The sequence below is a fragment of the Wolffia australiana genome, chromosome 19, assembly GCF_029677425.1.
Source record: "Wolffia australiana isolate 7733 chromosome 19, ASM2967742v1".
NCBI lineage: Eukaryota > Viridiplantae > Streptophyta > Magnoliopsida > Alismatales > Araceae > Wolffia > Wolffia australiana.
The window spans coordinates 8,654,175-8,725,557 of record NC_135853.1 but is presented as its reverse complement, the minus strand read 5'-3'; the positions used below and the strand labels follow the sequence as shown (position 1 = coordinate 8,725,557).

General features: G+C 41.1%; 3 protein-coding genes and 1 pseudogene across 8 annotated transcripts; 1 reads left to right on the top strand and 3 right to left on the bottom strand.

The window, feature by feature from the left end:
- Positions 1–22,392: 22,392 nt before the first annotated feature.
- On the bottom strand, positions 22,393–33,947 carry LOC144715584 (uncharacterized). Of its 3 annotated transcripts, XM_078590525.1 has the most exons (14): positions 33,581–33,944; positions 32,501–32,831; positions 31,243–31,813; positions 30,515–30,555; positions 29,323–29,391; positions 26,969–27,069; positions 26,345–26,423; positions 26,121–26,219; positions 25,959–26,027; positions 25,318–25,367; positions 25,149–25,230; positions 24,969–25,063; positions 22,854–23,011; positions 22,393–22,768 (listed from the first exon to the last, which is right to left on the bottom strand). In XM_078590525.1, the coding sequence occupies exons 1-13, from the start codon at positions 33,835–33,837 to the stop codon at positions 22,882–22,884; spliced, it is 1,974 nt and encodes a 657-aa protein (XP_078446651.1). In that variant the 5' UTR covers positions 33,838–33,944; the 3' UTR covers positions 22,393–22,768; positions 22,854–22,881. The 3 variants fall into 3 exon arrangements, 1 of the variants encoding a protein (XP_078446651.1); XR_013584660.1 differs by lacking the exons at positions 22,393–22,768; positions 22,854–23,011 and having other exon boundaries at positions 25,004–25,063; positions 25,901–26,027; positions 33,581–33,947; XR_013584661.1 differs by lacking the exons at positions 22,393–22,768; positions 22,854–23,011 and having other exon boundaries at positions 25,004–25,063; positions 25,904–26,027; positions 33,581–33,947.
- Positions 33,948–38,335: 4,388 nt separating this feature from the next.
- LOC144715614 (phytochrome B-like) lies at positions 38,336–51,738 on the bottom strand. Of its 4 annotated transcripts, XM_078590559.1 has the most exons (7): positions 51,535–51,736; positions 49,526–51,417; positions 47,840–49,208; positions 46,730–47,540; positions 39,721–40,014; positions 38,663–39,092; positions 38,336–38,581 (listed from the first exon to the last, which is right to left on the bottom strand). In XM_078590559.1, exons 2-6 carry the CDS (start codon positions 50,147–50,149, stop codon positions 38,813–38,815), a joined length of 3,378 nt encoding a protein of 1,125 aa, XP_078446685.1. In that variant the 5' UTR covers positions 50,150–51,417; positions 51,535–51,736; the 3' UTR covers positions 38,336–38,581; positions 38,663–38,812. The 4 variants fall into 4 exon arrangements, with proteins under 4 accessions (XP_078446685.1, XP_078446686.1, XP_078446687.1 ...); XM_078590560.1 differs by having other exon boundaries at positions 38,654–39,092; positions 49,526–51,736; XM_078590561.1 differs by having other exon boundaries at positions 38,697–39,092; positions 49,526–51,736.
- Positions 51,739–57,443: 5,705 nt separating this feature from the next.
- On the top strand, positions 57,444–63,852 carry CYP98A3 (cytochrome P450, family 98, subfamily A, polypeptide 3). The gene is made up of 3 exons (XM_078590849.1): positions 57,444–58,597; positions 61,363–61,748; positions 63,019–63,852. The coding sequence occupies exons 1-3, from the start codon at positions 58,114–58,116 to the stop codon at positions 63,667–63,669; spliced, it is 1,521 nt and encodes a 506-aa protein (XP_078446975.1). The 5' UTR covers positions 57,444–58,113; the 3' UTR covers positions 63,670–63,852.
- LOC144715845 (uncharacterized) lies at positions 59,582–60,081 on the bottom strand (annotated as a pseudogene).
- Positions 63,853–71,383: the final 7,531 nt, after the last annotated feature.

Genomic DNA, 71,383 nt, shown 5'->3' with positions numbered 1-71,383 from the left:
AGGGATATAGATAGAGATCGAGATTAAGATATAGGAGATATAGAAACAAAGATAGCGACAATGATAGGGATAGTGATACACATAAAAATCGAGATAGCGATAGAGATAGAGAAAGAGATAAAGATAAAGATAGAGATAGAGCTAGAGATAGAGATAGAGATAGAGATAGAGTTAGAGATAGAGATAGAGATATGAATAGAAATAAAGATAAAGATAGAGATAGAGACAGAGATAAGGATAATGATAGAGATATATATAGAGATACAGATAGATATAGAGATAGAGATAGAGATAATTATAGAGATAGAGATAAAGATGGAGATAGACATAGAGATAGAGAAAGAGATAAAAATAGAGATAGAGATAGAGATAGAGATAGACATAGAGATAGAGAAAGAGATTGAGATAGAGATAGGGATAGAGATAGAGATAGAGATAGAGATAGAAATAAAGATAGAGATAGAGATAGAGATATAAATAGACATAGAGATAAAGTTAGAGATAGAGATAGAAATAGAGATCGAGACAAAGATAGAGATAGAGATAAAGATAGACATAGAGATAGAGATACAGATAGAGATAGAGATACAGATAGAGATAGAGATAGAGATGGAGAGAGAGAGAGATCAAGATAGAGATAGAGATAGAAATAAAGATAGAGATAGAGATGGAGATAGAGCTAAGGATAGCGATAAAGGTAGAGGTAGAGATAGATATAGGGATAGAGATAGAGATAAAGATACAGATACAGATAAACCTAGCTATAGAGGTAGAGATGGAGATAGGGATAGAGATAGAGATAGAGAGAGAGATAGAGATAGAGATAGAGATAGAAATAAAGATAGAGATAGAGATGGAGATAGAGCTAAGGATAGCGATAAAGGTAGAGGTAGTGATAGATATAGGGATAGAGATAGAGATAAAGATACAGATACAGATAAACCTAGATATAGAGGTAGAGATGGAGGTAGGGATAGAGATAGAGATAGAGATAGAGATAGAGAGAGAGAGATCGAGACAGAGATAGAGATAGAAATAGAGATAGAGATAGAGATGGAGATAGAGCTAAGGATAGCGATAAAAGTAGAGGTAGAGATAGATATAGAGATAGAGAGAAAGATATAGATACAGATAAACCTAGATATAGAGGTAGACATGAAGATAGAGATACAGATAAAGATAAAAAGGCGATAAACATAGTGATAGAGATGGAGATAGAACTAGACATACAGACAAAGATAGAGATAGAGATACAGATAGAGATAGAGATAGAGATATAGATAGAGATAGAGATAGAGATAGAGATAGAGATAGAGATAGAGAGAGAGACCGAGATAGAGATAGAGATAGAAATAAAGATAGAGATAGAGATGGAGATAGAGCTAAGGATAGCGATAAAGGTAGAGGTAGCGATTGATATAGGGATAGAGATAGAGATAAAGATACAGATACAGATAAACCTAGATATAGTGGTAGAGATGGAGATAGGGATAGAGATAAAGATAAAAATAGAGATGGAGATAGAGATAGACATAGAGATAGAGATTAAGATAGAGATAGAGATAGAGAGAGAAATAGAGATAGAGATAGAGATAGAGATAGAGATAGAGATGGAGATAGAGATAGAGATAGAGATAGAGATTGATAAGCCAAAAATAGGGGTGAAAATTATGGATTTTTAGCCCTTGTCGTTGTGAATTCTAGCTTATGCAATAAAATTTATAAAACTCTACTTAACATGTATAGTGATAAGTGTGAGTGTCGTCCAAGGGAAGCAAGTAGGAAGTTCAATGTGATTATCTTTTTGGTGTTTTAATCCTAATTAGAGTGAATTTGATCTTCAATGAGGATCAAGTCACCCTAATGAGATGAGAATTGAGAAAGGGGGGTAGAAGAGGTGAGAAGAATGGAAGAAATGTGGGCTCTAGATTGAATTAATTGATTGAATTGGATGGATCAAAGAATTCAATTAGAGAGGTTGGTAGGAATTTTTAATTTGGGTTTGTTGATTTTTGCAAGTTGATAATTCAGAACTAAAATGGGGTAATTGAGTATCCTAAGAATTAAAACTAAATTTTTTAGAGTTTTCTTTTGGAATGCAATTGAATGCCCAGGTGAATTCCTCAATTTCTCCTCTCAATCCTAATCAGGGCTTGTACATGCCGCTCAAGCAAAGCGATTTAGAAGTTCAGATCAGAATAGAGATGAAGAAACAAACAACATAACCTATTGCATTCAAAATGCATAAAAGTTTAAATACAATGAAAGGAAAAAGTACCAAAACTGTTGATCCAGGCTGGGGCTCCTCTCTGTCTTACAGCTGTGATAGAGAACCATCAAGAATGAGCTCCCCCTCTCGAAATCTAACTTTTATACTTAGGTTATATGGTAAAAATCACCATTTTACCCCTGTTTAGTACTTAATATTTATCTATCAATGTAGGCTGGATCTGAATGATCCAACCATATAGATAGAAAGAGGGGATCAAGACGAACAAATCCATAAAACAATCATCTCAATCGGACTTCAGGATCAAAAGTTATTAATAAAACAATTTTAAACCAATTTAATCCATTGGATTTAAAATTGATTTATTTATTAGTTTTGTTTTTAAACACGCAATGACGTGTCGCTCTCTCATTGGCTGGCGCATTTTGAATCCTCCTTTTTGCAGAAAAGTCCTTAAAAAGCCTGGAATTGCTTTTGGATGCCGCCCAAAAGTAATTGCGTAAATGCCCCTAGCGCACTCTCTCTCCTCCGATTTCTCCTAAAAACATTAAAAATATATATTATAAATTGCAATAAAACCCTGTAAATTTTTAAATTGGATCTTTACGCCTGTAGTGGCGACCGAGAGCTGTTTTCAGGGTCTATTTGCAATGAAAGTTCGCAAAAAGGCCCTTGAAAGTTCGAAAATAATACACATACTTTTTTTCTATTATAAATATACTTTTTTTCCTTCAAATAAATACATTTCCTCTTCAAATAAATCTCAGAAAAATCCTAAATATTCGTAAAAAATTCTAGAAAATTCTAGAAAATTCACTGATTCATTTCCATGCTGATAAATGTCGAAATAAAATATTAAATATGCCATTTTCATTCAAGAATAATTATTTCGAGCTTCAATAAATCCTTAAAAATTCATATAATTAACAGAAAATTATGAAAAATCAGAGATTACTTGAAAACAATATCTTCATGTAAATATATGATAACAGCCCAATTTTAAGCTCTTTAAATGCATAAAATCATGCTAAAATCATGAAATAAAGACAGAAATTAGGGTGTTATCAGAGATAGAGATAGAGATAGAGATAGAAATAGAGAGAGATAGAGATAGAGATAGAGATAGAGATAGAGATAGCGATAGAGATACAGATACAGATAGAGATAGAGATAGAAAGAGAGATAGAGACAAAGATAGAGATAGAGATAGAGATACAGATAGAGATAGATAAATAGATGGAGATAAAGATAGAGATAAAGATAAAGATAGAGATTAAGATAGACATTGAGATAGAAATAGAGATAGAGATAGAGATAGAGATAGAGATACAGATAGAGATAGAGATGTAGATAGAGATAGAGATAGAGATAGATATAGAGATAGCGATAGAGATAGAGATAATGATAGATATTGAGATAGAGAGAGATTTAGAGACAGAGATAGAGATAGAGATAGGGATAGAGATAGAGATGGAGATAGAGATAGAGACACCGATCGAGATAGAGGTAGAGATTGATCTAGGAGATCTAATGAAAGGGAGACGTAGGGGGTCGATAGGATGACAACGGATGTGGGGTGCTGGAGGGGTTTGAATGGAGAGGATAAAACAGACCACGAAAATTCACACGGACAAATTTGGAGTTTAAAATGGATGAAGTACTGGTGGTGCATCTCCGATCCTCGTTGGGGATGGAAGTACTGTCTTCAGCCATCGCGACGATGTCGAAGCACCAAAATCAATACCCAAATTCACGACACGATAGAAACACTCGAAGAGAATTTTAGGAAAATCCAAATAAAAAAACATTTGACGGCAGTGGAGACTTCTCGAGGAATAGTGGAAGGAGAACACTTCTACGTGAAAGAGTTCAGGCGTACCTCGGCACTGTAGTGCGTGAAGAGGATGCGGGAAACTTGAATCATGACGAGGCTGGGAGAATCTGGGCGTTGAGAGGCCCATTGGTTTGAACGTTCCGGGCATTGAACGGCCTTGATAGTGAGTGAGATGGATGAGTATAGACACAGCGAGGCAGGGCAGGAGGCCTGACCGGGAAGCTTAGCGGTCTTAGGGCGACCCTTGGCGAGCAGGCAGGGGTGGCCCTTAAGCGGCCTGGGCAGGAGGCCTGGGGATGGCCTAGGGCAGCCTTGGCAACCTTGGTTGGGGAGGCTTGGGTGGCCGTTGGGCGGCCCAAAGTGGGCAGCCTGAGGGCGGCCTTGGGCGGCTCTAGTAGGGGCTACCTGGGCAGCCCTTTGGCGGCCTTGGGCAGTCTTGGAAGGCGCTGCCTGGGCGGCTCTTGGGCGGCCCTGGGCGGAGAGCCTGGGCGACCTGGGGACGGCCTTGGGCGGCCCTTGATGGGGCAGCCCTGCGTGGGCGGCCTGGGGCGGCCCTTGATGGGGTGGCCTTGCACGTCCTTGGTGGCCCACGGTGGGCGGCCTGGGCATACTTGGTGGCCCAAGGTGGGCGGCCTGAACGGCGACCAAGGACTGCCAAGAGCGAGGGACAAGAAGGGGAGAGAAAGAGAGAGAAGAGGGAAGCAAAGGAAGGGAAGGAATGGAGAGGAGGAGAAGGACGGTGACCGACGACGCGAGGTGGTGGCAGCGGCGGCAGCGGAGGCGGCAGAGGTATGGTTGAGGAAGGGATAGGGAGGCTTAGGCAGTCCTCCAAGAAGAGTTAAACAAAAACTCGATTCTTGACTTATGACTGCCAAACTGTTTCTTGAAACAATGGCGTATACATATAGGCCTTGGAGGAAAGAGAAAATACAACTTAAAGATGAGAAATTAAAGACGCAAGACGTGCTTCACGTCACACCAAGGGGCAGTTGTTGATCTGCCGTTGGCGACGTGTCATAATGTGCAAAGGAGCGTGCGTGCACGGAGACGTGCGTAGCCAGACGCTTGAGGCGTGTCCGTGGTGGAGGTGTTGACTTCGATTGATGGCGGCGGCGAGTCCGGTGCCGATGCACTGGCGTCCACGCCACCAGAGATAGACATAGATAAAGAGGTACAGATAAAAATACACATAAAGATAGAGATAAAGAGAGATACATATAGAAATAGAGATAGGGATAGAGATACAGATAGAAGATAGAGATAGAGATAGAGATAGAGATAGAGATAGAGATAGAGATAGAGATAGAGATAGAGATAGAGATAGAGATAGATATAGATATAGAGATAGAGATAGAGATAGAGATAGAGATAGAGAGAGATAGAGAGAGATAGCGATAGAGATACAGATAGAGATATAGATAGAGATAGAGATAGACATAAAGATACAAATACAGATAGAGATAGCAAAAAAGATAGATACAGAGATAGAGATAGAGATAGAGATAGAGATAGAGATAGAGATAGAGATACATACAAACACAGAGATAGAGATAGAGATACATACAAACACAGAGATAGAGATAGAGATGGAGATAGGGATAGAGATAGCGATAGAGATAGAGATAGAGATAAAGATATAAACAAGCATAGAGATAGAGACAGAGAGGCAAATAGAGATAGGGATATAGATAGAGATAGAGATAGAGACAAAGAGGCACATAGAGATAGAGATATAGATAGCAATAAAGATAGAGATATGCATGGAGATAGAGATAGAAATAAAGATATAGATGGCGATATAGAAAAAGATACAGATAGAGATAGAGATAGAGATAATGATTAAAACAAGGATAGATATAGAGAGATCAAGGCACATAGAAATACAGATATAGAAAGAGATGGAGATAGAGATATACGTAGAGATAGAGATAGAGATAGAGATCGAGACAGAGATAGAGATAGAGATAGAGATAGAGATGGAGATATAGATAAAGTTAGAGATAAAGATAGCGATAGAGATTGAGATAGAGATGGAGATAGAGATAAAGATAGAGATAGAGAAGGAAAAAGAGATAGCGATAGAGATGGAGATAGAGAGAGAGATAGAGATAGAGATAGCGATAGGGATAGAGTAAGAGTAAGAGAAATAGATAGAGATAGAGGTAGACATCGAGATTGAGATAGAGAGAAAGATAGAGATAGAGATAGAGTAAGAGAAAGCGAAAGCGACAGAGATAGCGATAGAAAAAGAGAAACAGAAAGAGATAGAGACAAATATAGAGATAGAGATAAAGATAGAAACAGAGAGAGAGATAATGTTAGAGATAGAGATACAGATAAAAATAGGGATATAGATCGAGATGAAGATAGAGATAGAGATAGAGATAGACATAAAGAGATAGATAGACATAGAGATAGAGCTAGAGATAGAGGTAGCAATAGAGATAGAGATAGAAATAAAGATAAAGAGAGATAGAAATTAAGATAGAGATAAAGATAGAGATAGAGAAAGAGAGATGGAGATAGGGATAAAGATTGAGAGAGAGACAGAAATAGAAATAGAGAGGGAAAGAGAGATAGCGATAGAGATAGAGATAGAGATGAAGATATAGATAGAGATAAATATAGTGATAGAGATAGAGATAGAGACAGAGCTAGGAAGAGAAATAGGGATAGAGACAGAGCTAGGAAGAGAAATAGAGATAGACATAGATATAGAGATAAAAATAAAGAGAGAGAGATTGAAATAGAGATAGAGGTAGAACTAAGGATAGAGATTGAGATAAAGATAGAGATAAGGATCGCAAAAAAGATAAAGATAGAGATAGATATAGAGATAGAGATAGAGATAGAGATAGAGATAAAGCTAGATATAGAGGTAGAGATGGAGATAGAGATAGAGATATAGATAGAGATACAGATAAACATAGAGATAGAGATGGAGATAGACATAGAGATACAGATAGAGATAGAGATAGAAATACATATAGATATAGAGATACAGATAGAGATACTGATAGAAATAGAGATAGAGAAAGGGATGGAGATTAAGATAGAGATAGAGATAAAGATAGCGATAGAGATAGTGATAGAGAACAAGATAGAGAGAGAGATAGAGATAGAGATAGCGACAGAGATAGAGATAGAGATCGCGATGGAGAAAGGGACAAGATAGAGATAATAAAAGAGCAAGAGATAGAGATTGAGAGGGACCTCGAAATAGAGATAGAAACAGAGATAGAGATAGAAATAGAGATAGAGATAGATACAGATATTGAGTTAGAGATAGCGATAGAGATAGAGACAAAAATGGAGATAGAGATAGAGAGAGATAGAGATTGAGCTAGAGCTAGAGATAGAGATAGGGATAGAGATAGGGATAGATATAGAGATAGAGATAGAGATAGTGATAGAGATAGCGATAGAGATAGAGATAGAGATAGAGAGAGAGAGATATAGAGATACAAACAGAGATAGAGATAGAGATAGAGATATAGATAGATATAGAAATAAAGATAAGATAGAGATAGAGATACAGATACACATCAAGATAGAGATAGGGATAGAAATACAGATAGAGATAGAGATAGAGATAGAGTTAAAGACAAAGATAGAGATAGAGATGTACATAAAGATAGAGATAGAGATGCAGATAGAGATAGAGATAGAGATATAGATAGAGATACGGAAAGAGATCGAAATAGAGATAGAAATAGAAATAGACATAGAGATAGAGCTAAGGATAGAGGTAAACATAAGGATAGAGAAAGAGATATCGATAGAGATAGTGATAAAGATAGAGATAGAAATAGAGAATGAGATAGAGCATGAGAAAGAGTTAGAGCCAGATATAGAGATAGCGATAGAGATCGATATGGAGATAGAGACAAATATGAGAATAATGATAGAGAGAGAGAGATAGAGATTGAGATGGAGATTGAATTACAGAAAGAGAGATAGAGATAGAGATAGGGATAGAGATATAGATAAAGATACAGATAGAGAAAAAGATTGAGATAGAGATAGAGATAGAGATAGAGATAAAGAGAGAGATAGAGATAGAGATAGAGATGGAAATAGAGACAGAGATAGAGATAACCATAGAGTGAGATAGAGATTGCGATGGAGATAGAGATAGAGATAGAGATAGAGATAGAGATAGAGATAGAGATAGAGATAGAGATAGAGATAGAGATAGAGATAGAGATAGAGATAGTGATGGAGATAGAGATAGAGATATAGAAAAAGGAAGAGATAGAGATTGAGATATAGATAAAGATTGAGATAGAGAAAGCGAAAGAGATAGAGATAAAGTAAAAGATGAAGATACAGATAGAGATAGAAATAGAGATAGAAATAGAGATAGAGATAAAGATAGAGATAAAGATACAGATAGAGATAAAGATAAAGATAGAGATAGAGATAGAGATAAAGATAGATAGAGAGTTAGAGATTGAGATAGAGTTATATATATACATAGAGATAGATACAGTGATAGAAGTAGAGATAGAGATAGAGATCAAGATAGAGATAAAGCTAAAGGTAAAGATAGAAATAAAGATAGAAATAAAGATAGAGATAGAGAAGGAGATAGGGATAGATATAGAGATAGAGATACAGATACAGATACAGGTACAGATAAAGACAGATAGAGAGATAGAGATAGAGATAGAGATACAGATACAGATAAAGACAGATAGAGAGATAGAGATAAAGATAGAGATAGAGATAGAGATAGAGATAAAGGTAGTGATAAAAAAAGAGATAGAGATAGACATTGAGATAGAAATAGAGATGGAGATAGTGGAAGATATAGAGATAAAACAAGACATAGAGACAGAGATAAGAATAGAGGTAGAGATAGGGGTGGATGTAGAGATAGAGACTGAGATAGAGATAGAGATAGAAATAGACATAGAGATAGAGATAGAGAGAGAGATCGAGATAGAGATAGAGATAGGGGTGGATTTAGAGATAGAGATTGAGATAGAGATAGAGATAGAGATAGAGATAAAGAGAGAGATAGAGATAGAGATAGAGATATGCATAGAGATAGAGATAAAGATAGATATAGAGATGTAGACAGAGATAGAGGTAGAGATAGATAGATATAGAGAGAGATAGAGAAAGAGATAGAGATAGAGATAGAGATAGCGATAGACGTAGAGATAGAGAACGAGAAAGAGATAGAGATAGAGATAGAGATAGAGATAGAGATAGAGATAGAGATAGTGATAGCGTTAGGTATAGAGACAGAGATAAAGACAGAGATCTAGATAAAGATAGAGATTAAAATAGAGAAAAAGATAGAGATAAAGATAGAAATAGAGATAGAGATAGAGATAGAGATAGAGATAAAGATAGAGATAGTGATAGAGATAGAGATAAAGATAGAGATAGTGATAGGGATAGAGATAGAGATAAGGATAGAGATAGAGATAGAGATAAGGATAGAGATAGAGATAGAGATAGAGATAAAGATAGACATAGAGATACAGATAAAGAGAGAGATAGTGATAGAGATAGAGATAGAGATATAGACAGAGATAGAGATAGAGATAGACATAAAGATAGAGATAGAGATAGAGACAGAGATAGAAACAGAGATAGAGATACAGATAGAGATAGAGATAGAGATAGAGATGGAAATAGAGATAGACACACAGGTAGAGAAAGAGATAGAGATAGAGATAGAGAAAGAGATAGAGATAGTGTTAGCGATAGACATATAGATAGGGATAGATAGAAAAATTGGGGTAGAGATAGAGGTAGCGATAGAGTTAAACTTAAAGACAGAGATAGATATAGACATAGAGACAGAGATAGAGATAAATATAGAGATGGAGATAGAGATAGCGATAGAGATAGAGATAAAAAAGAACAAAAATAGAAATAGAGACAGAGATAGAGACAGAGCTGCACCGAGATTGAGATATAAATATAGATAGAGATAGAGATATAGATAGAGATAGAGATAGAAATATATGTAGAGATAGAGATAGAGATAGAAATAGAGATAGAAATTTAGATAGAGATAGATATAGAGATAAAAGTGGAGATACAGATTGAGATAGAGATAGAGATCGAGATAGAGATAGAGATAGAGATAGAGATAGAGATAGAGATAGAGATAGAGATAAAAATAGAGATACAGATTAAAATAGAGATAGAGATTGAGATAGGTAAAGAAATAGAGATAGAAAAAGAGATAGAGATAAAAAAGAGGTAGAGATAGAGATAGACACGGCAGTAGAGATAGTGATAGAGATAGAGACAGATCTAAAGATAGTGATAGAAATAGAGATCGAGATAGAATTAGAGATAGAGATAGAGAAAGTGACGGAGATAGACATAGAGATCATGATAGAGATAGAGATAGAGATAGACAGGGAGGTATCGATAGAGATAGAGATGGAGATAGACATGGAGGTATCGATAGAGATAGAGATAGAGATATAGATCAAGATAAAGATAGAGATAGAGATAGAGATAGAGATAGAGATAGAGATAGAGATAGAGATAGAGATAGCGATAGAGATAGAGATTGAGATAGAGATAGAGATAGAGATAGAGATAGATTTAAAGATAAATATAGATATAGAGATAGAGATTGAGATTGAGATAGAGATAGAGATAGAGATAGTGATAGAGATAGGAGACAGCGTGCGAGAAGGAACGCGAAGGAAAGAGCGAGCGAGCGAGGGGGAGAGTGAGGGCGAGCGAGCGAGGGGGAGAGAGAGAGCGAGCGAGCGAGGGGAGAGAGAGAGAGAGAGAGAGAGAGAGAGCGAGCGAGCGAGGCGGAGAGAGAGAGAGAGCGAGCGAGCGAGGCGGAGAGAGAGAGGGGGAGGGAGGGAGGGGGAGAGAGAGAGAGAGCGAGCGAGCGAGGGGGAGAGAGAGAGAGAGAGAGAGCGAGCGAGGGGGAGAGAGAGAGAGAGCGAGCGATCGAGGCGGAGAGAGAGAGAGAGGGAGGGTGCGAGAGAGGGGGCGAGAGAGAGAGCGCGAGAGAGAGGGGGAGAGAGAGAGAGAGCGAGCGAGCGAGGGGGAGAGAGAGAGAGAGCGAGCGAGCGAGGGGGAGAGAGAGAGAGAGCGAACGAGCGAGGGGGACAGAGAGAGAGAGAGAGAGAGAGAGGGAGAGGGGGAGAGAGAGAGAGAGAGGGAGAGAGGGCGGGGGGGAGAGAGAGAGAGAGCGAGCAAGCGAGGGGGAGAGAGAGAGCTAGAGAGAGAGAGAGAGAATGAGAGAACGAGCTAGCGAGCGAGAGAGAGAGAGAGAGAAAGAGAGCCAGACAGAAAGAGAGAGAGAGAGAGAGAGAGGGAGAGGCAGAGCGGGAAAGAAAGAAAGGGCCAAAGAGAAACAAGGCGCCGAAGGGAGAGAAAGACCGCGCGAAAGAGAGAGGGAGAATGGAGTGACACAGAGAGAGAGAGCGAGGGAGCCATAGTAGCAGTTGGAAAGTAAAGAAGGAGAGACAATGAAACAGAGCGAATGAATTGACTGAGAAAGCGAGATAAAGTGAGAGATGGATATATAGAGAGAGAGAGAGCAGACAGAGAGCGGGAGAGAGCTCGACAGGGAGAGGGGGAGAGTTAGAGAGAGAGAGAGAGAGAGAGAGAGCCGGACACAGAGAGAGAGAGACCAACATAGAGAGAGAGAGAGAGAGAGCACGACACAGAGAAAAAGAGAGAGCCCGACAGAGAGAGAAGAGAAGAGAGAGACATACAGCAGGAAAGAGAAGGAGAGGGACGAAGAAAAAGATAAGCGAGACCGACGGAGGAGAGGGAGCGAGAGATAGAGTGACGGCGAAAGAGATCAGCGAGGGCGAGGAAGGAGAGAGAGCGAGAGATAGAGTGACGGCGAAAGAGATCAGCGAGGGCGAGGAAGGAGAGAGAGAGAGCGAGAGATAGAGTGACGGCGAAAGAGATCAGCGAGGGCGAGGAAGGAGAGAGAGCGAGAGATAGAGTGACGGCGAAAGAGATCAGCGAGGGCGAGGAAGGAGATAGAGCGAGAGATAGAGTGACGGCGAAAGAGATCAGCGAGGGCGAGGAAGGAGATAGAGCGAGAGATAGAGTGACGGCGAAAGAGATCAGCGAGGGCGAGGAAGGAGAGAGAGCGAGAGATAGAGTGACGGCGAAAGAGATCAGCGAGGGCGAGGAAGGAGATAGAGCGAGAGATAGAGTGACGGCGAAAGAGATCAGCGAGGGCGAGGAAGGAGAGCGAGAGAGAGCGAGAGAGAGACAGAGAAAGAGCGAGAGAGAGCGAGAGAGAGAGACAGAGAGAAAGAGCGAGAGAGAGCGAGAGAGAGCGAGAGAGAGAGACAGAGAGAAAGAGGGAGAGAGAGCGAGCGAGAGAGAGAGAGAGAAAGCGCGAGAGAGAGAGAGAGAGAGAGAGAGAGAGAGAAAGAGAGAAAGAGAGAAAGAGAGAAAGAGAGAGAGAGAGAAAGAGAGAAAAGAGAGAGAGACAGAGAGAGAGAGAGGAACCAGTAGAAAGATGGCGGAACGAAAGACAAACACACCAGGAGAAAGAGAGAGCGTAAAAAGGATAGAGAGAGAGAGAGATGCGAAAGCGAATAATGGAAGAGGGAAGAGAAAGCGGGAGAAGGATCCATAGAGACCGGAACAAATGTGACAGAGAAAAGGAGAAAGAGAGAGATAGAGAGAAAGAGGGCGAGAGCAAGAGATGGAGAGTGGGCGATAGAAAGAAACATGGAGAGAGGGGGAGAGAGAAAGAGGGAGGGAGAGCGAGAGAAAGGTAGAGAAAGGAGAAGGGTAATACATGCAGGGAGAGAGATAGAATCAAAGAGAGGGAGAGAAGGGAAGAGAGAAAGAGGGAATGATAGAGAGACAGAAACGGGGATAATCAGATAGGAGAGAAGGAAATTGGAGGGACAGAGTATCGGGCAGAAGCAAGTTCCAAGGAATTTGATAGACACGTGCAATAATTCTACATGATAACCGTTTTCTTGAATCCCCATGGAGATTCAGAACGGACGACTTGGCAAGAAGAGAAGCCTGTGTTCCTTGGCAGCCCCTGACTCATAATCCTTAGTCAGACTCTGTGGTATCTTCTTCTGGTAGTCCCTTGGCTCGTATTATTGCACAACCTTGTTTCAATTTTCTTGACCAAACTGGGCGAAGGTAGATAAAGGGGCTCATAAATGAAAATTTCTAAGGATATAAAACCGAGAGTTTAATGTTCGGGTTGTGGGAGCCGGGTTGCTCAGCCGACGGAGGCTTTGAGGACACTGCGAGAACGAGATAAGAGAGAGAGATATGATGATTCATTTTATCCCAAAGTTTTCCCCAGATATTTTGTGGCCGATGAATACGTCACACTGAGAAGCATCTTGACGACTGCAAACAGCACATCGGCGGTGCACAGCATGATCGAAGAGATGATGGCGGCGTCTAGGCGGAGTAACCTTCTCTTTCCTTTCTTTCTCTTTCCCCTCTTCCCCTCTTTTTCTCTTCCTCGTCCTCCCTCTTCTCTCTTTTTTTATTCTTCTTGTCAAACCAGAAACTAAACAACAAACGCTTCAACGATAGTATGGTCTTAGTCGACTAGGGCTCCATCGTGCACCTTATATAGGGGCGCCAATGGCCCTTACTAAGGGCAGGGGAGCCCTTAGTAAGGGGAACTAGTGCCCTTACTAGGGGGGGGATTCTTATACATAGAACCCCCTTTATACAAAATTAAATTATGTTTTTGGACACGCATTCAACGACACAAGCACGACACACAAAAACACGATGGACACATGACGGACACAAAACAACACGACGAACACAGATGCGACGAACACGAACACATGAACATGATAAAACACTGAACATAAGAAGCATGTGCCAATGAAAATTAAAATGGTCGGATATACGGACATGCTTTACCAATGTAGTGAGGAAGAGGGTACTCCATTGAGTTGGTGGAAGGAGGTCGGCACACGATACTTTCTACATTTGTCCAAAATTGCTCTCTAGTTTCTTATTGTTAGCCTGACAAATGCACTAGTGGAACGACTTTTCTCTGTCAACCGAGGTATCATCACATATCGAATATCACGCCTAGATGCGGATGCCACTGAGACAATGATGATGTTACGAGCATGGTTCCATCATCTGGGCCAATACACAGACTCCTATGATGACTACGACGATGATGACAGTTCATGTGTCGGTAAGTTATGTCTGTCACTTTCATACTTTTGCGTAATTATGCTTCCTACTTATAGTTTTGTCCATTCTATCTAACAGAGTAATGAAGCGAAGACGTGAATAACGTCTTGGGCTCTACAAACCTAGACATGAATGAAGAAATCAAAACGATCCTCAGCGGAAGACATAAGATAAATCGTACGACATCGATAGAACCATGAAATGAAGCACCTTTGCACTGATCGCATCCGTGATTTCTTGGATCCGGGAGCAAGACGAGTGGAGCTGCTCAAGTGGGCAGCCTCTAGATGTATCCGCGTGGTCCTCGGCACATCAAATCTCCTACTTCTCGTTGATGAACCTTGTTCAACCTCCGTCATTGTCGTTACGTCATCTCGATCACATCGGGAGTGGAGAGGAGTCATGGGAAAAAGGGAGAACAAGGGTACAGCCCCTGAATAATTCTAACCTGGGTGAATTTTTTTTAGGACCTTGCCCTATTTATATTAAGTGGGTAATTTTTATAAAAACCTCCAAAACTTAAGTATATCTTCCAACATCCAAAAGACCGTTTGCGTGTGATCCTTGATGGATATTACGCGGCCGTCAAGCCAATCACACCACCATATTTATATAAGTTCATTGAATTACTATTCTTTAAACATGTTTTCTAAATATTCTTATTCAATCGATAGTCTAGATGAAAAACGAATTATCTGAGATAGAATAGCACTACCTGATCCTACTTATACGATAAGTATAGCTGATCATGTGGTTATTTGTGTTGAGACACTAAGGATAGATAGTGGGTGCTCTTTGAAGAAAGATTTCACTGAATTGTTCCATACAAATCCCTGAATGGTATTCTACCTAAACGTCAACCAGGTTGATTCAAGTCACGGATGTATAAGTGATCCACTAACCTGAGACACCAACGACATCTCGTGAGTGGACGACTACATTTTGACTATGACTTACGAGCCTCTAATCATGGGACTTGAATAAGTTATAGATCAGATGTAGTAAGAAGCTTACAAAGATGATTTAGTAGTCAACATGGGATCATCCGCCCTTGATATAAGAGATTGACTCAAGGAAGACGACGTAGAAAAATCCATGGCCAGGGTAGTGAGGATATTAGAGATTGTGTTTTTCAATGATCCCCGTTATGCATTTGTACTAATCGTAAGACAGATTAGGGTTGGAGGATAAACCATACCCTAAGTCGTTCGGGAGTCTCACGCGGATGATGGATTATACATATACGGTAAAGGTTCCATGAGAGAGTTCTAAACTACTCGGTATCTTTTAGAGCACGAGGTGTAGCTTTGTACCCCACGGTTTGGAAAGTTAACCTATAGATTGGGATAAATCGATCCTTATTTAATTAATCTATATATTGATATAGTTAATTAATAAGGTTGGTCAATAAATGTTATTGGGACACTAAAGTTATTAACTAGAATGATATATGCGCCTAGGGGGTCACACGTACAAAGGCATTGGTTGATATATTTTACTTCGTAGGGTTTTTGAGAAAACCCTTAAGTGAAACATAAAGAGTTAAAAGGAGTCTCATTTTAAGCACCCATGCTAGCCTAATTTGAGAACCCCTCCCTTTCTCAACTCCCGTCTCCACTCATCCAAGGAAGAATGTCTTGGCAGTGAGGAGATATTCTAGATTTTCAAAACGAGTTGAAGAAGAAGGCGTGGAGATCCAAGCACTTAGTGATCGTATGTATACTTCTTGAGGTCAGACGCGTAAACGGCTTCATAATGATCTCAAAGCAGAAATGTTTTGGGTGGAATGAGTTCCCCAAAAGGTACATTCAATATTTTTTTAAAAGATCAATATGAATTGATCAACATGCTTCTGCATCCATGGAAACGTGTTTTCCATGGTCGAACCAAGGCACCAAACCCAACAACCCTCTAGGCCCATGTATCAGTCTAGTTAACGACTCCAATGGCACAATAACTTTTATTCGTCTTCCAACTTAATTAACTATATCATCATATAGATTAATTAACGTCGAATCAATTTAACCCAAACAATAGGTTGAGTCTCTTACAAGTGGAGTGCCAAGCTACACCTCGTGCTCTAGAAGATAGAAATGAGTGTGTATCAACTCCCTCATGGAACCTGTTCACCATCAGTTACCGTGTACGTATAATCCCTCATCCACTTGATGCTCCTTGGATAACTTAGGGTATGGTCAACTTTCAAACCCTAATCGGTCATCTGAGTCAGTACTAATGCCATTCAAAAATCATCGGATAATTCTTCTCCGATATTTCACTACCTTGGTCAAGGACTTCATTGCATCATCTTCCGTGAGCTGTCACCTCTTATACTGAGGGTGGACGATCCCATCTTGACCCCTCAATCATCTTCGTGAACTTCTTGATGCAACCACACTAAGACTATTTAGAATCCTATGATTAGGGACCCGTAGCTCATAGTCAAAGTACAACTTTCCGTCCACAAGACATCTTTGGTGTCTGAGGTCTAAGGACCACTTACACAACCGTGACGTGAAGCAACCTGACTAAGATTTTAGTATAATTCCATTCAGGGATTCGTATAGATCAATTCAGTGAACTCTTTCTAATAAAAAGCACCCAATATATATCCTTAGTGTCTCCACAGTAATGGCTATGGGAACGGCAATACTCATCATATGAGTGAGGCTAGATAGTGCTATTCTATCCGGATACTTCGATGCCCTCCTCGCGAATAGTAATATTCAGGACACATGCTTAAAGACTAGTGATCGCCGTATTACGATCTCATTATAATTCACTAAGTCTGATCATGTATTCATGAACTTCATTATAAGCATCACACATGCACTATAATGAATATGTTCTACTAATGAACATGGAACGAGATGCGGAATGTGCAATTGACTTGCCGGCCACATATATTTCCATCATAACGTACGTAACACACAACCTCAGACGCATCACAGGCAATGTCAAGTTGTTCTTCATACTACTGGTACCATCTTCACAACAAGAAACTATAATTTATCGTGCTTTCTTCTTCTTGATGAATTTTTGTTTCTGTCTTATCATGTATCTCAGAGGATTTCCCTCTTCTCTCACTCTCTCTATATTCATCCAATCATCTATCACTCTATTATCTTGTCAGTCTCCGATGATGGAAAATTCTGAAGTTAAATTAGGCAGAACATTTGTGATACTACAAGTGCTTGAACTTATGTTTAAATAATGATGTCAAATTACCTTGATCATCTGGTTGTTACAAACACATAAGTTGTTCTTTCAATCATTTTTACCCCATCCACGTTTATGTGTAGATTCCTTCCACTGAATAATTAACAATTTCATCAGAAAAAAGTACGTTTCCAAACTCCATTCATTTTGTGTTTTAAAATAGGGTTGAAAAACATTATGTAGATATAAGTAGCGTAGTTATAAATATGAATTTATTATAACTCGTTGTAGTTATATATAATATAACTATAACTGACCGACTTCACTTCTTCAAGTAAGAAAATGTTTTTTTTTTACTGCAGCTCTATCTAATTCTAACTGACCCTAAATAATTAAAAATCCTTAAGGCTAATTAGGAACCAAAAAATTTATAATTTGGAGTATTGCCCACTTTTTTATTTCCAACTTCAATAGTTCTTTCAAGACGAAAGTTTCAGTTCTGGCTTTGCCTACACTAAAAAGTGGAAAGTGTTTTTATAGTAAAAGAATATTTTATAGACTATATATTCAGTCATATATATTTTATTTTGAGGTGATGTTTAATCAAGTGACTGGAAAAAGTCAAAATGTCTATATCATTTTTCCTCATTCTGATACAATCATACTATCTTTCAATAGTTTAGTCGACAATAAGTAATTCATATACAATAATTAAATTGTAGCGGGTATAATTTACCGGTAAAAGTGTGATTCATCCTATCAACAACTTAAATAGTTAAAGGATATTTTATATAATATTCCAATAGGAACTTTATTTCTTAAAATAGGTTAATCCCTTCTCTCTTAATCATATATTTGAGAATAAATATAAATTATGCTGATTTGTATCCAAATCGTCAGTCTTTATAAAAAATTTGGAATTTTTGAATTTTCTGTTAATTTATGAAATTTATGGAATTCATTTAATCTTAGAATAACTAAATTTAAATGGAAATGGCAGGTTTAAAAACAAATTTAATAATAGTTAATGTTTGGATGAATTATTGAATTTTTTAGATTATTTGGAATTTTATAGAATTTTTTGGAGATTTATTCTAGGAAGAACCCTGCATTTTTAAACATAAAAGGATAAATTATAAGAAAATAGGAGTTTAAAGTAATTTTGAAAGTAGGAGGGACTCTTTTAAAAATTTTGGTTGCAAATATGGCTTTAAAACAGCTCTCGGTCGTGTGTTGCAGGCACAAATATCCAATAAAAAATAATTCCAAGGTCGGATTGAATTAATATGGATTTTTATATGTTTTTAAAGGGAAATATGGAGGAGAGAAAAACCAGAGGCATGCGCATTAAATCAGGGACTTTGACGCAAAATGCCAAGAAATTGATAAACGATGCCACGTGACAAGATCTCGACCCTCGGAAGGGAATCCGATGGGTTAAATCGTCCTTCCTTACCGTCCATCATCCAAGGCCTCAGGACAGGACGGTTTTTTTCATCCAAGGACAAGAAAACATCCTTTTTTTTGTCCCAGGATGCAAAACGCTCCTGTTTTTTTGTCCCAGGATGAATTTTCATCCTGTTTTTCGTCCGACCTAACGGACGGGACAATGTTTTATCCTAGGGTGAAAAAACCATCCTGGCTCCATCCCTGAACTTTAACTATGCCCACTACTAGTATCACGTGCACCCAAGGCAACCCCTGCAGAAACCCCCCAGCACTAGCATTGGGGCCAGCGTCCTGGACAGAAACCTGTAGTGCTGGGAGTGCACCTTCCACACTGCTGCTACAAGTGCTAAGGGCAGGCAGTGGTATCACAAAGAGAGCACCAAATATTGTACCAAGTTGGTGTCAATGTGGTACTTGCCGAGTGATCGGATTGTCTGATTTTGAGCTGATTAACCAACGTCCAAATTGGTATATCGACATGGACCACCAACTTCAGGCTTGGTCAAACCCATTCATTAACTCTCAAACGGCTATATCCAGAAATTTTTAAATCAATTAATGAATTTTATCCATGGCTTGACTCTTAAAAGTGTATATAGATGGGTAATGGGAAGAGACATCTCTACATTGGATACTAGTTTCTTACTATTGAAGTTAAATTTTTTCCTTGTCTTTGGATCTTCAATCATTAGTTCCCTGCATTTAAAGCTCTTAATAATACCAAATGATATGTCCCATATCAACATTAGTTTTCCATGAAATAACTTAATTTAGAACTGTAAAGTCAATTTTTTGATTCTCAGGTAACTTTCGTTTCCATAATTTTTTAATGCTTACATGCACTAGGAGAAATCAATTATTACACAAAAATGTAAAAGATACATTCAAATTGTTAAATATCTTTATATTCAATTTTTTGTAATTATGCGCAACTATTTTATGCTTTCCAAAAGAAAAAACCACATGACGACATTCCAAAGGTGTTTTATACACCAGAAAAATTTCATTCAACCTCTAGACCAATCTTTACTCTATTCATTTTTTGTAATGTTCTTTAATCTTGCTTTTGCATATTTTAAATTGCCATCAGCCTGAAACCATAAAGTATGGTAATTCTTCAGTGATTTGAATTGGTGATATGTGAAGTGTGATGCTCCATGACCAATAATTGCTCTAAGCTATTCAAATGTGTAAGATATGGATTGCCCTATTATCTTGATCATGACATTATCAGCATTGATTCTAGTGGTTATGGCCTAAAAGCATCTATTCTGGTGACAGAAAAAAATTATTCATAGTTTTCTGATTATGAAATGTGGCAATGTAATTTATTCCCCATACATGGAATTAATTGGCACGTTTTCTTTCTTGCAGAACTTTGTGTCAGCTTTAATAAAATTCATTGAAATCAGCCAAAATCCACATTGTAACATTTTTCAGGGATTCCATAAGACTATTGAACACCTCATCAATAAGTATGTAGGAATATTTTTTTATTCATATGTAAATGATCTCCTTAATTTTTAATACACCATAAGTGTAACAGTCAAGGACGCCCTTGAAACAATAAGATTAATACTTTAAAATTCCTTTATCTCATTGAAATGCCACTCTTAGATTGTACTGTATGTATCATTATATTAAAATATCTGAGCATAGCACTGTAGTTTCTTGAGTTAAACGTAGTAAATAATATTATCATTAAGCGTGAAAACATCTTATACATTTAATATGAATAACTTTTGTCCTTGGAATGTCAAATCCTTGGAATGATAATATCTGGGTTGTCAGCCTATAATTAGCATATTTATTTATAATAAAAAATTAAAATATGAATGATAAAAAGGTAACCACATTACCGAAAATGATAATTTTTTACAACAAAAATACTATAGATAATAATTCATGTTTGGTTTCAGAGTAGTTCATCTTTACATCAGGCAAGGTCTTACTGGAATAATAGATATTCACTAGCTTCTCAGTGACTTTTGTCCCACTACACAATTTAATACGTCACACATCAGTTATAAGTACAATCGCTGTTCAGAGTATTTAAAGTACAATATTTTATAAGTTCAAGTATAATAATAATGAAAGCCTACTTTAGCGCATCATCTATAATAAAATCATCTTTAAAAATCATATAGGTCAAGGTTTTATATCCCTTAGCAAAATATTTAACGAATCTCCTACAGAAGCCTGTGCGACCTACAACAATGATAATTCTCTACTTTCACTCTATTATCCTACATTCTACCATATGGTTGGCTAATGGTCTGTTGAACAGAGTATTTAATATAAATTGACATAACAAAATGAGATGGAACAGCTATCTCGAATCCTTCCTCAAATGAGATGCAAGTAAATCTCTCAATGGCCTCTGCACTCATAACAGGATCTGATTCTAGTTTGTGGGCTCCTTTGTATGTCCAAGCTTTCCAGGACTATAATTTTCTTAATCTATTAAATGGAATGGATCTTGTGAACTGAATAATAAGAAACACTAAGATCAAAGTACAATTAGAGTAACTTGGCTCTTTTCAAGAGCTCCACAGAAAGGCTAGAAAGAACTCAAAAACTTTTTAGGAAAATGAGTGTAGATAAATGATCAAGAACCCGGGTCAAGCGTCTTTCTCTGGCCTCAAAATTGAAATGGGCTGATGCAGGTTAGTTCACACTCATAATCTATCAAATGGATTCAATCAGAATAAAACAGTTCAATCAAAAGATGCCGCATAAAAGTTTCATGTCAAGTCTATCTGCTTCCACTATTGTCAAAACCTTGTATTTTGCCAAAATAGTTTCAAATTTTATAGTAAAAATGCTAATTGAATGGATCAACCTCTAGAGACTTAGGCTATGTGAAATTTTATTATTAACTTACCTATGAGGCTGGACTTAGTGCAATCAGAACCTAGATGAACTGGCTCATGAGTCTAGATTAACTTTGAATGTTAAGACTACGGATGGAAGATTTTTAATGTTGCGATTTTTTAGATGGAATCGAGTTTCTAAAGCATTATTATGAACATGAAATAAATATATAGAGATCAAGAAAATTAATCTTTAACTGCTTAAAAAAAAAACTCATGAAAAATCAATCTCTTTGTATTTCATTCAGCATGGGACCTAAAAATCTTGGAACATCAGCCATATGCAGTGAGTCCATTTCATTCTAATAAAAAATCAATCTCACATGTGTAAAACGATGCAAATAAGATCAATACCAAAATCCTCTTAGCACATAAGCTTACAGATATTATATCTTAAAACATGCAACATGCAAATTACAAATATTATATCTTAATAATACCAGTGACCATAATTCAAATTATTCACTGTGTCTCCATCAGAAAGTGTTCATAATTTTTTTAAAACATTCATAGTAACACTCTTCAAGGTGCATCCTCATTTATAATAAACCAAAAGAACCCCCTCCCCATATCATTTCTAATATCTAAGAACACAGACTAATTCAAACTCTAATAGACAAGAAACTAAGCCTGCTTGCACAATTTTAGATTTACAATGGACAAAAAATAAGCGACACAACGAAGAATAAAGCCCTGAGAAATGCATTCTTTCTCACAATCCTCCACATTTACATTTTCTCTCCATCTTGCACCATCAATATCAAATTCTGAAGACACGCCCTTGCATGGATGCAGAGGGCAAGTAATGGCCAAAAAACTAAGGGAAAATCTGCCCTCAGCCTACTCTAAAGCATCACCAGGTTTTCCTTTTAATACTATTCATGTGGGTGTACAAAGGATCATCGTCGGCCGGTCGGAATATTTCACTACTGATGAAAATCAAAAGTTCTTACCTCTCCTGGGCACAAATGATTTGACCCGAAGAAGGAAACTTAATACTGGGCCGATTCGGGTAGACCAGGGTAGGGCTTCCTCTCAAGTGGATGAATGGGCTGGACACTGATGTTCATGGTTAAGTCAAATTGCAGGAAAAATCATGAAAAATCATGAAACTAGGTGTTTTTCTTCAAGGAGAAGAGATTACCGGAAATGGAAAGTTTAGGTTTTTTTTTTCAGTCTGACGGGGGCTTCCGTCGACCTCCGAGGGAAGAGCGCTGCATCTGGGACAATAGAGAATAGTGTCTATGCAGATCCTTGAGCCTGTCGATTAGCTCCTGGAAAGTTGGGCGGAGACCGGGCTCGCTGTTTTGAAATAATCAATGGTAAGACGATCATTTTTGTAATTGATTAAGGGAGAGAGGTTCGATTAATGAAGCATTTAGTCAAATCAAATGGTTGACTCTTTATAAGAAAAGTTCTGATTTCGGTTTCTGGATTATCAAGAAAAGGGTCTACAAATGGGTGAAGTGATTAAAACATGTGCCGAATTAGTTGTTACGAGGGGCCTCTATTTAGTTGTCGATGAAATCAAGGAAATTGGAGTCGCTTCGGATAGGCATAAAAAACTTCAAATTGTCGAAAATAACAGAGAAATAAGCATATAAGAGATTAGGCTTGAGGGAATAGGAGACTGGATAACTACTTTTGGATAAATTTTCCATTAAAACATTGGATGGAATCAGGTCGGTGATCAGATAAAACAGAAAGATAAAGGATTAATGCTAAGAGAAATAACTGATGGAGAAGGATCACTAATCCAGGTTGTAACTATGAGATAAACGATTGAGTTAGACTCTCTGAATTGATAACTTATTTAGTCAAAGGAAATGGGAGATTGTTTTCAAAAACCCTGTGTCTGTGGAATACGGATGATTTGGATTTCTATTTCTGGAAGTCAAAAAAGAATGAGACGCCTGAAACTAGGTTTAGAACCAATTGTAACTACATGATTGACTGGAAACTTAGGATCATTTGAATGGATGAAAAAAGGGTTCACTGTTTGTATGAGGAAAACCGAAGGCGCGACTTTAGGAGCGGACTGAAGAAGCGACGGAGCAGAAGGGGCAAAGCAAGTAGTCACAGAGTGTGAGAATGAGTGGGGCGAGTTTGCTCACAGCGGAGAGAGTGTCCCTACCACAAGTATATCCCTTCGTCCTTGATCCGCTGACGTGATCGGGCACGGATCGGGTAGCGGGGATTGAGGTGGGTGGAAGAATGGAATCATCATCCCAGTTGGATATTCAAAGGAGAAGAATCTACCACAGGTGTGGAGTATCTTGTCTGTGGTGTGATTGAGAATGGGTGTTGGTTAAAAACGTGAATATGGTTTTATGTTTGTAGGACCCGAGGAACTCAGAGAAATCAAGGGAGGATAACATTACCGAAAAAAGGGGGAAAAGGAGGAATGGGAGTCCCGACATGAATGGGAGCGAGAATGGATAAAAGGTTCGTGGGATTGAGGGTTGGGAGCTTTCTTAACTTTAACAACCAAATGTTATCTGCATAACTATTTCTATATGATCAGGAAAAGAAGGTAAAAAAATGGATTGAATAAGAATCAGTTGTGACTAAATAAACAGGCTAAAAAAATCACTACAATGCAGTCTACGAGCATTAAATAAATGATTGGGAGACGTTTTTAGCAGATGATGCATTTAATCAAACAGAGTTGGTGACATGGAAAAAATTTAGATTGCTGTTTCTGGATGGTTTAGAAAAAATGTTCGAAAATGGATGAAATGAGTGAAAAAAATCAATGGACAAGTTAGTTGTAGACAGGGATTTTAAACCAGGTACCAATGAAATCACAGGAAGTTTTTTTTGAAGAATAAAATCAAGGAAAGTTGGTTTTCTTCTGATAGAAATAATTAAATGAGTGCCATAACGAACATGGAAACAAGTTATTAAAGACTAGACTAAAGGTAACAAGGGGCAGTAGAAGAATGCCATCATGAAAGTGGTAGCCGCAAACAGAATTTGGATAATATTTCCAGGAAATTTGGAGGTAGCGTATCTGATAAAACGGCACTTCTCACTTTAAAAGATAATATGAAAATATTGGTGAAGATGAACACATAGCCATTCGGTAACAGGCGCTATAAACCATGGTTTCAAAACAGCCATTCGCAGAAGCAAAGGGAAAAATTGTCAAAAGAATTATGTGAGTCTTAGAAAAATAAGAAATTTAAAGCAGTATGTACAGGCAATGACAAATGAGGTAAGTCGATTAACTCAAAGGAGGCGAGGAGAAGGTTTTGACCTGTGCCAGCAGTTACTGATGATTGACGCCCATTGGGGATCAAGATCTTCAGGGAGCTCCAGCCGTTGGTCCATGAATCCGACAGCCCCAATTACCTTTGTTCAAACGTTTAAAGCACAATCAAGCTCAATTACCTTTGTTCAATTTTGTTAACACATTTAAAATAGAGAAAAAAATCACCTGCATCGAATTGAGATTATCCCAAGGAATCTTTTCTGTGACCAGCTCCCATAACACTACACCATAACTGTACACATCGGACCTTCCATTTTTGCACACCAAAACAGATTAGGGTTCAGATTCTATAAAAAACCTGAGAGACAAAGGGAGAGTATGACTCTAAACTTACTTCTCATCGGCACTCTCATTGCGAAGAACTTCTGGGGCCATCCACTGGGGCTGCATTATCACAAAACAGAAGAAAATGATCAGGAAAACAGCAACCACATAGTGTTTTCCGTCACCAATGATAATGAAGATGATGAATTGTTATTGTTTCTGTCATTTCTCTGTGCCAGGATGACAGAGACTCATAACGATAGGTAGAAGGCTGAAGATAACGGTGTCATCACATCTCACGAGTCTCCTCCTTTAGCCTTTCTTAGATGACAAGAAACAATGATGAAACCTTCATTGGCATCATCATCTGTCCGCTGCCAGGATGATGCTGACAGAAACTAAAGTTTCGTATTCACTAAAACTGCGGAAGACGACAATGATGGGATTTCACCATTGTCTGGAAACATTATTATCCAGAGAAACATGTGATCTCCAGGGAATTCTGTTATTTTTCAAGCTAGGGGTATATTCGTCTTTCTCACAAATGTTTTCCCCTTTATATGGTAGTTCCCCTTGAAGTTGAAGTCCCGTAAAATTTAATGGGAGGGCTACAACAATTTAAAGGGAAATATTTGAGGAAAATGACGAATTACCACCAGCGAGTAAAATAACAGAGATGTCCCTGATTGTGGTGAGTCCAAAGGCATCTACCGTTCCCTTTCCGGCGTTTGTAGTTGAACTCGTCTCCCGCTTGAGACGGGAGAGCCCAAAGTCTCCAACCTGCATTAAAGATAAACATTCTATGATTTGCATGCATATTTCAATATTTGCTGGGCAGATTTTTGGGAGTGTAATGAACTTTGATCGAGTTACCTTGACTGTCCAATTCTTGTCCACCAAAAGATTCGACGACTTCAAATCACGGTGGCAAACTGGGGGGTTACAGTGGTGGAGATAATTCACTCCTCTTGCCTGGGATGCATGAAGTAAAATTAGCATAATATTTTATGCATTTTAATTCTTAATATGGCAAAGAAATATTGTACATATAATTTTTTCGATTTTCTTAGCACAGGACTTATATCAAGTCAACCCACAATATCTAGCGCCATGTTGACACGCCGCCGCCAATCAAGCTTGGTTGATGTCCTCTGGAGAAGTAGAAATAGACTTCCACTGCACAGGAGAAACAAAATACAAGAGTGAGAAGAAAATGAGCTCGGGATTTTTCTCGTCATACAAGGGATAATCTAAAACTTTTTTATAAATAATTTAATAAAGAGAATTATAAATATTAATTAGTCATTAAATGAATCATCATTAAAGAAAGCAAAATCGAATAAAACTCAAACTTAGTTATATAGAAAAGAACAAGCATAACTGAATACTCAAATACACAGCTTGTCAAAACACTTGATTTGGGCGAGCCTAAAAATATTCAGAAGATAAATGAGATACATATAAAATACACATTTACATAAGAAAATTTGGCAGAGCAACGGCCGAGAAGTGGTATTAGACTCAGTAAAAAACTCGTCAGCCCAATGTAAATTTATCAAAATAATATCCCCAGAAATCAAGAGGAAAAACAAAATTAGGATATATTCGAGGACAAGCATCGTACAGCTATATTCTGAGTGAATTAAGAGACACATCGGAGTAAAATATTCAGGAATAAATTAACGTAAGAGAGAATTTATAAGAGTTGAAATGGAGCAAACCGAGGTAAAAACTCTGTAACAATGCAGAGGCGTTGAGGAGAGGTGACTGAACCCATGAAAAGAAGTATGTTTGGGTGCCTCAGCCTCTTCATGAGCGATACCTAGCGCATGGAATAAAGCAAACGTTGCAACTCGTCATAAACACTTTTGCCTTCTGAAAACAAGTCGAGACATCTGAAAAGTAAGGATTGCTTGCTAGCAAAGGTGGCAAAGTGTAAAGACAACACCGCACACCATATTACCAGCATGCAAAAATTCAACTTCAGTTTTAATGAAAAAGGTAATTTCAAACTTTAAATTTAACTACTTTTGTGCAAATAAAAGAGGGATATCCAGCAGGGAAGATCACTCGAGATCAGTGATAAACCCAAAGATAGTAATATATGTGTGTGTGTGTGTGAATGTGTGAGAAAAACATGCGATACATGACTGGACCTCTTCCCACTATTCATTCCCTGCAAAATTAATATGAAATAAAACTCTCCTTGTCCTGCAGGGCATGGTCTGTGGACACAGGCCTACCCTTAAATGCAACCTGATTGAGGTGCAGCCATATCACCCATAATACCATAGGGAGCCTTCCCCACTCCATATGCCCCTTGCATGCACTTCCCTGGATAGTGATAGGTTTCCTGGGCCACGTCGAGGGCATTCTCATCATGTTTCATTTTTATGTTCCTTTAAATAGCACAGGCCTCCTTCTGGGGAGGGCAGACTTGGAGTTTGGTTCTTAAGTGATCTTTGGTGTTCCCCCTTACCTCTCGTCTCCTCTATCTCCTCTCTCCGTCTCTCTCCACGATCCCCGTCCTTGCGATCGTCTCTGCCTCACCGCGTCTTCAGGCAGCTCATCCCCAGCCGATACCTACCTCTTCTGCTTGGCCTCCTCTCGTACCCCTTCCCGTTTCATCTCTCCACCACAGGAATATCTACCTTGTCTTGTCCTCCACTCCCTTCCGATACGAGCCTAGATCGAGGGTCATACCAGATAGAGCCTCAGTGGGCCTCATTGGAAGCCACATCCACTCTGGTGGGCTTTTGTGTATCCCATATCAACCATGCATACCTTGTCAGAAAGTAGACTCCCCTCTGACTGAAACTGCCCAACACTCCCAATTCAGTTATGTATCATGACAATCTTTCAAGACCTTACAGACCCCATAATCATGCGCACCCACTTTGTCAACAATGTCATATTCATGGCTTGCAGATGTAGCACCCCCAGCTACCCTCAACCATCTAGTATGTAAATCTCCTTCCAGGGGACCAACATCACCCCCATGCTGTTCCCCAGCCCAGAACAATTACAAAAGAATTGCCTTTTTTGAGGTTTCTAGGTGCTTTCCAATTCTAATAGGTAAAATATCAGAACCGCAGATATCACCAACCGCAGCAATACCAGACGCCCCATCCAACCTCCTCTCCGCCTCTTGATCATAACTTTAAAAGATAAATAATTTAATTCAGATCAACTTTAACCAGGCAATAGGGAAGGAATTGACAAAAGATGACTTTCAAGAGAAGTTGCCCAGCTTAGATAGGGCTCTTTCTGAATGCTTATGCCAACACACTCATCAGAGAATGAGCCAAAGTGTACATCGGAAAACATTATAAGTAGAGATAAAGATTTATGAAGAATTAAAAATAAAATGCTGATTCAAATATGATAAAATAAACTGTAGAACAATGGTGTCTATAAGCTTTAATTAACTTGGCATAAGAAATAATCATTAGTCATAAATAAAGACCTAAGAAAACATCATCGCATAGATGTTAACAGATTAGTCGCCTCACACGATATTGATAATCAAGTCTCCATAATGAAGAATGCGCTCTCAACAAATCACATATAAGATACAGATAAAAAGCTTAGTGACAAAAAATAAATAACTAGAATCCTAAATTTGATAAATAACAGTCGCTACTGAAAACCTCATTTTCTAAATCAAACTATGAAAAACCGTAGCCAAATAATTTTATCAAAAAAATTTTATTACATTTTTCTACAATTAGCTTTCTTCAAAAAGCTACGTAACAAATATAGAACCACTAAACACCGAGGAAAATTAGTGATACAGCGCTTTTCTTAGAAATCAGGAGATAGGCTTCACGGTATATCTTTCCATGAATTAATATGAGATTCAAATAAAATATACAGAGGAGAATTGTTCAAAAAATATACAGAAGAGAATTAAATGAATCTTTACACAGCAGATTAACTGACTCAAACAGTGACACTTTATGAAGGATAAATTAAATTTCATTTTAAAACTTTTTCTAGAATCAAGACGAAACACATGGAATTTTCAAGAGAATTCGTTATGACAAGACAAATGAAAACCACTTGAGTAATTTACCTCTTGTTTAAAAGAATTAATAACTTCCTCCGAGTACTCCATCTTGGAAAACACTTTGACCGCAACATCCTGCAGAAAATTGAGTATTGATGATGTTAAATTGAGGTTCCTGCAAAGAATACTGTTTAAGCACACGGTTGTATACATGATTCATAGAAAACATGACTACAGTTTTCATAGAAATTTTTTTTGAAGAAAAACTGAAGACCACTAGAAACAATTATTAACCAGATGCTATTAAAATATATATATATATCCAAAATAAATTTACATAGTGCCCCAAAAATTGATCCTTCATCCCTTTTATAGTTCGAAAAAAAAACAGGATGCAGGATGACTGGCTGTGAGAGGATGCCAGTTTTTCTGCCAGGAGGGTTTATGTGAAGCTCATGGACAGTCAGACTAAGTAATGGAAACCATTTGTAAGTGCAGGATTATATGGAAGCCGAAGATTCCCATCAAGATGCGAATTTTTGTCTGGCTCCTGCTAAGACAAAGACTTGTCACGACAACTTCAGGAAATGGCTATTCCTGGACAAGCCAACAGAATGTGTTTTGTGCATGGATTGGGAAGAAGATTTCTCTCATATGTTCTTTGAGTGGAGGTTTGCTCGAGTGGTTTGGACCAGCCAGAAGAATCCAGGGTAAGACATTTCTTCTGATGCGGCCCTGTGGGCCTCTCTCCGGGGTGGAACATTCAGGAGAGAAGTGAAGTGGGGAAAGCTATTTGCGGTGCTATAGGCTATCTGATCGCATCCTTACGAGATCATTTTTACGGGAGGATAACATTGAAGAGGGCATCATTCATAACATGGAGGGTCTTGTCACGGGCTGGTTTAGAAAGACCTGAATGGGGGTCCCCAATTTCGGTATTATGTGTAACACATGTTATACTTACATATACATATATATAAACAATTTTTTTTTGAAGGAAAAAGGAAAGATCACCCGGAACCAGTGATCAATCCAGTGGTTACATAATTAACGTTGGACACAGATGAAACTAAATCCTGAAAAAATGCGCTCTCAGTAGGTGTTATATGATTCTACCAGAAGGGAAATGCAGCACAAAATTTAAGATCGTCAAAAATAGGGTAAATACGGAAATTAATCTGGAGAAGTAAACAGTACGATAGTACCAGAATCTTAACAGCGATAAAACTAAGGAAAAAAAAGAAAAGTAAAAACATACCGAACCATACCACAAAGCATGGTATACAGAACCGCAAGAACCTGCACAGAGAGAATAGTATTCATTCATTACAGAATAAACACTCAGAAAAGAATCAAAATGAAAATTTAATTCCTTCATTATGTCAGATTTAACTCTTTTTTTCAAATTTATTGATACCTGGTTCCAAAACCAGCCTTAAAGATTAAGAAAAATTATTTGGAAATTGATCTTGGAGAGAAATAAGGTTCAAGGGGAGAACTTGCACTTGCGAACTGAGAAAGATGTTAATCTACATCAAAAATCAGCCATTGGCATCGTCATTGTCATCATCCCGCAGCTTGAGATGACCAGGCCAATTTCATCATCGCTTCCTCATCCTGGTCACAGATGAAAGACAATGAGATTTCTTCCTCATCTCTCCCGTGACCAGAGTAAAGTTAACAGAGGAAAAGTGACAAAAGCCAATGACGGTCAAAATTGGCATGGTCATGGTCATAGTCATCCTACCTGCTGCTTAGAGATGATTAAAATGATGACTTGGCCATTGTCTTCATTGTTCTGCCGAGCGATTAGACATTGTCATGGGAGACAAGACTTACTAGGAAGAATCAATGATAGAAGCATAGTATAAACTACCTAAAGAAAATAAATTATGCTACGAAATTAGACAATCAACCCACAAAATTTTAAATGAGTGATAAAAAGTTGCACAAAAGCTCAAAACTGTAACATCAGAATGGGATTACCTTGACCGATCTGTTCACCTATTACAAGATCTTCCCACACTATTTCATAGTCTAAACAGTCGGACTCCAACTCAAGCTTCTGAACAGTACAGCTGCTTGTACTTCCACTGCTGCTAACACTGCTAGATGACGAACCCGTGGCCTCGTTATTCCCCAAATGGTTACTTTCAACGGCCTGGATCTCTCGTTTCACACTAGCCTCTGCAGTTTTCATCACAGAAGAATTATTCTCAGGTTCACGATTTGACCATGGCCAGCCGAAGAGATTCCTACTCTCATCAGCATCATGTTCCTTAGCCATCCACAACTCTGACTTTGCGGTATTGTTCTTATGACTCCCCATTTTTCCTTCTACATCTTCAACGTAGTATTTTGCACCCTTCCTCGGAGACTTCTCTGCAATATCAGGTGCAACATCTCCTCTGGGAGTGCTTGATCCGCTGGATGCTCCCTCATCTCTGTTTTCTAAATAAACTACATCAGAAGAAACATTTACAGCAATAGAGTCTCTCCCCAAACTTGTGCCAGTAGCTTTTGCCCTTGACCAGCTTTTTTTTTTCCAACCTGTACCCTACCATCAGAAGTATTTCGTCAACTCATCTTGTTTTTTCCTCATAAAATATTTAAAAACCATTTATTGTTTTTTTAACATAGAGAGATTCTTTTCCGGTTTTTGAAGCATTTCTAGCTCTTTCCAAATAGGTTGAAATGGCCTGTACTTTAGGGGTCCGGCATCTCTTCCCTAATTGTTTAATAACAAAAACTGTCTTTTTTTACTTAAAACCTAAAAACGTAAAAAAGGGGATAACAGGCAATTCCAACTTTTAAAGCTTGATAGTTTTAAAAAAAGAACTAACAAAGTGTTCTATAGAAACTATTTTTTTCCACAGTTTTACCCTACCATCAGACCTATTATGTCAACCAATCGTTTTTTTCCCAGAAAAAAACATTCCATCGTTTCTTAGAATCGCTTAGAACTAAAGAAAGAGAAAATATTTTCCCAGTCTTAGAATTCCTTAAGCTATTTTTTAAAAGGCAGAAAAAAAATTCGTGTTTTGGGAATTTCGTTCCCCTTCCCCAGACTACCATAAAACAAAATTTGTCTTTCTTTTTCTTTTTGGCGCAAAAATTTAAACACATTAAAGAGATGACAACTTGTAACTCTAAACGTAAATGCAGCTGATGTGATGTTTTAACGCTTGATTGTAAATTAAAAAATAATACTGATTAAAGTGCTAGACATGATCCGTCCACTCACCAAATTCAATACTGCTCCAGCGCCTAATTTACTGTCCCCGAGGGTAAAACTTGATTCTTTAAAAGATTGAAAATCGCTGGAAACACATGTTATTCCAATTGGCTTTCCGCTTACGTCATCATAGAGAGGGGTGCTCGTAGCAACTGCGATGAACTTCTCTCCTCTCTTGTTCTTCACGGCAAGGATCCCACTCCAGATTCCCCCCTGTAAAGCCCGCGTTTCCATATCGATGGCAAGATTAAGGTGACTAGGGTCAATCAGTGATTCAATAACTTTCTGACCAAGAGCTTCGGTGGCAGAGAAACCATAAAGATGTTCTGCCGCCCGATTCCTGAAATAATTTTTGTCCTAAATTAAGAAAATAGATAAAATAAAATAACAAAACCTGAAAGGAAAGAAGATATTTACAGGAAACGTAACGCCAAAAAGAGAAATTCATAACAATCACCTTCGGCAAGAACAGATGAAAATATGTCTCTGAGGCTTCAACAGAATTTAAGTGTACATCTATGATTCAAAAAAATCAGCCGCAAAGTCTAGAAATAAAATGCATTCTTGAGAGAGAAGAAGATATTTGAAGTAAACTTAAACGTCTTAAATAGATTTCATAACAATCTTTGCTTCGCCAAGAACACGAGAACGCATATCTTTGACTGAAATAGGACTCAAGAATACATCTACATTTCAAAAATTCAGCAGTCAAGCTCACAAATAAAATGCAGCCTTGAGAGAGAAGAGGTGAATTTTTTTTTGAGACTTAAATCGGTTAAAAATTACATCTACGCATGAAACATTCGGCCAAGAACCCCAGAACGAAGAAGCACCCTAGAGAGAGAATAATTTATTTTAAGTAATAATGACAACCTCCTACTCCAAGATCACGCGAAAACATCTCTCTTCAGCTTAAATAAGACTTGAAACTAAATCCACACTTCAAAACTTAAACAATAAACTCTAGAAAAATTAAGCAACGGTAATGTGATAACAAACAATCAGAAGAGACAGCTCATATCAAATGGTAATGTGATAATCGAAATCGAGCGAATAGGGCAAGTAAAAAAGGCGAATTAGAGAAATCACCAGTAGATAATCCTGCCATCGACGTCGGATACGTGCACGGATTGGCCTATTGACTGCAATATCCGAGAATGATGATGTTCAGACAACCCAATTGAAGCCTGCCCCTTCTTCTCTTCATGCGGCGACGAAGAAGAAGAATTTCGAAAAACTTCTCCCTGATTGATCGAGAACGAACCCTCTTCCTCCACTTCCACGCTCAATCTTCTCATCGGCTCCCGGATCTTCCTCTGCACCTCTTCCCCTCCTCGATTCCCCATCTCCTCACTCTCTCTCTCATCCCCAAATCGCCCCCATCTCTCTCTTTCTCTCTCCTCCCCCTCTCTTTCTCTCTCCTCTTTCTCTCTCTGCACAATTTCAGAATCTTCTTCCGCTTTTCTACCTCTAATCGCGCAATTTATACCCATCGCGCTTGCAGACGTCAGATTTCGATGATGACGTCAGCATTCTGGGCCGAACGCTAAGCTATTGGGCCTTAATAAGGATAAAGTCTCTGGGTGGGGCCCATTAAAGGGTCTAATTTAGCTTTGAGATTTTTCCATTTAAGTCGCTGAATTGACATTTTTGAATATCAATAAAAAACAGCAGTCACTGTATAATATCTATATAATATAAATATCAGAGAATAAACAATATTAACGTATTATTTAAATTGTTTTATAAAGACAAAAAGGTTTCGCTTTTAAAGTTGGAGAAAAGTATATAGGTATTATTATAACCTGGGTGAGATAATTAAGCGAGATATTTAACTTTAAAAAGATTTTTTAATATCAATAAAAAACCCCAGTCATGGTACAATATCTATATAATATTAATATCAGAAAATGAACTGTATTATTATTTAAATTTGCTTTTTTTATAAAGTCAAAAAGGTTTTGCTTTAAAAGTTAGGGAAATATATAGTTGTAAGATTGGTCATTGAGTGACAAATGAGGTTTATTCATGTGAGAGATAATTAAAGGAGATATTTATCTTTGAAAATATTTTTTATCGACGTATATGGAAAAGGATGAGAGAAGAAGGGAAATTGTGTTGTGGGGACGACTTAATTGGCGATGGTAATTTTCTGTTGTCTAGTTTGTCTCTCTCTCTCACTCTGTCCCCCCCTCTCTCTCTCTCTCTCAGAGTCTCTCTCTCTCCCTCCCCTCTCTCTCCCTCTCTCTATCTATCTATCTCTCTCCATCTCCCTCTCTCTTTCTCGCTCCTCTCTCCTTCTCTCGCTTTTTCTCTATCTCCCTCTCTCTTTCTATCTCCTTCTCTCTCCCTCTCTCTCTTTCTCTCTCTCCTCTCTCCCTCTCTCTCCCCCTCTCTCTTTTGCTCTCCCTCTCTCTCTCTCTCCCTCTCTCTCCCTCTCTCTCTTTCTCTCCACTCTTCCTCACCCTCTCTCTCCCTCTCCTTCTCCCTCTCTCTCTCCCTTTCTCTCTATTCTCTCTCTCTATTATCGCTGTCTATCTCTCTCTCCCCCTCTCTCTATCATTGCTCTCGATCTATCACTGTCTCCCCGTCTCTCTCCCTCTCTCTTCTCATCTCTCGTCTTATTCTTCTCTCATCTCTCTTCTCATTGTTCTACATTCTCTCTTCTCATTCTTCTCTCATCTCTCGTCTGATCCCTCTCTCATCTCTCTTCGCTCTCTTCTCATTCATCTCTCTTCTCTCTTGTCTCTTCTCTATTTTCTCTTCTTTCTCCTCTCATATTTTTCTCTTATCTCTTGTTTCCTTTCTCTTCTCCCTTCTCTTGGATTTTCTCTCTCTTCTCTCTTCTTTCTCTCTCTATCTTCTCTTTGTCTCTCTCTCTGTGTCTCTGTCTCTCTCTCTCTATCTCTTTCTCCCTCTCTGTCTCTCTGTCTCTGTAAATCTCTCTCTGTTTCTGTCTCTATCTATGTCTCTTTCTCTCTGTCCCTCTCTCTATCTTCTCTCTCTATCTTCTCTCTTTCTATGTTCTCTCTCATTCTATCTTCTATCTCTCTATGTTCCCTCTCTCAAATCTTCTCTCTCTCGCTCTCTGTCTCCCTCTTTCTATCCTCTCTCTCTATCTTCTCTCTCTCTCTTCTCTCTATCTATCTTCTCTCTCTCTATGTTCCCTCTCTCGAATCTTCTCTCTCTCGCTCTTCTCTCTCGCTCTCTGTCTCCCTCTTTCTATCCTCTCTCTCTATCTTCTCTCTCTCTCTTCTCTCTATCTATCTTCTCTCTCTTTATCTTCTTTCTCGCTATCTGTCTCCCTCTCTATCCTCTCTCTCTATATCTTTCTATTTTCTCTCTCGGTCTCCCTCTCTTATCTTCTCTCTCTCTATCTTCTATCTCTCTGTCTCCCTCTCTCTATCTTCTCTCTCTCTATCTGCTGTCTCTATTTTCTCTCTCTGTCTCCCTCTCTCCATCTTCTCTCTCGCTATCTTCTCTCTCCCCCTCTCTATCTTCTCTCTCCATCTTATCTCTCTATCTTCTCTCTCGCTCTCTATCTCTCTCTATCTATCTCTCTCTCTCCCTCCCTCCCTCCCTCCCTGCCTCAATAATGTATCCCAATACATCTATAAATATCTACCTGTCGATCTCTCTCTGTTCTCATTATAAATATCTCTCCTTCTGACGTAATTCTCCTTTGTCTTCTCCTCCTGCATCTATCTCTCTTTATATCCACGATATTTCTTTCTCTTTTATCCCCTCTCTCTTTATGGCTCTCTCTCTCTCTCTATCTCTGCTTTCAATGACCCACAATATCCTGTTCAATAAGGCCTCAGTTTTCCATATCATGAAGAAGAAGAAGAAGAGATAACTGTATGGGCCATAACATTATCTGAATTTATAAAGAATTAGTGCAAAATAGCTCTGTTGACTAGCTGTCCCACTAAATTCCTACATTTCAGATATTTCAAAACTGCATGTGAAGGTTGCTTGCTACCTGTCAACTTCATCCACAAACTACTAAAATGTGTTATACTCTATATTTAATGTCAATTATAGATTCTTAAATTATAAGATATTACAATTTTTGAGTTTTTTTGTTCTTCTTGCCCTAGGTAAGATATAGAATTTGATCCCATGTGACTGAGAAATATGTTTCATTGTTTTAAATTTTTCTCATATAAAGAGTGTACTACATTGACTGCAGTGTAATCAGAATAGGGTTCACAGATAGATCTACAGTTGATCATCATTCTGCCTTATCAAATCTTGACGTCAGATAAGATTTATCAAATTTTGATCACTGTTAAAATTCAAGATTCGGATCAATGTGACTGATAAATTAAATTGTAACCAAAATTTGATCAATCAATTGAACCCCGAGATTTTGAGCAAGAAAGTTGTATGACTTTCATGAAGATTACACCAAACCCAACTCTGAAATCAACATTTTACTAGAGAGTAAGCTCTGATAGACAAACAACTAAAATATATTTTTGGAAAATATGTATAAATTATTAAATTTGTAACTTGTCTTTGTATAGTCTGTAACGTTCTTTAACAGCTCTCTTATCCAACTGCCAGTCCATAAATACTTTCTTACCCATCAACCCACCTAACTAACTGCAGATTTTAATTTATCAATCTCTTTATCTATTAACCTTGTGTACCAATAATTATATTCCAATAACACTTTTTCTGATAACTTCTATGACTTTATTTCTATTTATCTATAATTTAAGAACTATTAGCCAAACTATGTCCTCTTCTCATTCTCTCACTACAAGCTGAAGAGAACTCTAGTATGGAAGAGAAAATAAGAGATGATTAATCAAAAAACCTCCCATGAACTGACTCTCTCTCTAGAGTAGGGAGAGATAGTTCTATGCCAGTTAGAGAGAGAAAGGAGAGAAGACAACTAAGAAATTTCAACCCATCAGGCCTGACACCCTATGGCCAACTTTCTTCTTCATGTTCTTCACTTTCTCTCTCTACCTGAAAAGCTCTAAAACTTTGATTAAGTAATGGAAATAAAAATGCAGCTCAAATAGAGAAATGGCATCTGCATGGGGCAATTATGTGCCAGTTTATAAGAGAGAAGATTAGACAAGGAAATGACAGTCCAGTATCTTATGTAGTAGTACAATTCAGACTGGATTATCATCAGCAGACCGTCTTCGCTCTGTCCTCTCTCTAAACTACATGACTCAGAAAATTTGGTCAGCTGATAGAGAGAGAGAGAGAAAACTCATCTAGACCAACGAGCAGCCGGAGAAATGACATTACAGAGAGAAAAACAGCATCTGCGTTCGACAATTCAAAGCCAATTAGAGAGAGAAAGAAGATAAGAAGGAAAAATAACATCCCAGCTTAACCTCAATCACCTGTACAGACCAAACCAAAAGATCCCCTCCTTACTTTCCTCTTCATCCTTTCTCTCTCTCTCTCTATCTCTAAACTGCATTGCTCTGAAAATTGATCAGGTGAGAATCACAGCCTAAAACAGCTCAAATCTGTAATCTCAGATGGTTGGATGATTATCAAGTAGCAGTCTTGCCCTCCATCGCCGTTGTGGCTGAGCCGCTGACGTCACCATGGCTGGATCCAGTCAGAGAGCTCGACGGTAACGCTGATGTCACCACGGGAAATGTGGTAATTGAATGATGCAACTCTGGTATATTAACTAATCCACCAATCCCAAGGATCCATAGGATTTATTATGTATAGAACATAAAAAAAAAAGAAGTCTTTTTTTTTAACCTTAACTTAGTCTTAGATTTATATCGTGGATAGATTGATTCTAAGAAAGGTCCTTGTCCCTGTACATTATGTATATATTGATACATAAAAGAAAAGATATATGCAAAAAAGATATATGTAAATACAAAAGATCCTCATTTTCTCGGCCCAATTTTTACTAATAAAGGATAGAGCCGAGTTTAATTGCAATTAGGAGAACAAACAGGAATCACTGAATTAGGCAAGCTTAGCTTTTATTAAACATCTAGCTTATCTACTGGCTCGAATTCAAATTTGATCGCTTTCCAAACTTCACAAGCAGCGGCTAATTCAGGCCTCCATGGCGGAGAGAGAGAAAAACAGCATCTGCATGGGACAATTCAAAGCTAATTAGAGAGAAAAAGAAGATAAGAAGGAAAAATAACATCCCAGCTTAACCTCAATCACCTGTACAGACCAAACCAAAAGATCCCCTCCCTACCTTCCTCTTCATCCTTTCTCTCTCTATCTCTAAACTGCATTGCTCTGAATATTGGTCAGGTGAGAATCACAGCCTAAAACAGCTGAAATCTGTAATCTCAGATAATTGTATGATTATCAAGTAGCAGTCTCGTCCTCCATCGCCGCTGCCACTGCCGTCGGCGCCGCCGCTGCTGAGCCGCTGATGTCACCGTGGCCGGCGGCGGCAGACGGAAGCTCTATAGTGATGAGGAAGAAGCACCTCTCAGACTCTCTGATGTATTGGACTTCGCCGCCCATGAGCTCCAAAAGCTTTCGGCAGATGCTCAATCCGAGCCCCTCCTGAGTCGCCCACTGCCCGTTGTGGAACATGTCTTGAACCACCACGGCCGGCAGCCCGTCTCCCGGGCTCCCAATCCTGAACACACACATGATCCATACTTTCAAAAACTCAGGAGATTTTTATAGACCGATCAGTGTCAAAAAATAAATTAAAGGGGTGAATTAAATTTGCATTTTAATCGCATGATAATTCGATTGCTACACTCGGTTCGTAGAGAAGTTTGTGCCGGAACTGCATGCTGGAGTTTTTCATTATGGTATTCTAATGTTTTTCCTTATTTTCGGGAGGGATTTATCTAGATTGTGGTTGGCAGATTAGTCAAGGGCAGCAAAATCTAACATAGATTCCATCATTTTATGGGATTTCTAAAGTTGAGTTAATAAGGTATTATTGCATGTTAATATAAATCACACGATCGATTAATTACAATGCGGATTAGAGTAAATTTACCAGAAATTTGGGGAAAAAGCATATGATCAGGGTCAGCCCTGACACTCGGGAAGTGTAAGCAAACGATGACGTCCAGATCACATATTAAATAGGAAAGGCCAAGGTGAAGTAGTTCTTATCCGCCAAATTTTCTCCTTTGTTTTCCTCAATATATTTCATCTAATATTTAATGATTTATGTTAATAGATCGTATTTTAAACTTTTGCTGAAACACTTGACGCGTTATACTTAAGAAAGACAACAATCATACTACCTGAATTGGAGATGGGCCGTTTCCACATCATCAGAGGATCTTTTTATTGTGGGCTTGATTTGGATTTCCACCCAGCCCACAACAGGTGGAGCGTGTTGGACCATGTTCACGAGGAAGTCAGCAATAACTTGTTGGATTCTGACTTGGTCAGCGCTGACTGCGATGACTTTGACTTCATCTGGTATATCCCTCACCAGCTGGATGCCCCTTTCTCTGACTAAGGTCATCACCTGGCTGACCACGGCGTTGACCATGCTGCCAAGAAAGAAACGTTCTGGGTAGAGCACCAAAGACCTGACTCACAAAAAAATTCATCAAAAATTAATTAAAAAGAAATTGAACCTTCAAATCTGTGAAAACATAAAAACTGGAATACTTGCCATATATTCGGGATCATCAGTTAAATAAAACAGGAATAATTTTCATAATTTTCCAATTTGACAGTTCACTTCAGATTTAGCCGTATGCGTTAGTGGTTTTGTGCATTAATAAGTAGTGTCCCAAAAGATACAAAAAATCTGATTCTCATCACGAATATTCATTATTCCTCTGTAATAAAACTAAGAAGCATCGACCCAAGAATTTCTAGTGTTTTTTATTTCTAATGTAACACCGCATAAAGGGTGTCAATCCGAATATAATCAATAAAATATGTCCAAATAAAATGAATCCACCATTATCTTCAAACCCAATAAAATAAACTCCGTTATACTTTCATCTTAAGGGTTGAGTCTAGTAAAACTGAAGATTTTAAACGAAAAAAGTTGACTCTTCTATTATCAGCAGAAGTGGATAGGCAAAAGAATGTTGAACAGATAAAATCGATAAAATATGCTCACATAAAATGAATGGACAAAATGAATCTGACAGGATTCCCCGGGCCCACGTTGGGGGCATTCTCGTCAATTTGCTATGAAGGGCAGCCAGGCGCCTTTCCCTCTATGTTTCTCCTTTAAATAGCACAGCCCTCCTTCTGAGAGGGCAGACTGGATGTTGGTTCTTAAGTGATTGTCGGTTTTCCCATCCCTCTCGTCTCTTCTATATGTGTGAACAAGAAAACAATACTTCTTAATGATGAAATGAAAGAGATTACAGGGTTTTATAGGGAGCCCTAATGGGCTGACTAGAGATAGGGCCCTTAATGGGCTAACAGGAGAGAGAAAAATAAAGAAACGTAATAATCATATCAACACTCCCCCTCAAGCTGGAGCGTGGATGTTTTCCACACCCAGCTTGGAACAGAGCTCCTCAAATCTAGGGGCATGAAGCCCTTTGGTGAAGATATCTGCAAGTTGTTCAGCGGACGGAACATATGGCGTGCAAAAATCTCCGATTCAAGCTTCTCTTTGATGAAATGGCGATCGATCTCAATGTGCTTTGTACGATCATGCTGAACGGGGTCATGAGCAATGCTAATCGCCGATTTGTTGTCGCAGAACAGCTGGACAGGGGAGATAACTGGACACCGTAGCTCACGAAGAAGCTGGGTAATCCAAAGTGCTTCACACAGACCATGCGCAAGGGCACAGAACTCCGCTTCAGCACTTGATCGAGAGACCACTTTCTGCTTCTTGCTCCTCCAAGTAATCAGATTGCCGCCCAAGAAGGTGCAATACCCAGATGTGGACCGACGATCAACCACAGAGCCGGCATAATCTGCATCGGTGTAGACTTCAAGACGCAGGCCGGTATGGTGACGAAACAATAGTCCACGGCCAATGGTGCCCTTCAGGAAACGGAGGAGACGATGAGCCGAATGAAAATGGCTCCTGCGAGGAGTCTGCATAAACTGACTCAGAACACCCACTGAATATGCAATGTCCGGACGAGTGTGGGTGAGATAAATCAGTTTGCCCTCAAGTCTTCTATATGGTCCAGGCTCAGCAAGCTCCTCATCCGCATCGGCACCAAGTCGATGGTTCGCATCAATCGGTGTCGAAGCAGGCTTGGAGTCCTCCTTTCCAAGCTCACAGAGAAGGTCCACCGTATACTTTCTCTGACAAATAAAGATCCCGCTCGAAGAATATGCCACCTCTATACCAAGAAAGTACCTCAACGGGCCAAGATGGCGAATAGCAAATTCCGACGAAAGATACATAGCCAGCTCCGTAATGGTCGCCGTATCATCACCCATAAGAATGATGTCATCCACGTACACAAGAAGAATAGCGACTCCCCCTGACGTGGAATGGCAGTAGAAGAGGGTGTGATCTCCATTACACTGACGGTATCCACGGCGCTTCATGGCCATCGTGAAACGACCAAACTACGCTCGAGGAGATTCCTTCAAGCCATATAGTGCTTTCTTCAGGCGACAGACAACAGACTTTGGAGACAACGGCACTAAGGAAGTGTAGCCAGGAGGTAATGCCATGTAGATCTCCTCAGTCAAATCACCATGCAGAAAAGCGTTCTTCACATCATATTGCTGCAAAATCCAGCCACGATCTGCAGCAAGGGCCAATAAGATCCGCACCGTATTCAGCTTGGCGACGGGGGCAAATGTCTCCTGATAATCAATGCCATGCTTCTGAGTAAACCCTTGCGCCACAACCCGGGCTTTGTGCCTCTCAATAGAACCGTCGGAATTATGCTTCACAGCATACACCCAACGGCTCCCCACTAGATGCTTCCCGGCCGGTAGAGGAACCAGATCCCACGTCTCATTTTGAGCAAGAGCATGAAGCTCCTCCGCCATAGCCTGACGCCAATGCGGAAACGAAAGGGCAATGTCCACCGTCTTTGGAAGGGAAGTGGCATCAAGTGAGGTGAGAAGGGCATGATAGGATGGTGAGAGACGGTGAGATGAGATGGATGCCTCTAATGGATAGAGAGGAGAAGAACGAGACGAGGGCAGCACGGCTAATGAGGAGGTTTCTGGAGGGGTGGAGGAAGAGGGAGGCGGGACAGCTGGAGAAGAAGAAGCAACCCGAGGTTTTCGACGAGCAAGAGTAATACCGTAGTGTTTTTCAGGCGGGCAGCGACGTAGAGGAAGCGGTGGAATCGAAGAAGTTTCGGCAGAAGAGGGGAATTCAGCAGCAGGGACAGGAGGAGTCTCCACAGGAGGGACTGAGACGGCGGCCGGAGACGGGTCGGGAGGCACAATCTCTGGAGGAGCAACAGGAGGAGACACTTCTGTCGGGGCCGGCGAAGAGGGACTAGAGACGGATGACGGAGGAGATGGTGGAGGAAGAATTAGGAATTCAAGTGGATCGGATGGAGATGTGGACGATGGTGGTTCTGGAGAAGAGGAGGAATAGTAGGGAAGAAATTCATCAAATGTGGCATCTTTGGTGACGACAAACCGACAAGAGGGTGGATGATAGCATAAATACCCTTTTTGGGTGGAAGAATAACCAACAAACACACATTTGATAGCACGAGGATCCAGTTTATCACGACCAAGTTGATGGTTAGGCGCATAGCAGACACATCCAAATACACTAGGGGTGAGATTAGTTCGGAGAGAGAGAGTGGGAAAGACATGCTGAAGACGGTCAATAGGAGTGGAATAGTCAAGCACTCGAGATGGAAGGCGGTTGAGGAGATGGATGGCGGTGGAGACGGCTTCCCCCCAAAAATACTTGGGCACATGCATATGGAAGAGAAGGCTCCGAGTCATGTCAAAGATGTGGCGGAATTTTCTTTCGGTAACGCCATTTTACTGGGGTGTATAAGGGCAAGAGGTTTCATGGATAATGCCTTTGTCTCGAAAGAAAGTGCTTAACGAAGTGTTAACGTAGTCTTTAGCATTGTCGGAGCGGAAGCGACGAATTGATGTAGAAATTGAGTCTGGACAAGTGAGTAGAATTGAGGAATGACACGTGATATCTCCGATTTGTTCTTTAAGAAATATGCCCACGTGAAACGAGTTGCATCGTCAATGAAGATGCATAGCCATCGAGAGCTGGAAGTGCTGTGAATAGGGGATGGTCCCCACACATCGGTGTGAATAAGGGAGAATGGGGTCAAAGAATGAGAAGAAGAGATAGGATACGTAGTGCGATGATGTTTCGCAATTCGACAAGCATTACAAACAAAACGGTCCACAGAATGGCCTTGAAAAAGTTTGGGAAAAGACGATAAAGAGTAGCAAAAGAAGGATGGCCGAGACGTCGATGAAGAAGCCACAAACGCTCATGGGAAGTCGAAAGGGAAACTGCCGCAGCAGCAACAGCAAAAGAAGTCGAACGAGGTCGAACAAGATAGAGCCCCTCATGCTCCTCAGCAATGGAAATCGTCCTCCCCGACACCTTATCACGATAAAAACATGAAGTAGGAGAGAATGTAAGGTCTTGGTTCAAGTCGCGAACAAGGCTAGATAAGGAGAGAAGATGATGAGTAAGACGTGGAACATGAAGAACTTTAGGTAGATGCATAGAAGAGGAAATAGCCACACGTCCAATACCCGCCACGGTGAGAAGATCGCCGGAGGCTGTTTTGACTTTGGAGGATCCAGGGACGGGTTCATAAGTCACAAAGGCTCTTGGATTAGGAGTCATGTGGGCGGTGGCACCGGAATCAAGGAGCCAAGTAGAAGAGAAAGGAGAATGGCCAGAAGGGGATGGAGGTGTAGGAAGACCGGTGGACATACCTGCGTGGGCCAAGGAGCATGATCCCACGACTGGAGGATCCAGCAATTGGCGTAGACGTTCCATTTCTTCCGGAGTAAAGCTGGCGGGCGAGGGCGGGAGAAGACCATATGGCATAGGTACTTGACCCGGAGTAGGCACGGGACCGGCAGCAGGTGCGACAGTAGCAAGGTTACTCTGCTGCATGCGTTTCCGTTGAAGCTTGTAGCACGTCTCCTTAGAGTGACCTCACTTCTTGCAGTAATTGCAAAACAGCGAAGGATCACCCTTCGGAGAATCCTCCGTCCGAGCAGTCTGACCACGCGGCAAAGAACTGGGTGGTGTAGTCGTCGATGGGCGCGCAGACGAAGAGGACTGAGCTACAAGTGCCGAAGCCGAGTTCTGGACCTGCTGAAAGCGAGATTCTTCAACCCTCACACTGCGGAGCGCATCCTTGAAGATAGGACCAGTCTCCCGATGTATAAGCTGAGCCCGTACCGCTTCATATTCCGGGTTCAGTCCCATAAGAAACTGGAAAACCCGAAGTTGAAGAGTATATTTGCGGTCCACCGAATGAGGGTCGGGCGGCATGTAGTGGTCAATCTCATTCCACAACGAAATGAGCTCCGTACTGTACTCCATGATAGACCAGTCTCCTTGACGCAGGTTGGCGGCCCGATGCACCAATTCGTACAGAGTCACAATGTTGTGCTTCTTGGAGTGGCCCTCGAGTGCTGCTTCCCAGACCGCCCGAGCCGACTCTAGAGACAGGAATTCACCTTTAACACTGGGTGAAATACTGTCCAAGAGCCAGCGATGAACTACCCCCTCAACGTCCAGCCAGTCATAATACTTGGGATCGGTCCGGGGAGGTCCGTCTTCTAGAAGATGGCGCATGAGACGCCCCTTTAAAGTGATCTGGACGTACTGGCGCCATTGCAGAAGATTAAATCCAGTAAACATACCATCCGGAGGCATCCTAGGCAGAGAGAATGGCCCAAGAGAGGACGACCAATTCCCGGGCTCAAGAGGCACTGCAGCTGCATGTGGCGTAGATACCGGCGTCGAGTCTGGCGTAACAGTAGAGGTCTGGGCTTCTGGCGAATCAGCAGCAACCGGATTCGTCATTGTAGAATCCGGTGGCTCAATCAGAGTAGATCACAGTCAGAAGGTGCTGAACCAGCCACAAGAAACAACTGCACCGAGCGGTGGGATCTGCAAGAGCTGATGGCTCGACTGAGGCAGATACACGGCGCGGCGGATGCGGCTCGCGGCACGGACCGAGGCAGGTCGATGCGGACCGAAGCACGCGGCTGTGCGCGGCTGGCTGCTGCGCGCGTTGGGAGGCCGCGCGGCGGCGACCGGCGCGGCTGGCAGCTGCGCGCACGCGGGCTGCTCACGCCCGGGCGGCTGTGCGCAGCGGCGTCGCGGCGCTGGTTGCTGCGCGCGCCGAGGCTGCGCAGCGCGGCGGGCGACCGTCGGCGCGCTGGCAGCTGCGCCGGCAGGCGGTTGCTCGCGTCGGGCAGCTGCTCACGCCGGGCGGCTGTGCGAGGCGAGCGGCGCGTGCGGCTGGTTGCTGCGCGCGCCGGGAGGCTGCGCGCGCGGCGGCGTCTTGCGCGGCTGGCAGCTGCGCACGGCAAGCGGTTGCTCGCGGCGAGCGGCTGGCTGCTGGGCGTGGCGAACTGCTGCACGCGACCCCCGGTGCAGGATACAGCGGACGGCGATGGACCGGAGCGCGAGATCAGGCGGTCGTGAGAACCGCCAGAGATCGGAGCGCAAGGTCAAGCCCAGGAAACCCAGATTAGGGTTAGGGTTAGGGCTCTGATACCATGTGAACAAGAAAACAATACTTCTTAATGATGAAATGAAAGAGATTACAGGGTTTTATAGGGAGCCCTAATGGGCTGACTAGAGATAGGGCCCTTAATGGGCTAACAGGAGAGAGAAAAATAAAGAAACGTAATAATCATATCAACAATATGCACACTCCGTCTCCCTCCATGATCCCCGTCGTCGTGATCGTCTCTGCATCACTAAGTCTTCAGGTAGCTCATCCTTGGCCGATCCCTAACCCCTCTGCTTGGCCTCCTCTCCTATCCTTCCCGTTTCACCTCTCTGCCGCGGGAATTTCTACCTCACCTCGTCCTCCACTCCTTCCGATATGAGCCTAGACCAAGGTTCGTATCAGAATCCTAAAACTTCTTTCACTTAAAGTGCTGATACTAGTATTTCTGAAATTTTAAAATTTCAATCTACCTCGGGTGGGTAAAAGGGTTCTGAAAGAAATATAACGAATAAAAATGCTCAAATAAAGTATTCACCATTCTCTTTAAAAAAACAAAATGAATTCAAATTTTTCGTTCATCCTAAACTTTAACTCAAGTAGTTCTTAAAATTTTAACCTTAAATGTAAGATGAGAGGGCAAAAGATTACTGACCCAGTCTCTATGCTCTCCAAGTCGGTTTCTATGATCACCCTCTCCAGCTGCCTCTCACAGGCCTTTGCAGTCTCCATGACCTGGCGCTGCTCCTCTGTCAGCTTCATCATCCTCAGCAGCGAGTTAGTGAACTGCACCCCCCTCAGGGGGTTCTTCATCTCCTGACACACATAAGCAAGTTCCTTCACCCTTTGGTGGCTCCTCCTTTCCTGCTGCCGCTGCAACTCCGTTGCCTGCTGCATGTCCAAGCTGGCAGTCTGCAGGAAACAGAAGGCCCCCATCACCCGCCCGTCAGCCGCCCTCCTCGTATTTGCTGTCAGCAGCACCTGCACAAACCTCCCCTCCTTGTCGAAGAACCCGAACGGGACCTTATCCCCCTCCCGGCCTTCGATGGCATTGTGCAGCACCACCATAAACTTGGTCAGAGAATCAGATCCACGGAGACGGCAGTAGCTCCCAAATACCTCTCCGACAAGCAGCTTACCAGCTGTCTCGGTCTTCGACCAGCCACTGAGCTTCTCCATGGCTGTGTTCCATTCAGAACAGCAGGCGCTTCCATCGGAGGCGAAGATGGGGGGCACCAGAGGATTTGGGCTGTGGACGATGGCTTTGTAGTCACCTTGGATCTGGATGAACTTGTCCATGACGACCTTCTGCCGGGTCACATCTTGGCCGATGAAGCTCACCCCCACGATGCGGTTTGTGGAGTCCCGGCTTGAGCAGGCATTGACAATAACATAGATAGCGCCTTCAGGGTCCTCTTGTGACTTGAATGTCTTCAGCTTAAGCTCGATATTCTTGTCCTCTACCCCTGCCAGAACCAAAGAACCCATCTCCAGAGAGTAAGAGAGAGAAACACTCCCTTTGAAAATCTCTTCAACATTTGGGAGAGAGAACTTTTTCCTGAAATTCGGGAAAAGCATTTTGTGTAGAGAGAGGGACGAAAACAATAATTACTTAAAATTCAGAAAAACCATGCTGTATGCGTATGGGTTACTGAAAAATAAGAGAAAGAAAAGTTTTTTAGAAATAATGGGTGACGTGTTTGAGTGCGTGTCCTTTGTTTGTGCAAGAGAGCTAGAATAGAGAGAGATATCCGGTTGCACATACCTCGGAGAGCGTTACTGAGGAGCTTGTCCACGGCATCGGCGGATTCCCTGAAAACCAGGTCCCTTACCAGTGACTTCCCCATGGCCTCTCTCACAGGGAGCCCAGTCAACTCTGCCACCTTGGCATTCCACCCATTAATCAGGCCGCTACCATCCACTGCAAATATTGGCACGGTAGCCGTCTCGATCAGCCGTACCATCTCTCTAGCCAAAGCGCTCATCTCATCCACCCCCCTCTTCTCCCCGCTGCCGTCATCTCCCGCAGACTCTCTAAACGAGTCCCGCAGGATCAGCTGCAAAGAGTGTATTGCATCCATCTCCGCTGCCTCCCAAGGCAGGCTCCTGTCCTTCACCACCTCGAGGAACGCCTTAAATGACGACCTTGGGTGCATTCGCCGCCCATCATCCCTCTCCCCGGGGTGGTGCTTTGCGCCACCCCACTTGATCTCCTTCGCCGTGTGAGACCTGAACCAGAACAGAAAGTCTTCTTCTGTAATACACGCTGCCGCCATCCCGCAGACCGCCGACCCCAGAGCCGCTGCCCCCGGGTACCCCGCCTCTCCCAAGCTGTCCGTGCTCAGCCCTGCAGACTCCCCGTGACAGGTTTTCAGCCACTCCACAATTCCCTTTATCTCCTCCTCCCCGGGGCAAACCCCGAGCCACCAGTACTCTCCCCGGTAGAAAAGGGCCGCGCCGTCGCACCTCACCAGGTCCATGATACTGGGGCTCTGGGTGATAATTCCGCTGGGAGACTCCCTCAAGAGCATGTCACAGAGGAGGGTCTGGGTTTTGAGCACGTGCTTCTCGTGCAATTGCGCTGCCAGCTGGAGCTCCATGCTCAGTTGCAGTGCGAAGGCTTGCATGAGAAACTCGCAGGCATAGCGGAGAGGGAAGGGAATGCACCGGGGGGAGGTGTGGTGGCAGACGACGAGCCCCCAGAGCTTCATCTGTGCGTCCTCCTCACCAGAATTGACGACCACCGCCATCACCAGAGACGCAATGGAGCCCATGTTGGCCATGTACTGTGCATGGCAGCCGTGTGGGGCCCGCAAGGTGGAGCCCACCAGGCACAACGGCTGGGAGAGACTCGAGCTTTGCACCACCTTCACCGGTGTTGCGGTGCAATCCGCAATCATCCTCACTCGGTTCTGCTTGAAGAGGAACCTGGAGGCCTGGGGGATGTCAGTGGCGGGGTAGTGGAGACCGAGGTATGGCTCAAGATCGTCTCTCTTGGACTCGGCAACAACCTCACCATGCTCGTCTTCGTGGAATTTGTAGACCATCACTCTGTCGTAGCCCGTGAGTTCACGGACGTGGAGGACGACAGTGTCACAGAGGAGGTTGATATCACCACCGGGGAGGGCCTGCAGGTAAAGTACAGCAGTCCAATCACTGATAACATGATCGGTGCTGATAAGGCATGGTAGTCCAATTCAATCAGTAGAACAGATCATTCTTCACCGTCGGATCACAATGAGTGATCTGATGAGGGGGACCTGATCCAATCATTCAGCTTGATCATATCTGTCACTGGATCATGCCTCCTACATCACTCAGGACAATCCAATTGTCAAGGTGATGAGGTGAGCTGCAATCAGCTCATGATCACGTCTTTCTGATTGATCAATTTTCTCAATTGCCAACAACATTCAATCGATCAGATCAAATCCCAATTTTCTACCTGCAGACGGGAGATGGCGCGGACGGCGAGCTTCTGGGATTGGACAGCGCCAGCGATGGAGACGCCGGGGTCCTCAGCTCTGGCCGGCTCAAGGTCGATGACGATGCAGACGTCGATGCGGTGGAGGATGGCGTAGAAGGGCTTTCCCGAGCTGAGAGACTGGACCCAAATCGGGTTGAGGAGCGTGATCTCGCGGGCCATGGCAGCGCGTTCCAAGAGCGCTGCGCTGGCGGCGGTGAAGAGGGTGCGGGCGTCGGCGCCGAGGGAGAGTGGGGCAAGCTTGTTGTCTATGGACGGGACGGATTGCGGGGTGAGGTCGAGGAGCTCGGTGGCGTTCTCGCTGAAGGCGAGGACGGCGAAGGAGGTAGCGTCGACGGCGATGGTGCAGCCGAAGGGCTGGATGAGGCCGCCCCGCTGGATCTTGGAGAGGTAGGCAGTGATCTGCTGCTCAGGAACTTCCTGGGACGGTGGCCGAACCGAGAGGGAGTAGTCGAAGGACCTGCCGGACTCGCCGGACTGCTCGAATACGGCATGGAGCTGCGCGTCAGTCGTGTACTGAGCCACCGCCTTGCTCGCCGACTCCGCCGGCGAAGCTCGGGCGTTGCTCCCCCACGACGAACCTGATGCCATGCCCCGGATGATCTTCTTCTTCCTTTGGAATTGGGCTTCTTTGTGTTCTTCCCTCTCCGCAAAGTTCCCAAATTTAATCTTACCCCTCCTAGTTCCGATTCCTCTGGGTTCTTCCGTCTTGCAAAGCACCTCACTTTGATCTTCTTCCTCCTTCAAATTGGGGTTTCTTCCCTCTCTGCGAAGCTGCTCACTTCGATCTTCTTTCTCCTCCAGATTATAACTTTGATCTTCTTCCACCTTCGGATGAGGATTCCCCTGGATTCTTCTGTCTCTGCAAAGCTCTTAAGTTTGATCTTCTTCCTCCTTGAAATTAGGTCTTCTTCCTCTCTGCCAAGCTGCTCAATTTGATCTTCTTCCTCGTCAAATTTTGATTTCTTCCGTCTCTGCAAAGCTCTTAAGTTTGATCTTCTTCCCCCTTCAAATTAGGGCTTCTTCCTCTCAGCAAAGCTGCTCAATTTGATCTTCTTCCGTCTTCAAATTTGGATTCCTTCCGGCTCCTCAAAGCTCCTGACTTTGATCTTCTTCCGCTTTCAAAGTAGGGCTTCTTCCTCTCTGCAAAACTGCTCAATTTGATCTTCTTTCTTCTTCAATTTTGGATTTCTTCCGCCTCCTCAAAGCTCCAGACTTTGATCTTCTTCCGCCTTCAAATTAGTGCTTCTTCCTCTCTGCAAAACTGCTCAATTTGATCTTCTTCCTTCTTCAATTTTGGATTTCTTCCGCCTCCGCAAAGCTCCCAACTTTGATCTTCCTCCTCCTGCAGATTAGGTCTTACTTCCTCTATGAAAAGCTCTTAACGTCGATCTTCCATTCGTTCAGATTAGTGTTTCTTCCCTCTTCGCGAAACTCCTAGCTTCGATCTTCTTCCTCCTTCAAATTACTGTTTCTTCCGTCTCGGCTGAGCTCCTACCTTCGATCTTCTTCCACCTTCGATCTTCTTACGACTCCGCGAAGCTCCCAACTTGGATCTTCTTCCTCCAAATTAGGGTTTCTTACCTCTCTAAAAAGTTCCAAACTTCGATCTTCTTTCTCATTCAGATTACAAATTCTTCCGTCTCCCCAGAGCTGCAAACTTCGATCACCCTTCTCATTCAGATTAGGGTTACTAGCTTCGATCCTCTTCCTCTTTCCCCGATCCGAGATTCTTCGCAGTTCTTCTTGTAGGATTGATCTGCTGCCTCTGTTCACTCCAATGCCGGCGTCAGCGATGGCGATGGCGATGCCGTCATGCCACCATCCGAGCACGAAGATCAGATTCGAGCGACAAAAACCTGCGGCAAGAAGGCCAGTCGCTCATTGGTAGAAATCCGAAGCCAGAGAATCGTCAGCCGAGATGGATTGTGGGGAGATAGAGCGATGAACAAGGGACAAAAACCGCCATGGCCGACCTCGAAAGATTCCTGACCGAATTAGCAGTGAAGAAAGCGCCAAGGATAGGGTCAGATTGCCCTGCGACAGCGATGGGAAAGACCATACCAGGCCGATTTGTAGCAGTTTCTTCTCCGATCGGAAGAAGGAGATGAAGAACTGGCCGTGGCGCCGAGTCTCGTTCCGATCGGCAGTTGAAAAATCTGAGATTCTTGGTCCGATGAATGAATATTTTGTTTAAATAACTAGGAAAATTCAGACTCATTTCATATATTTTCAAGAACATGGAGATAAGTAGATTAGCGATATATCATTATTGAAATTAACTCAACTTTACTTAAAGCCTGAGTTTAGGAAGTAATCTTTAGAATGATATTTTAATAAACTCGGTTCTAGTAAAAACATTCAACAGAAACAAGTTAGTTCAGACCTAGGAATTTTTTTTCCATTTATTAGTCATAAAAAAGGTTTCTTTTGTTGCTTAATGATTTTTTTGAGGAGTTTGTCTATGAAAATGAAGTATATAACTAGATGAACAGTTCAGTATTAGAGAAATAAATTCAATCATACTTAAATAATGAGTTTAGGAAGTAATCCTTCTATTGATTTTTTAATTGAACTCAATTCTAGTTAAAAAACTTTAGAGAAACAAATTAATTTGAACCTTGGAAGGTTTTTTTTCATATTGTTTGTCATTAAAAGGCCTCTTTTGTTACTAGATGAATTTGTTGAGTTTGTCTATGAAAATGAAGTATATAACTAGATGAATAATTTAGTATTAGAGAAATAAACTCAGTTCTAATTAAATACTGAGTTTAGGAAGTAATCCGTGTAATGTCTTTTAAATAAACTCAATTCTAGTCAAAACATTATAGAGAAAACAATTAATTCGGACCTTGGAATGCTTTTTTCATATTGTTTCTCATCAAAAAGGTCTCTTTTGTTACTAGATGAATTTGTTGAGGAGTTTGTCTATGAAAATGAAGTATATAACTAGATGAACAATTTAGTATTATAGAAATAGACTCAGTTCTATTTAAATATTGAGTTTAGGAAGAAATCCTTTGAATGAATTTTAAACGAACTCAATTCTAGTTAAAACCATTAAATAGAAACAATTTAATTAAGATCTTACAATGTTTTTTTTTTTCATTTTGTCAGACATTAAAATGGTTTCGTTTGTTACTAGATGATTTTGTTGAGGAGTTTGTCTATGAGAATGAAGTATACATACAACTAGAGGGATAATGTAGTGTTAGAGAAATAAACTCGGTTATTCTCAAAGCCTGAGTTCAGGAAGTAATCGTAGAATGATGTTTAAATGAACTTAATTCTAGTTAAAAAATTCAAGAGAAACAAATTAATTCTCATCTTATGGCGTTTTCTTCCATTTTGATAGCCATCAACATGGTATCTTTTGTTACTGCATAATTTTGTTGAAGAGTTTATGCTTAAGATCACGAAGTATATAACTAGATAAATAATGTAGTCTTAGAGAAATATATGATTCTCAAATTATCTAAATTCTAGTTAAAACATTCAAGATAAACAAATTAATTCAGATCTTAAATGATTTTTCCCACATTGTTAGCCTTAAACACAGTTCCTTTTATTACTAAATAAATTTTTTGACGAACGTCTGTCTAAGAAAATGTTTGTCTATGTTTTACTATTTTAGGTTTCTCATACAGTTCACGAGATTTTACCCAGTTCCAAGCTACCTGCATGTGTTTAGAAATATTTTTAGACGAACTCAATTCAAAGTTAAAACATTCAAGAGAAAATAATTAATTCATAACATAGAATGTATTTTTTCCACATGTTTATCCATTAAAATGGTATATTTTGTTAATAAATAATTTTATTGAGGAGTTTATGTCTAAGAAAACACTAATCTAGGCGTCATTATTTCAGGTTTATCATAAAGTTCATGAGATTTTACACAGTTCAAAGCTACCTGCATGCGTTTCATCAATTAAGCTATTTTTCAGTTCTGGGTGTGTAATTTGATGTATTAACTTGAATATTACTCCATGTATTAAACCTTTTTTAGTTGATTCTAAGCACAATTTCATATATCCCAAGGCTCATTTATTGACTTTTTGATGTTTTTAATGATTTTAATGCTGCTCATATCAGAGTAGCGATCTTGTGAAGTAAACTTTGGTTGCGCATGTTGCTTCTTTTAAATGGAGTGTTGACGTTTTTGTTTACTTATTTGAAAGTCCTTCCAGGTGATAAAAATTATAGAAGATTTTAAGAAAAGAACCGAATGCAATGAAAAATTAGTATTAAAAGTTAGTCTTAGGGATAGCCTCAGATGTATTTAATGCCACTGAATGAAATTCATTTCACATTATTAAAATTCATAATTTAAGTTAGTTATATGTGACCCTTCTAGAACATATAACATGTCAGTATTCTCAAAGGACAAAGTTATATTAATTAATGATATATCATAGATATAATAAAATCCTGTTACCTGGCCTTTGGCTTCTTCCTCCAAGTCATGAGGGCCCCATCCCAGCTACTTGACCTAACCTTACCCGGATTGCAATATAAGAATCAATAAAATAAACTAGTTTCCCAAAAAAGAATTGTACAAGATAAGAAAATAAAATTATAGTTTCTATTTATCCGTTACAGTTGAAAATGATGGCTTTGAATAATTCTTTCAGTTAGAAATTTTTTTTTTCTGGACACGGATGGTCAACTTCAAAGTCAAAGTCCCATTGCCAACCATGAAGTCCAAAAATTCAACCTAGTAGAGGCCATGATCTAGCATTGGATTTGTGGCTGGAGAGAGAGGGAGAGAGAGAGAGAAGAGAGGGGGAGGGGGAGAGAGGGAGAAGGAGAGAAAGGGGAGAGAGAGAGAGAGAGAGGGAGAGGGAGAGAGAGAGGATAGAAGGGGAGAGAGAGAGAGAGAGGAGAAAGGGAGAGGAGAGAGAGGGGGGGAGAGGGAGAGGAAAGAGAGAGAGAGGGGGGGACGGGGGGGAGAGAGGGAGAGAGAGGGGAGGAGAGGGAGAGGAGAGAGAGGAGGAGAGAGAGGGAGAGAGGGGGGAGAGGGGAGAGAGAGAGAGAAAAGGAGAAAGAGAGGAGAGGAGGGAGAGAGAGGAGAGGGGGGAGAGGGGGGAGAGAGAGAAGGAGAGAAAGGGGAGAGAGAGAGAGAGAGAGGGAGAGGGAGAGAAGGAAAGGTGGAGGGAGAGGGGGGAGAGAGGGAGAGGGTGAGAAGGAAAGGTGGAGGAGAGGGGAGAGGGTGAGAAGGAGATAGAGAGGAGAGAGGGGAGGAGAGGGAGGGAGAGAGAGAGAGAGAGAGAGAGAGAGGGGAGGGGAGGGGGAGAGAGAGGAGAGAGAGGAGAGAGGGAGGAGGGGGAGGGGGAGGGAGAGGGAGAGAGAGAAGGAGAGAAATAGGAGAGAGATAGGAGAGAGAGGGGAGGGGAGAGGAGAGAGGAGGAGAGAGAGGGAGAGAGGGAGGAGAGAGAGGGAGAGGGAGAGAGTGAAGGAGAGAGAAAAGGAAAGAGGGAGAGGGAGAGGGAGAGAGAAAATGAGAGAGAAAGAGAGAGGGAAAGGGAGAGAGAGAGATGAGAGAAGGGAGAGAGGGAGAGAGAAGGGGAGAGAGGGAGAGAGAAGGGAAGAGAGGGAGAGAGGGAGAGAGAAGGGAGAGAGGGAGAGAGGGGAGAGAGAAGGGGGGAGAGAGAGAGAGGGGGAGAGAGGGGAAGAGAGAGGGGAGAGAGAGAAAGAGAGGGGGGGGGAGAGGAGGGAGAAATGAAGGGAGAGAGAGAGAGAAGGAGATGGGGAGAGAGGGAGGGAGAGAGAGAGAAGGGGAAAGAGGGAGGGAGAGAGAGAGAAGGGAAGAGAGGGAGGGAGAGAGAGAAAGAGAAGGGGAGAGAGAGAAAGAGAAGGGGAGAGAGAGAAAGAGAAGGGGAGAGAGAGAGGGAGGGAGAGAGAGAAAGAGAAGGGGAGGGAGAGAGAAAGAGAAGGGGAGAGAGAGAACGGGAGAGAGGGAGGGAGAGAGAGAGAAGCGGAGAGAGGGAAGAGAGAGATAGGGAGAGAGAGGGAAGAGAGAGAGAGGGAGAGAGAGAATTGGGGGTAGAGAAGGGAGAGAGAAAGAGAGGGAGAGAGCGAAGGGGCGGAGAAAGATAGATAGAGGAGAGAGAGAGAGAAACCCGAATGATGCTTTTTCATCTTTGCCCAAACCATCCTATCTTAAAGAAAGCGCAGGAGGGAGAAACTATAAGGATGATAAACCCGAGAAACCATACCTTCCTGGAGGCATGATTTAACAGTTTATCTCACTAGAGAGTAAGCATATAAGGGGAAAAAGCGGATTGGGATTAGAGAGATGGAGGGTATGAGGTTAAGAGCTGTCAACTTAAACTCATACACATTCACATGTATACAGAGTTAGTGGACGAAGAGAGAGAGATGGATAGATGGATAGAGATAGATATATATATATATATATATATATACTTAAAGGGAGGGAGAGTACTAAGTCAAATCTGGTTGAGCTACTTGACTAATACACGTATGCATAAACAGATAGATGTCTATTTATACATCTGGAGAGAGAAAGTATGATCTCAAAACTGGTTAACTTACACGTTTTTTTATAAATAGATATTGACAATGAGATAGAAAGATGGAGAGAGAAAGTTGGTGAAGTCAAAACTGGTTAATCTACACAACTGATACACATACACAATTACAAAGAGATGGATGGTTAGCGATAGAGAGATAGATGGAAAGAGAGAAACTGTGTGAAGTCAAAACTAGTCCATCTACTAGACACAAACACCATGCATAAAAAGATAGATGGTTAGAGATAGACAGACAGATATATAGCTAAATAGGTAGATTGATGGATGTAGAGAGAGAAAGTGGGTGAAGTCAAAACTAGTCCATCTACTAGAATCAAACACATACACCATGCATAAAGAGATAAATGGTAGGAGATTGACAGACAGACAGATAGATAGATAAATAGGCAGATTGATCGATGTAGAGAGAGAAAGCGGGTGAAATCAAAACTGGTCCATCTACTAGACTCACACACATACACCATGCATAAAGAGATAGATGGTTGGAGATTGACAGACAGACAGATAGATAAATAGGCAGATTAATCGATGTAGAGAGAGAAAGTGGGTGAAATCAAAACTGGTCCATCTACTAGATTCACACACATACACCATGCATGCAGAGATAGATGGTTAGAGATAGACACACAGACAGACAAATAGATAAATAGATAGGCACATAGATGGAGAGAGAGAAAGTGGGTGAAGTCAAAACTGGTGAACCTACACGTCTGTACACATACACATACATAAATAGATAGATGGAGAGAGAAAGTTTCTGAAATCAAAACTGGTCAACCTACTTGATTTAAACACATAAACAATGCATAAATATATACATGTACAGAGAGAGATATCTATATGTATAGAGAGAGAGATAGTCAAAACCCTCGTCCTACCTGCCACGCACTCAGCTCACCAACTCTCCCTGCAAAATATTCACAGAAAAATATTCTTCTCCTCTCTCATTTATCCCCTCCGAGTCCGTCCAGAAATAGAGAGATAAACTAGAGAGAGAGAGAATGGTCAAACACTCTTCTTCCACCAACCCCTGACTGTATCTCACCAACTCCCTAATACAACAACAACATAATACAGAAACCCACGACTGTCCACCCCGCCCATCGTACTTAACTTAGAAAGATAGAGAGAGGGAGAGGAGAGAGAGAAAAACTAGAGAGAGAGAGATAGAGAATGGTCAAACACTATTCTTCCACCAACCGCTTACTGCACCTCACCAACTCCCAGATATAACAACACACTATATATACCCACGACAGTCATCCCCCTCCAGAGCATGAGCAAAGAGAGAAGAGAGAGAGAGAGAGAGAGAGAGAGAGAGAGAGAGAGAGAGAGAGAGAGAGAGAGAGAGAGAGAGAGAGAGAGAGAGAGAGAGAGAGAGAGAGAGAGAGAGAGAGAGAGAGAGAGAAACAGAGAGTGATGGCGTGAGAGATAGAGTGTATGTGTGAGAGAGAGAAAGAAGAGAGAGAAACAGGGAGTGTGTGAGAGAAAGAGAGAGAGAAGAGAGACGAGACAGAAGAGGGCGAAGAGAGAGAGATAAGATAGATAGAAAGAGAGTGTGAGAGAAGGAGAGAAAGGGAGAGATAGAAAGAGAGAGAAGGGGAAAGAATTAGAGGGAGAGAAAGAGAGAGGGAGAGATCGAAATAGAGAGAGAGGGAGAGAGTTAGAGGGAGAGAAATAGATAAAGGGAGAGAAAGAGAGTGAGGGAGAGAGGAGAGAGAAAGAAATAGAGGGAGAGAGAGAGACGGAGAAAGAGTTAGAGAGAGAAAAAGAGAGAGGGAGAAAGAGTTAGAGAGAGAGAAAAAGATAGAGGGGGAGAGAGTTAGAGAGAGAGAGAAAGAGAGAGGGAGAGAGAGAGGAGAGAGAAGGCGAAAGAGGAGAGAGAGTTATAGAGAGAGAGAAAGAGAGAGGGAGAGAGAGAGGAGAGAGAAGGCGAAAGAGGAGAGAGAGTTATAGAGAGAGAGAGAAGAGAGTAGAGAGAGAGTTAGAGAGAGAGAGATGGAGCTATGGCGTTGGGCAGCGATGGCAGTGGTTCTGGTGGTGGTTCTGGCGGTCCGGCGGCTCGCGGGCGTGCGGCTACCGCCGGGCCCGAGGGGGTGGCCGGTGGTGGGGAACCTGAACCAGGTGGGCTCGGTGCGGTGCCGGTGCTACGCCGACTGGGCCGACCGGTTCGGGCCGGTGATGGCGGTGTGGCTCGGCTCCACGTTAAACGTGGTGGTGTCGAGCGCGGAGGCGGCCAAGGAGGCGCTCAAGGACCAGGACCAGGCCATGGCGGACCGGCCGAGGAGCCGGTCCACGGCGCGGTTCAGCAGGGACGGTCAGGATTTGATTTGGGCGGACTACGGGCCGCACTACGTGAAGGTGAGGAAGCTGTGCACGGTGGAGCTCTTCTCGCCGCGCCGGCTGCAGGCGCTGCGGCCCATCCGCGAGGATGAAGTGTCCGCCATGGTCCGGTCTCTCTACCACCATTGCCTTCAGCACGGTGAGTTCTCCCTCTCTCTCTCTCTCTCTATCTTTCTTTCTCTCTCTCCTCCTCTCTCTTTCTCTCTCTCCCCCTCTCTCTTTCTCTCTTCCCGTATCTCCCTCTCTCTCCCCCTCTCTCTTTCTCTCTTCCCGTATCTCCCTCTCTCTCCCTCTCCTCTCCCTTTCTCTCTCTTTCCCATCTCCCTCTTTCTTCCCTCTCCTCTCCCTCTCTCTCTCCTCCTCTCTCTCTTTCTCTCTCTTTCCCTATCTCCCTCTTTCTCTCCCTCTCTCTCTCTCTCTCTCTCTATCTTCTCTCTCTTTCCCTATCTCCCTCTCTCTCTCCATCCCTCTCTATCTTCTCTCTCTTTTCCTATCTCCCTCTTTCTCTCCCTCTCTCTCTCTCTCTCTATCTTCTCTCTCTTTCCCTATCTCCCTCTCTCTCTCCATCTCTCTCTATCTTCTCTCTCTTTCCCTATCTCCCTCTCTCTCTCCATCTCTCTCTATCTTCTCTCTCTTTCCCTATCTCCCTCTCTCTCTCCTTCACTCTCTATCTTCTCTCTCTTTCCCTCTCTCCCTCTCTCTCTCTTTCCCTCTCTCCCTCTCTCTCTATCTTCTCTCTCTTTTCCTCTCTCCCTCTCTCTCTATCTTCTCTCTCTTTTCCTCTCTCCCTCTCTCTCTCTCTCCCTCTCTCTCTATCTTCTCTCTCTTTCCCTATCTCCCTCTCTCTCTCTCTATCTTCTCTCTCTTTCCCTATCTCCCTCTCTCTCCCTCCCTCTCTTTCTATCTTCTTTCTATTTCCCTCTCTCCCTCTCTCTCTCCCTCTCTCTCTATCTTCTCTCTCTTTCCCTATCTCTCTCTCTCTTTCTCTCTCTTTCCCTATCTCTCTCTCTCTTTCTCTCTCTTTCCCTATATCCCTCTCCCTCTCTCGCTTCTCTCCCTTTCTCTCTCTTTCCCTCTCTCCCTCTATCTTCTCTCCCTCTCTCTCTCTCTCCTCTCCCTTTCTCTCTCTTTCCCTATCTCCCTCTCTCTCTCTCTCCCTCTCTCGCTCTCTCTCCCTCTCTCTCTCCTTCTCTCTCTTTCCCTATCTTTATCTCTCTTTTCCTATCTCCCTCTCTCCCTTTCTCTCTCTTTCCCTATCTCCCCCTCCTCTCCCTCTCTCTCTTTCCCTATCTCTCTCTCCCTCTGTCTATCTCTTCTCTCCATTTCTCTCTCTTTCGCTATCTCCCTCTCTCTATCTCATCTCTCCCTTTCTCTCTCTTTCCCTATCTTCCTCTCTCTCTCCCTCTCTCTCTCTCTCTTTCCCTATCTCTCTCTCCCTCTCCCTCTCTCTCTTTCTTCTCCCTCTTTCCATATTTCTCTCTCTCTCTCTCTCTCTCTCTCTCTCTCTCTTTCCCTATCTCCCTCTCTCCCTCTCCCTCTCCCTCTCTCTCTCTCTCTATCCCTATCTCTTTCTTTCTTGTTCTTCTCTCTGTCCATCTCCCTCTCTCTTTCGTTTTTTTCTCTACCTCCATTTCCCTTTCTCTTTCTTTCTTTTTCTTCTCTCTCTACATCTCTCTCTTTCTATTTCTTCTCTCTCGCCATCTCCCTTTCTCTTTCTTTCTTTTTCTTCTCTCTCTACATCTCTCTCTTTCTATTTCTTCTCTCTCGCCATCTCCCTCTCTTTCTTTCTTTCTTTTTTCTTCTCTCTCTCATCTCTCTCGTTCTCTTTCTTCTCTCTCCCTCTCTTTTCCTTTGTTTCTCTTTCTTTTTCTTCTTCTTCTTCTTCTTCTTCTCTCTCTCTCTCTCTCTCTCTCTCTCTCTTTCTCTTTCTTTTTCTTCTCTCTCACCGTCGCTCCATATTTCTATCTTTCTTTATCTTTCTTTCTATTTATTCTTTCTCTCCCTCTCTTTTTCTCTCTTTCTCTTTCTTTTTCTTCTCACTCTCCATCTCCATCTCTCTTTCTCTTTCGCTTTCTTCTCTCTGTCCATCTCTCTCTATCTTTCTCTTTCGCTCCCTTTCTCTTTCTCCCTCCCTTTCTTCTCTGTCTCCCCCTCTCTCTCTCGATCCAGCTAATCCTATGTCAATGTATATATACAGGGCCTCCTCTCTTTCTATATCCAGCTGGCCTCCCAATATATAATTATCCTCTTCTTCTCTGACAACACACACACACACACACATATATCCAGCTCTCTTTATATATCCTTCTCCCTCTGTCTATCCATCTCCTCTCAACATATATTTATCCAGCTTCCTCTCTCTCTATCCAGCACCTCTCTCTATTCAGCCCCGCTCTCAATATTTATTTATCCATTTCCTTCTCTCCCAACATGTCTATTCCAGCAGCCTCTCTCTCTCTCTCTCTCTCTATCTATATATATATCATGTTCCCTCTCTCTCCATCTTCCCATAAGACTATAACATAATTGATGTGAATTGATCCTTATCATTGAATCAAAATTTTAAAACAGAACTACTCTGGGTTTTCCTGAAAAAAAATGCAGGGTTGTAGCCTGATGATGAGGGACTTCTTCCTAGGAGTGGCCTTCAATAACAACACTAGAATAGTCTAGGAAACAACCACATTTAATATTCCTCTGAATCCCGCAAAAAATAGACAGATGTATAGATAGAGATAGAGAATAGGTGAATTCAAAATTATATTAATCTTCAACTGTTAAATTACGCTAGCATCTTCCCCTTAGATATTTAAACATATTATTTGAAAAAAAAATAGATACTTAAACATTGTACATTATTGTTAGACAAAAGTTAAAGATTGAATTACTCTGGGTTTTTTTCAGGACAAATGAAGGGTGCAAGCCTGGTGGTGAGGGACTTCTTAGCAGGGGTGGCCTTCAACAACATCACTAGAATAGTCTTTGGAAAACGCTTCACAGATGAAGAAGGAAATGTCAACAAGCAAGGGCAAGAGTTTAAGGCAATTGTGTCTAATGGAGTGAAGTTAGGAGGTTCACTATCTAAAGCAGAGCACATCCCTTGGCTTCGTCCCGTCTTCCCTCTTGAAGAGAAAGCCTTTGAAGCCCACAACCTCCACCGTGATCATCTCACTGAAACCATCATGGAGGAGAGAAGAAGAGGAACAAACGGTCAGGATTTTGTCAGTGCCCTCCTCTCCTTCCAGAAAGAATATGATCTCAGCAGGGATACTGTCTTCGGCCTTCTCTGGGTTTGTCTCTCTTCTCCTGGTTATTCTTCTTTTACATGTTGTTTATCTATCTACATTCACTGAACTATTAGTACTATCTTCCTCTTAAATATCCATGAGTGCCATGGCTAACCAATTACTTATCATATATTTACCTTGCTGATTAATATCCTCTTTTGCCACTATTATCTACACACATTTTATTATATTAATTGTATTTTAATGTACACACTATCATAATTTACATTTAACCATGTTAAACAGTTCTTTATTATAATTTGTTTATGTCTTTCCTACCTATTCTTTGTTTACAAAAAAGTTTTGGATTCCTTGAAAAGATTCATTTTTCCCAAATTGGTATTAGAACATCCTATAATCTATATTTTTCCCAAATTATTGGGCTTGATGGATTTCTGTTTACAAACTTCCCACGTGATCAACCATCCAGAGTTTCTTTCACCACAACACACTTAACTATGGAGTTCCCTTCTCGTGGTATCTGCTTTGGCATGTCATGCAAATCTCTATTAATTTATTCATCTTGCCGTGATTATCATTACTTTAGCTACGCAGTAATATTTTCTTTCAACTTTCCTCAATAACCTTTTCATACCTTCCCTTGCTCAGTACATAATTTGCTTGCACCACCCCATTTCTCTTTTCTGTTCATCATACCTTCCACCTTTACTAATTTTTAACAGTCTTGATCTCTATTATCATAATTATTATCAACAACTACAGATATCATTAATACCACTGTCTCATTGTCTGTCTCTTCTTCTTTGCGTTATTGATTTATATGCTTTTAATCCATTCAATTAAATTATATCTGTTTTGTGGGTCTCCTGGATAGTGACTTGTGCTAATTATCTTATTAGGACTGTAAGAGTATTTATGTAATTGTAATAGGTGCGGTTTGATATTCTAATACGAAATTTAGTGTAAAGAATTGAGAGAGTAACTAAAGAAGCTGAAAAAAATAGCATGAGGGATTTATGCACCTTTATGCACATATATATCCTAGTATTAATGTATAGATACCCTTGTTGAAGTATGTTTGCAAGTGTACAAGATTACTCTGATATCATACTGGGAAAAGGGCCACAAAAGGGACGAAGACAAGAGAGAAAGGAAACCGAAACAAATTGCGAGGATCTGACCTATCTTTATGAGCAGAGAAACCCTAGCACAATTCAAAAATACCCTTTTAATTCTAATACTATTTTAATTCAGGTTCTGTTGATTTCTCCTCAAATTTCTCTCCTTCTTAAAACCTGATGTGCTGTTTCAGGATATGATTACAGCGGGGATGGACACAACGGTGATCTCAGCAGAGTGGGCAATGGCACAAGTTCTCAGAAACCCTAGAATCCAGGCCAAGGCACAAGAAGAATTGGACAGGGTGGTGGGTAGAGAGAGAACTCTCTCCGAAAATGATCTCCCCAGCTTACAATACCTTTCATGGGTGGTAAAAGAGGCTCTGAGACTCCACCCACCAACACCCTTGATGCTTCCACATAAAGTGGCTACTAAGGGAGTGAAGCTTAAGGGATATGATGTGCCCAAGGGAGCAAGCGTAGTTATTAATGTCTGGGCCATAGCTAGGGACCCAAAGGTGTGGAAAAATGCATTGGAGTTCTGGCCTGAGAGGTTTGGAGAGGAGGATGTGGATGTAAAAGGGCATGATTTTAGACTTCTGCCCTTTGGGGCTGGGAGGAGGGTCTGCCCTGGGGCTCAGCTGGGGTTGAACATGGTGCAGTTGATGGTGGGGAGGCTGTTGCACCAGTTCTCTTGGGGTTTGCCAGAGGGAGTGAGTGTGGATGAGATAGACATGATGGAGAGTCCTGGGTTGGTGACCTTCATGCGCAGCCCTTTAAGGGTTGTAGCCACTCCCAGGTTGGAAAACCCAGATCTCTATTGCCGTGTCCCTGTTGATATGTAAACGAGAATGGCCCCATCTTCTTTACTTCGTTAATGTTTACCAAACTCTCTCTCTATCTCTCTATCCCTCTCTCTCTATTTCTCCCTTTTTTCATCTATCATGTCCCCTAAATGTGGGCAAATCTATAAACCACTGTCACCCTCAGTCTGTAATCAACATTTCCTCAGTTTTGTTTTACTTTGAGATTACATGGTATTGTTTACCATTCAGATATAAAAGAATCTTGAATTACTAATCGGGGCCTGTTGTGATGAGAATCCGAAATGCTCACACTCATTTCTTCATCAATATTTATCCTAAAATTTCTCTCTCTATGGCGTCTCCACTAAATGAGGGCCAGTCAATATAACACTCTCACCCTCTCATTTGGGTTTCATTATTTTGTTTTACTCATAGATTATAAATGATTCAATGTTATTCAAAATATAAATGAATGATTTTTTTAAGAAATAGAAAAACATCCATTTTAGATTAGTGTCTGTTGATATGTGTAAGATAAATATGATACAGTACCAATTAGATTACATGAGAGACAAAAAAAGAGGGGTAGCCAAACAAGAGACAAAACAGAAGCACTCTTTTTCAGAAATAAAGCAAAATATAAGCACCGATTTTCGAAGACCATTATCTAAAAGGGTGATAGTGAATCATGGGGAGCTATTTTTGAGTTCACCGTTACCTGACGAGGAGCTAGTGGACAGGTGATGAGCTCCTAAAGATCATTATACTTTTCTCTACTGAAAGGATATCAAAATCTTATTGGCAAGCATTTTAATGATGATTTACCAGAGAACATGTTACACAGACTCATGGACATCAAAAAGATTTCCAAAATTATGAAGGACTATAGCTGCAAATTTGAAGGAGTATCTTTATACCGATCTCCCCTTCCCAATATGGTTATGGAAGAGACTTTTATTAAAGGTTTAAAGCAGGCATTCAACTCTAAGTAATCTAAGAAAAACCGCATGGTTTGATGAGCATGAGTGAGGCTGCTAAATTCATTGAACGAAGGCTACAAGTCATATATCAAACATGGTTGGTCACCTTGTCTAAAAAAACTTATACAAACTCAGGGGCTTCAATAATTTAGTGGTTCAATAATGTGTGGCCCATTCGTCACTGATAAGAAGTCACAACTGGCGCACACTATGCCAAGGAACAGGGAGGATGACTTGGAGAGGAGGAAATGTACTATAAGATAGGTGGAGTTGTCAGCAAAATGGAGTCTATTCTTAAAAAGCAAAATAATTTCAGAAAAGAATAGAGAAAGGATTACAATATCAGTGAAATGAAAAATTTGTCCCAGGTCATAAATGTAAGAAGATAAATAGATATGGATTCTGAATGAGGAATAGTAAGGAAAACCAAAAACAGAAGTGATGGAACCTCAAGAGGAAGTGGAAGAAATGGTGCTACCGGAGTTCAGTTATTATTACTGCATGTTTCCCTCAGTTACATCCTGGATTGCACGCAAACATTCAGTTGATGAAAAATTTACAAGAAAACCACTGGGTTCATATTCAATGGAGCTTCACACAACTTCTAATTGATAAGCCAAAAATAGGGGTGAATTATCCAACTAAACCCTTATCGTTGTTCATTTTAGCTTATACAATTAAAATTTATAAAACCCTAACTTAAGATGTATAGTATCTGGTATCGTCCAAGAGAAGCTAGTAAGCCAATTCAATTAGTGAATCTACTTGAATAATTTAACCCTAGTTGGGGTTAATTTCATCTTCAATAAAGATCAAACCCTAATTTGATAGAGAATTTAGAAAGGAGGGTAGAAAAAAATGGGAAGTATAGAAGATGTAAGGACTTCTTTGATCCAATAAAAAGGATCAAAGGATTCAAGTAGAGGGATTAAGAGAAAATTTTGGTTTTAGTTTGTTTTGGTGAGACTGGAATCTAAAATAACTGACTACTACCTCATAACTATAATTCAATCTTTCCTAGAAATTAAACCCTTTTTTATTAACTTTTTTGTTCTTAATTTTGCAAGTGGAATAGTTAGATCAATTCAATACACACTCCTATGTATCCTAGTAAGGGTTTGTATATGCCGCTCAGGCCAAGCAATTTACAATTTCAAACAACGATCAAGAAGAATAGACAAAAATTTCACTAACAAATAATCCCAATTACACTAAAATTCAAGTACAAATACAATGAAGTAAAAAATACCAAATGCAGTTGATTCAGGCTGGTTCTCCTCTCTGTGTTTTATCTGTGAAAAAGCCCCTTCCAGAATCACCTCCTCAACTTGAATTTCTGTTTTTATACTTAGGATAAATGGTAAAAATTATCATTTTACTCCCAATAATTAATTAATTTTTAGCCATTGATGTAGGCTGATCTAAAAGATCCACCCATACAATTGAAAGAGAAGGTTGGGATGAGCAAGCCCATAAATTTTGAGCTCAATCGGACTTCAGGATTGAGAGTTATTTATACATGAATATTGACCAATTATAGTCATTGGATCAATATTCATTTATTTAATTCAAATTCTGCATTACATGAAATCGCGGTCTAATCTTTCCAGCCAATCAGAGATATTTTGGCTGGAAAGATTAAAGATATTTTGGTGCCTCCTCTCTCTCGGCATGCAACATACCCTTGTCCTGAAATTAAGAGAAAATAAAAAATGAATCTAATACATACCAATTTGCACTTAACTATGCAACGTGGCAACCAATCCTGTGGTGCCACGTCATCTCCCGTGCTTGCGTCTGTGTATGGGCCGCACGGGCAGTGCACTTATTGCCCAAAAGAGCTACTTCTGCTGACCGCATTAAACCCGTCAAATTCCTTTCCGATGGCCTAAATTTTGCCACGTGTCATCGCTAACTCAATTTCTTGACTTTTGCACAAAAGTCCCTACTTTAATCCACGCACGCAAATGGGCGCCGCCCAATAATAATTGGAGACATGCCCATCTGATTCTCTGTCCTCCATATTTCCCTAAGAAAGATCATAGAAAACTATAGATTAATTTTATAAGACCCTGGAAATATTTTTATTGGATTTTTACGCCTACAACGCCTGACCGAGAGCTGTTTTAAGGGGATATTTGCAACCAAAATTGAAAAAATAGTCCCTCCGACTTTAGAAATTACTTTAAACTCCTATTTTACTTATAATTGTATCAGTTTTCTACTTTAAAAATTCATTTCTTCTTCGAAAAAACTCAATAAAATTCCAGAAAATCTAGAAAAATTCAGTTATTCATCCCCACATTCATTAACATTAAAATTAATTTTTATCCCTTCCATTTCCATTTAAATTGAGTTATTCCAAGCTTAAATAAATTCCATAAAATTCATAAATTGATAGAAAATTAGGGTAGAAATCAGAATGCACTTGGAATATTAATTAAGATGTAAATATATGATAAAAAACCTATTTTAAAATCTTTTAATGGATAAAATTGTGCTAATTACTTGAATTAAGCACAAAACTTAGGGTGTTATCACTAATGTACAAGGCTGATAAAGGAATTGCAGTTCTAATGTGACCCAACAGTACTCGTTGAAGTCATATTGGGCAATGACAATGCATAAATGCAAATAAAGGTCAAGGGCTATGTGTTGGAATAAATTTAATCTTTACAAAGGAATAAAATGACCAGTGATATTTTATTATTCACACAGAAGGGAGTAGATGTGCCTTGTCATTGCCCAATATGTTTTTTAGGAATGGCGTGGTTATATTCACTAGGAGATGCACATTTTGAATTCCAAAAGAGGAGAAGAGAAGAAATTATTACTTTGAAACATAATCGCACTGCTTCCACAACAGAAATAAACATGAAGGCTGTGGACTAGGCATCAAGGACACATAGTATGTTGAAAATAGTAGAACTGTATCACATCAATTATGAAACTTCACATGTGAAGTTTGCATCAGAAGAATAATTCAAGGATGAGTCAAAAGGATATTTACTTAATTTTTTACACCACTCACAGTATTTTCACCAATAAGGGGAAAAATCATGCAATTCCACTATTGCCTCATGCACAACCTGTAAATTAGAGACCAGTGTGGGTGAACTTTTTCAGTTTAGACTTTATTTGGCCATTTCATGGCCCTGTCATCAATACATTATTATTAAATAAAACTATGGATGTACGATGGAGATTTTTTTAGGTTGATTACATGGCCTCGAATAATATTATGGTACGTACCCACTATCCCATCCGGATTGTGGAAGAATTTCTAAATGAAATACATGGACCCTCAAGATTATCCAAATTAAACCTCAAACCTGGGTTTCATTGATAATCACAGTAACCTGAAAATTTTTGTAGTAATTTCATGCACTTTATTTGTATATTCTCCTTGAGATTATCATAAATCCATGTGATTAGAGTTTATAAAGATTTATTTCACTTTTATGATGGATTTCTAATTTTTCTTTATTTTATGATGTTTTAACATAATTTTCTAAAATGTTCTAAAATTTTCTAACATCATTGATGGACTTTGTTAAATTCATAAAAAATAAATATGTAATTCAGAAAATATAATTATGAGTTTATTTAAATAATTTAAACAAATTAGTTGACTTTTCCTTCTCCTAAACATTTGTGCCAGTCTGGCAATCCACCATAACATTTGGAGGACAGAGACAATCAAACGGCTTATATTGCTCCAAGTTAAAATGATGATATCTAACTATCCATAATGACTTTTGGGCTGGCATTTGAGGGCAGTGATGGAAATATATGTGGCGGGCAAGCCAATCACTCATTCCATATCTTGTTCTATGTTAATTAATAGAACATATTCCTTATAGTGCATGTGTGATGCTTATAAGGAAGGCCATGAATACATGGTCTAAATTAATGAATTATGATGAGATCATAACACGGAGATCACTAGTCTTTAAGCATGTATTCTAAATATTCCTATGTGAACGATACTTGGGAAAAACTTAAGTAAAATATAAATGGGGAAGGGGCACTCTTTTCAAATACCCAAGCCAGCCAGATTTGAGAGCACCCCTTTTCTCTCATCTCTACTCAACCAAGGAGAGTGTCTTCAAGGAGATTTGGAGAAGAAGAGATGGGAGAGAGGTAGAGAGATATATGAGAGAGATTTAGAGGTAGAGAGGTAGAGAGAGATCGAGAGAGAAGTAGAGAGAGATCGAGAGCGAGGTAGAGAGAGATCGAGAGAGAGAGTAGAGAGAGATGGAGAGGGAGGTGATAAGTCCAAATTCAGGTGGTTTTTTATGTCATTATTTTAATTCAGACTTAACCAATAATATTTATGAAAATTCCACGTAAATATTTAAAAAAATACACGGAAAGTAAGGGGTTTGATCCATAGAGAGGCAAAAATTTAATTTCAGTATTTTTCTCGAGCTTGGAATGATGAAAATGAGTTTAAAAGTATAATTTCTGGGATTTTATGGATTTTTAGTTAATTTATGTACTTGCCGATGATTTCTATTGGAGCCGAAATACGAATAAAAATACTAAAATTATTTTACAGTAATTTTCCTAATTTTAATTAACACCTGAAATTGAAAATAAATATTTTTTGAATATACTGGAATTTAATTTACATCTAAAACAACTAGAAATATTAAAAACGAGAGTTAGAGATTTTTTAAGATGTTAAAATCACTAGAAATTCATTATATTAATTTTAGGGATTTTTACTGATTCTGAATTCTCTTTTAGAAGACCACAATACCATTTCATCATTTCAGCCCATTTTGATAATCACTAAGCTCCCAAAAGTTTTGAACTCCTTAAGAACTGTATCTTGTCATTCCTATAAATTTCTGCACATTGGGAATTGCAAAATACTCATCAGTACTCAAACTGTTTGACTTCAAAGAAATCAAGGAAGTTAGTTAAAAAAATAACCCTAATGTGCAAAATTAGAATTTATAGCTAGTGAAAAAATATTTAGTTGATTCAAATGACAACATGATAAATTCTAAATTAATAATACCAAAAAATAACTAAAATATATGAAATATACATGCATTTATCATGTTATCAAGATGTAGAGAGAGATGGAGAGGCAGAGAGGTAGAGAGAGGGATATATAAAGAGGTAGAGAGAGGGATATATAAAGAGGTAGAGAGAGAGATGGAGAGGGAGAGAGGTAGAGAGAGGGATAGAGAAAAAGGTAGAGAGAGAGAGATGGATAGGGAGGTAGGTAGAGAGAGGTAGAGAGAGAGAGGTGGAGAGAGAGAGGTGGAGAGAGAGATGGTTAGGGAGAGAGGTAGAGGGAGTGATGGAGATAAAGAGGTAGAGAGAGATGGAGAGAGGGAGGTAGAGAGAGAGGTGGTGATGGCGCACGCGACCACACGCTATCACCGGACGTGACATCACTACCGCACAAGACGTGTTCTTCATGACACGTCGCCAACGTCAACTTCAGAATAGGGATACGAGAGTCATTTAAAATTAGATTTGAATTTTATTTAGAGTTATTTCATGTTTTCTGTTTCCTCCAAGGCCTATACATAGACCAATGCTGTAATGGACTACTTGGTGAATTTTCTTTTAGAATTGAAGCTATCTTCTAAGAGAATTCTTCCCTAGTCTCCTCTCCCCCGCTGACGTTGCCGCTATTGGCCGCCGCTGTGGCTACCATTTTTGAGAGGAAGCCTTCGTACCCTTATCGTCGCCGAACGCTGAATGCGAAGCTGGCGCACGCAGCCACTTGCCCACGCGGCCACCGCACGCACCCGCCCGTCCACACGACCACTGTGCGCAGCCGCTCGCCCACGCGGTCGCCCGTCCATGCAGCCATCCACCCACGCAGCCCCCCACCCATGCTGCTGCCGCACGCAGCCGCCGCGCGTAGTTGCTCGCCCACGCGACTGCTGCCCATGTGGCCACCCGCTCATGTGGCCATTCGCCCCCACCAACGCCTACCACACCCTATCAAAGCACACGTCACTCGCCCCCGCCAACGATGCATCAAGAAGTTCCTGCATCGCCTCTTCACATTACTATTGTGCCAAAGATCCATTCTTCCGTGATGGCAACCACGACAACGCACTGCCATTGGACGTGCCTCCACTTTCACGCGAGACATCCTGCGTCATGACTCGTCGTCAACACCAACTTCAGAACTGTCCTGATGGCAACCACGAAAACGCACCGGCATCGAACGCGCCTTTACCTACACACGAGTCCTCCCGTATCATGACACGTCGTCAATGCCAACTTCAGAACTGTCCTTTGATGTGACAAGTCGACACGTTGCCAACGTTGACTCGACGGTTATCTTATTTTCTCTTTCCTCCAAGGCCTATACAGAGGCCAATGTTGTAAGAAACACTTGGTGAATTTTTCTTAAGAATTGAAGTTTCTTTCTTCTTGAGGAAGTTTCCCTAACTCTCTTCCCTTTTGAGCCGTCGCCGTCGCCGCCGCTGCCACTTGCCGCTACCACCGCTATCAAGGGAAGACCACCTTTGCTCCTACCTGCCCTCTGCACGTCGGGCCTTCCGTCCCTCTGCCAGCCACCTATGCCTGTGCACGCCTACCGCTGTTCAAGCCCCGCACACCCTCCCGCACCGCCGCGCGCACGGTCGCACGCCAGCACCACACGCACGCACGAACGCCAGCCCGCGCAGCCACGCGCACGGACGCCAGCCCGCCCCACCACGCGCACGATCACCCGCCCGCACACCATGTGCGTGACCATCCTCCTACGCTGCCGAGCGCACAGGTGCTTTCCG

Bases quoted from the DNA above. Each gene is read 5' to 3' on its own strand.
- CYP98A3 (XM_078590849.1), top strand. From the start codon at position 58,114: ATGGAGCTATGGCGTTGGGCAGCGATGGCAGTGGTTCTGGTGGTGGTT. The intron at 58,598-61,362 runs GTGAGTTCTCCC...GGTTTTTTTCAG, and splicing joins CCACCATTGCCTTCAGCACG to GACAAATGAAGGGTGCAAGC. The intron at 61,749-63,018 runs GTTTGTCTCTCT...GTGCTGTTTCAG, and splicing joins CTGTCTTCGGCCTTCTCTGG to GATATGATTACAGCGGGGAT.
- LOC144715584 (XM_078590525.1), bottom strand. From the start codon at position 33,837: ATGGGGAATCGAGGAGGGGAAGAGGTGCAGAGGAAGATCCGGGAGCCG. The intron at 32,832-33,580 runs GTGATTTCTCTA...AAATTATTTCAG, and splicing joins GATGGCAGGATTATCTACTG to GAATCGGGCGGCAGAACATC. The intron at 29,392-30,514 runs GTATGTTTTTAC...AATTTTCTGCAG, and splicing joins ATGCTTTGTGGTATGGTTCG to GATGTTGCGGTCAAAGTGTT.
- LOC144715614 (XM_078590560.1), bottom strand. From the start codon at position 50,149: ATGGCATCAGGTTCGTCGTGGGGGAGCAACGCCCGAGCTTCGCCGGCG. The intron at 49,209-49,525 runs CTGCAGGTAGAA...GCTGTACTTTAC, and splicing joins CCGTCCGCGCCATCTCCCGT to CTGCAGGCCCTCCCCGGTGG. The intron at 39,093-39,720 runs GTAGTATGATTG...GTGTGTGTTCAG, and splicing joins ACGGCCCATCTCCAATTCAG to GATTGGGAGCCCGGGAGACG.